This window comes from Oncorhynchus kisutch, linkage group LG27, assembly GCF_002021735.2.
Source record: "Oncorhynchus kisutch isolate 150728-3 linkage group LG27, Okis_V2, whole genome shotgun sequence".
Taxonomy (NCBI): Eukaryota; Metazoa; Chordata; class Actinopteri; order Salmoniformes; family Salmonidae; genus Oncorhynchus; species Oncorhynchus kisutch.
Window position 1 is genome coordinate 25,718,165 of NC_034200.2, and position 60,948 is coordinate 25,779,112.

Sequence of the window (60,948 nt, forward strand, 5' to 3'; positions counted from 1 at the left end):
CAGCCTGTGCATTTAAACTGTCACAGTGCTGGAAACTCTGTATTCTGCCTCGTGACACAGCACATCCTCCTCCCTAGGAAGACTCACAGTGCTTTAAGTGAGATTTACAGTCGCTGTTCGATGACATCTTTATGCTGTGCAGAGACTCGACTGATAGCCACAGCCGTGTGTGTTTCCTACATGGACAATGTCAGGGGAAACAAGCAAAGTGATCCAGGGACAGCTGTATCTGTGAGTGTGTGCGCACAGTGCTTGCGTGTGTGTGTGTGTGTGTGTGTGTGTGTGTGTGTGTGTGTGTGTGTGTGTGTGTGTGTGTGTGTGTGTGTGTGTGTGTGCGTGTGTGCGTGCATACGTGCGTACGTCCGTGTGAGTATGCAGCCAGGGACCTCTTCATCGTGTGTATGTGTGGCTTGTAGGAGAGTGGCGTGACCTTTGTGCCCACAGTTTGTGTTTTCAGGGGGAGGGAATGCAGGGAAAGGGGGGGGGGGGTCCGACCCCGGGTGGAAGGCCAGGAAGTCAGGGAGGTCCACTTGGCCATGAAATTAAAAAGCAAATGGAATTGGATCCAAGGTAAATAAACCCAGAGAAATGCCTTGACTCCATATGAACGGACAGTCCTAGCTGGTGATTATTGAATTGTGTTGATTGTTTCCTGGCTCTCTGACTTCAGGCTGAGATGAGCCCCCGTCTAGTGTCCTAGAAAAGTGCATAGAAATTAGAGCTTGCACAGGAGATGTTTTGTCTAAATCTACATTAAAACTCCATAATACACACACTTTGACAAACATCAAAAAAATGTATACCTCTTCTTACTTTTGTGTCCACCAATGAATGTCTATGGCAGATGAGTTGAGCAAAGTAGCACTCTATCAGACATATACAGTATGTGGTGCTTTTTTGGACTACAGTGAAACACCCAAACTCCTGATCCTTAAAGCCTCTCCACTTCCAGCCAACCATGGCAGTGCAATCGCTGTTGCATCCAACCCAATCCCTACATCCCTACACAAACACCAGGAAGTCCCGTGCTCTCAGGAGATATCCTCCACCCTTCAACACAAGGAAAGACAAACAGATACCCTATTTGGAGCACTACTTTTGATCAGGTACACATAGGGCTCTGGTCCAAAGTAGTGCACTATAGGGAATAGGGTGCAATTAGGGACGGACTCTGAGGTTTTGGGTTGTCTTTTTAGTCTAATCTGGTAGCCTAGGTTTAGCTAAATGTTAAACACTAATATCATGAGTTCATTGACTACATCAGTACTACAGCCTACAATTCTGCCATCTTTATGTATACTATACTGACTTTTTTGGAGAATATATTATATAAGCAACATTAGTCTATTCCCCCTCTAGGTGCTCTAGGTGTGTCAAAAACAACAAATCTCACCAAGACCCTCACAGAAGGTCAAATAAAAGCTGTCATTCCCTACCACTCACAAATCTCAGCTACTGGTTGGTTCATATTGGTGAATCAATTCTCAATTCTTTTATCCTTTAACGGTTGTTGTCTGTTGACTAGGTATGTTGGATATGTTGACTGGGTACTGTCTGACAGACAAATAGAGGTGCCAGGGCTGAGAGAGGTCAACTGAACAACAGCAGACCAGAAGATTCAGACAAGGTGTGCGTACTTTTACTAGTGCACTATATAGTGAATAGTGCCATTTGGGATGTAACCAAGAACTGCACAAATGCAACAGATACTTCTGTCTCTGAGTCCCTCAAACAGCCAGCCAGTATTTCACTCCTGCTCATCTCTGTTTCTGACTCCCTCAAACAGCCAGCCAGTATTTCACTCCTGCTCATCTCTGTTTCTCCATCTCTCCCTCCCTGGGTCTCCAGTGAGTCTGCGAGCCAACTGGTATGGAAAAGGTTACGTTTGCCTGCTGCAGCCTGGCCTTAAATGGTAAGCGGGGCCAATGTAAGCAACAGGCCTTTCCTCAGAGAGCCTCAGAGCAAATTGGTCCTCAGGAGGAGGTGGTTGACTTTCTTTTTCGCTCTGAGACCACACCATCCCTCCCGCCTGCTCTGTGGCGGGTTTCCATACCAACAGAGGCCATGGCCAATCAGCTCTCTATAGCTACAAAATAGCTATAGCATAGTGAGTGTCTGTGGATTGGAATACAGACTTCATATGCCTCCAGCTGTGTTTGAGGTTACGATGCCACTCAAGCCTATCTGCTTTTATTAAAGCAGCCTAAGAATGAATGGTGACATTCAACCACTTCAGAACAGCTACCACATTCATTTGAATTAAAAGTGACAAACCAATTATCAAAATAGGGGTAAATCAACACAAAATGGATGAGCAGTGCACACAATACACTTACATAGTCCAATTTGCACTGTAACTAACCTTGGATATAATGTGAGGACATTGATGAGTAAATGTGTGAAAATGAGTGACCACTTCAGCCTGTAATCTATGCACAGAGGGATATGAGACCAGCGATCTAACAGGAAATGTCAACAATACTGCAAAAGGCTCTTTGCTGAACAACGATGGCTGTCTTATCTCCTTCGTCAAAGCTACATGATCCTACCTCAAAGCTACTCAAGAGGATGACGCAGAGAAGTGAAACATGTACATCAGAGCTGTATTAAACCATGTATGACCCTTTTCAACATAATTGTCATTGCATTGTAAAACAGTCATGGAATATGACAGTAACAACTCAACTGAAAAGCAAATCAATGACAGCCAGAGTCAATGGAAATCAGCCTGAATCCTTCCAGTCCACATCTTTTGCTCGTTACAGCAGTGATCTGATACTGCCATTTGCACTCCGCTCAGACGCAGCCTCATTGCACATGCCACAGGAATATTTATTCACAAATTCCCACTCCAAACATAAGTAGTCAGAGAGCTGCCCCCCCCCCCCTCTCTCTCTGGTTGGTCAGACTTCAGGTTGGTTTTCCCTGCAGTCCAACAGATAGCTTCAAAGAGCAGGGTCGCATCCCGAATGGCACCATATCCCCTACAAAGTGCACTACTGTTTTACAAGAACCCTATGGGCTATAGCACTAAATAGGGAATAGGGTGCCATTTGGGACACACTACAGGTATCCCTGCAGGCCTCAGGGGGTCCATACTGAGAGGCTGTGAGGGACGGAAAGAATGTATCAGCAGATACATACATTACTCCGATTCCAGCTTAATGTGTAGAGTGGCTGTAGCTGCACTCCACTCCAACAAGATGGGAAAAATTAAAGAAGAGTAAAACGAGTCTTAGGATTTTCACAGATCTCATTGCTTTTGGAAGATAAGCGAGAAATTACCAGCCAGCTTCACATGAAAGAAAATTGCATGGGAAACATTTCACCTTTGTATGAAGGAAGTGGATCAGAGGGAGCTTAAAGCAGCAATCAGCAGTTGAAACAATAACAATGTGTACTCCCCGCCCCTGTTACATTAAAAAGCTGAGGTATAGGGCTGGAGAAATATAACCACTCTCAAATTCATAGACAGAGCTATGGATGCAAAGACTGACCATCCATGATATACAAATGATAGTTTTAACCATGTTTTGAGACTATATCATGTTTGTTTATATTTACTTTGTTTACAAACATTGGAGTAAAACAGGCGTATATTTTGGGTTCTGATGGAGTACGACAGTTGAACTAAGCTCATGAGGCATTTATAAGTTATATTCTTCAATGTGTACATATAAGTCCAAAAATGTATGTAGCAACTGCAGATTGCTCCTTTAAGAGGTGTGGAAGGCAGGCGAGGCTTTCGCCACAATGAGGAGAGGAGTGGAAGGCAGGCGAGGCTTTCGCCACAATGAGGAGAGGAGTGGAAGGCAGGCGAGGCTTTCGCCACAATGAGGAGAGGAGTGGAAGGCAGGCGAGGCTTTCGCCACAATGAGGAGAGGAGTGGAAGGCAGGCGAGGCTTTCGCCACAATGAGGAGAGGAGTGGAAGGCAGGCAGGCGAGGCTTTCGCCACAATGAGGAGAGGAGTGGAAGGCAGGCGAGGCTTTCGCCACAATGAGGAGAGGAGTGGAAGGCAGGCGAGGCTTTCGCCACAATGAGGAGAGGAGTGGAAGGCAGGCTAGGCTTTCGCCACAATGAGGAGAGGAGTGGAAGGCAGGCGATGCTTTTGCCACAATGAGGAGAGGAGTGGAAGGCAGGCAGGCGAGGCTTTCGCCACAATGAGGAGAGGAGTGGAAGGCAGGCAGGCGAGGCTGTCGCCACAATGAGGAGAGGAGTGGAAGGCAGGCTTTCGCCACAATGAGGAGAGGAGTGGAAGGCAGGCGAGGCTTTCGCCACAATGAGGAGAGGAGTGGAAGGCAGGCGAGGCTGTCGCCACAATGAGGAGAGGAGTGGAAGGCAGGCGAGGCTTTCGCCACAATGAGGAGAGGGGTGGAAGGCAGGCGAGGCTTTCGCCACAATGAGGAGAGGAGTGGAAGGCAGGCGAGGCTTTCGCCACAATGAGGAGAGGAGTGGAAGGCAGGCGAGGCTTTCGCCACAATGAGGAGAGGAGTGGAAGGCAGGCGAGGCTTTCGCCACCATGAGGAGAGGAGTGGAAGGCAGGCGAGGCTTTCGCCACAATGAGGAGAGGAGTGGAAGGCAGGCGAGGCTTTCGCCACAATGAGGAGAGGAGTGGAAGGCAGGCGAGGCTTTCGCCACAATGAGGAGTGGAAGGCAGGCGAGGCTTTCGCCACAATGAGGAGTGGAAGGCAGGCGAGGCTTTCGCCACAATGAGGAGTGGAAGGCAGGCGAGGCTTTCGCCACAATGAGGAGTGGAAGGCAGGCGAGGCTTTCGCCACAATGAGGAGAGGAGTGGAAGGCAGGCGAGGCTTTCGCCACAATGAGGAGAGGAGTGGAAGACAGGCGAGGCTTTCGCCACAATGAGGAGAGGAGTGGAAGGCAGGCGAGGCTTTCGCCACAATGAGGAGAGGAGTGGAAGGCAGGCGAGGCTGTCGCCACAATGAGGAGAGGAGTGGAAGGCAGGCGAGGCTGTCGCCACAATGAGGAGAGGAGTGGAAGGCAGGCGAGGCTGTCGCCACAATAAGGAGAGGAGTGGAAGGCAGGCGAGGCTGTCACCACAATGAGGAGAGGACTGGAAGGCAGGCGAGGCTGTCGCCACCATGAGGAGAGGAGTGGAAGGCAGGCGAGGCTGTCGCCACAATGAGGAGAGGAGTGGAAGGCAGGCGAGGCTGTCGCCACAATGAGGAGTGGAGTGGAAGGCAGGCGAGGCTGTCGCCACAATAAGGAGAGGAGTGGAAGGCAGGCGAGGCTGTCGCCACAATAAGGAGAGGAGTGGAAGGCAGGCGAGGCTGTCGCCACAATGAGGAGAGGAATGGAAGGCAGGTGAGAATGTCGCCACAATGAGGAGAGGAGTGGAAGGCAGGCGAGGCTGTCGCCACAATGAGGAGAGGAGTGGAAGGCAGGCGAGGCTTTCGCCACAATGAGGAGAGGAGTGGAAGGCAGGCGAGGCTGTCGCCACAATGAGGAGTGGAGTGGAAGGCAGGCGAGGCTGTCGCCACAATGAGGAGAGGAGTGGAAGGCAGGCGAGGCTGTCGCCACAATGAGGAGAGGAGTGGAAGGCAGGCGAGGCTGTCGCCACAATGAGGAGTGGAGTGGAAGGCAGGCGAGGCTGTCGCCACAATGAGGAGAGGAGTGCTCTTGATCTGTGCGTTGTGTAACATACTTTTGGAGCTGTTTTGCAATCTATTGAACATTGATTTATATTTACTTCCAGCATTAATATCACCATTCCAGCTAGACACACAGGCTGGTGTTTTCTTCTGCCTCTCTGGGTTTTAACCAATGGCCTCAATACAGACACAAAATTAAACAGACAACGTTATCAACAATAATGATGATAAAATGAGACACAATCAACGACCTTTGCAATTAGTTGCCATTGTTTTTTAAACTAAGATACAGAACAGAAACTACTATCTACTCTTACTAGGCTCATTGAAAAACTGTTCAGGGTGAAATTGGCGCCTGCTCTATAGTTTAGTCAACCACAGCAACACTAATATATTTGTCTATGCAAGACGAGTTAACATGTTCATTTTCAATGCTTTCAGTGCTTATAAGGCTTTTCATTATAACACAGCTGCGCAGAATGAATTTACCATCAGGTTTAATGGTCGTGACAGGCCATCCTGCAGTCTGCCGGGGTCCTTGAAGTAGGAAAAGTCTTCCCTGCTGCTCTGCTTTGCGCACGCACGCACACTCACACACGCACACGTGCGCACACACACACACGCACGCGCACACACGCAGCTATTAATGAGAGTAGATTTCACAGCCCCCTAGGTCCTAGCACAGCCAGTCCGTACTTAAGTCTGAAGGTTAAAAAAAAGTCCCACACTGCTCTTCCTTTGAGCGCTGACAGAGGTTTTTGACAGTGGCAGTAAATTTTGTTCCCAGACGTGCTGGGATGCAGAGGAACAGAGAGGAGCCGTGTGTGTGTGCAAAGCAGAGCAGCAGAAAAGCCTTTCTCTGTGTGTGTGTGTGCGTGCGTGTGTGAAGCAGAGCAGCAGAAAATATTTTCTCTGTGTGTGTGCGTGCATGCGTGCGTGCGTGCGTGTGTGTGTCTCTGTGTGCGTGTGTGTGTGTCTCTGTGTGTGTGTGTCTCATGGAGTAGATCTCAGCATGACCGTTCACCAAGCCCTGGTTCAGGCACAAAGACCCAATAGACACATTTCATCAACTATTCAAATTCAAATTTTCACTCACTTAGACCCAACTGCGAATGTTTTCCTCGTTTAGTGAAAGGCAAAGCAAAGACAGGTTAGTTATGAGATCATGGATGAGCTAATCTGTGTGTGCATACTCTCACGTCCTGCTCAGAGGCACCCAAACATAAAGGTGACAGGAGACAGAACGACGACACTGGTTGCAGGCTCACAAAGGCCTGAACAGGCAGCCTCTATTCACATGGCTCTATTTAAAACCACCATGTGGTTTCCACTAGTGGCCCTGGCCTGAGTTGGAACATGACAAACCATTCACACGGGACAACGCTCAGAGAACGCCAACGCCACTCACAATGTCAAGGCATATAGGCAATAAAACGCCTAATATAAAAAGCCTTAACAAAAGGCTTTAAGGGTCTATAATTTACGGCCTGCTCAAAAGGAATTTCTCGTGTATTGTTACTCACATAGGGCCGATGCTTTAATCCACAAGTCTTTAGAGAACTTGTAATCTGTTCACAGTTACACTTTGTGTTCTTTACAATGATAGATAAAGGCAAGCAAGCGTATAGCGATAAAGACAAGCAAGCGTCTTCTGCACATCTATCACTCCAGTGTTAATTGCTAAATTGTAATTATTTCGCCACTATGGCCTATTTATTGCCTTACCTCCCTAATCTTACTACATTTGCACACACTGAATATAGACTTTTCTATTGTGTTATTGACTGTACGTTTGTTTATTCCAAGTGTAACTCTGTGTTGTTTGTGTCGCACTGCTTTGCTCTATCTTGGCCAGGTCGCAGTTGTAAATGAGAACTTGTTCTCAACTGACCTACCAGGTTAAATATAGGTGAAATTTTAAAAAAATTTAAAGAGAAAAAGAACATCACATTTGTCATGGTGTTGGGAAAAAGTGAAAATAAAAGGTAAGCTACAGTAAGCGATGTAACTAACATTTCACAATAGTCTAAGACCTTCAAACTCAACCCTGGACCTCAGTCAGTCCCACTGCATTTCTTAATTGTTCCCCTCTAACCAGGGCCTGATTTAGACCTGGGACACCAGGTGGGTGATTCCCCTCTAACCAGGGCCTGATTTAGACCTGGGACACCAGGTGGGTGATTCCCCTCTAATCAGGGCCTGATTTAGACCTGGGACACCAGGTGGGTGATTCCCCTCTAACCAGGGACTGATTTAGACCTGGGACACCAGGTGGGTGATTCCCCTCTAACCAGGGACTGATCTAGACCTGGGACACCAAGTGGGTGATTCCCCTCTAACCAGGGACTGATTTAGACCTGGGACACCAGGTGGGTGATTCCCCTCTAACCAGGGACTGATTTAGACCTGGGACACCAGGTGGGTGATTCCCCTCTAACCAGGGACTGATTTAGACCTGGGACACCAGGTGGGTGATTCCCCTCTAACCAGGGCCTGATTTAGACCTGGGACACCAGGTGGGTGATTCCCCTCTAACCAGGGACTGATTTATACCTGGGACACCAGGTGGGTGATTCCCCTCTAACTCTAGGATGGTAACTCTCCAGGAACAGGGTTGGAGTTAAAACCTACAGGATGGTAACTCTCCAGGAACAGGGTTGGAGTTAAAACCTACAGGATTGTAACTCTCCAGGAACAGGGTTGGAGTTAAAACCTACAGGATTGTAACTCTCCAGGAACAGGGTTGGAGAGCCCTGATCTATCTGAAGTGATGTTATTTCCAATGTTGTTTCTCAGTTTAGTTTAGACAGTGATTAAGGAGTTGGCCAGCCAGTGCAGAAACAGAATGGCACCTAGACTGGTTACACAAATGTTTGTCTGTGTCAAAAAGTTAAAGTGTGGCATCTGCTCTTGTCTGCCTGCCTTCTCCAAACATTTTTAACACAACATTTCTCCAGTGTCTACTAACTTGCTGTTTTTGGCTCAACCTCTCCTTCCTGCTCCGAGCAGCTTCAGTTCAACATCTGCTACTGGAATTAGAGAGAGGGAGAAATAAGTAATGTCATGGAACATTTATCTGTCATCCTAAACCTGCATCATGGCTGCTTCTGAAATGGCACCCTATTCCCTATGAAGTGCACTACTTTTGACCAGGGCCCATAGAGCTCTGGTCAAATGTAGTGCACTATGTATGGAATACGTTGCCATTTTGGACACAAGCCATGACCTTAGATATTTAAAATATGTACGGTTGTGTGGATGTTAATTGTCCAATGGGAAGCAATACAATCCCATCCAATGTTATCCAATGCATTCAAGTAAAAATAAATAAACATGCAACAATAGCATAATTTATTTTTTTAAAGCTCATAAATGCACTCACTTTAAATGGCAACACTTATCTACACCGGGTTGTAGAAAGAAAAATAAAGAAATAAACATATAGCCAAGTGTCAGCTTGGGTCAGAACACACCTTTATTTAAACCCTGTCAACGCTGTCCCCTCCGGCCCTCCCTCTGACCCTAGCCCCTCCTCAGTGTGTAATGGAACAATGGCCCGCTGTGTGTCTCTGTTATGAGGAGCGAGCCTGGGAGAATGCTGCACAGCCTCCACCACCGCTGCTAGCATCCAGGCCATGGAGCGAGGGGGCGAAGGGTTCTGAGTCCCAAATCGCACCCTCTTTTGACCAGCCCTATAGGAGAGCCCTATGGGACCAGGTCAAAAATAGTGCACTATATAGGGAATAGGTTGCCATTTAGGACGGAACCGGGGTGTGTGGGAACGCAGCCTCAGCTCGCCTGTCGACTTGTGAAAGGCCACTGCTTTGCCCAATTTGCAATTCAGATTCAGTTTGGGCTTTGGGAGGGAATCAATGGCCGCGAATCAGGGCTGCTGATGGCAAATGTCATTCCCATTTTGATTCTTGACCCCCTTTTGAACTCTGCCGTCCCCCTGAAAACTCCCCTGCTATTGTCTACCAAGGCGCTACCGGCTTTCTGTTTCACTTCTTCTTTTGGTAAATGTCCCACATTAACAAAGAAAATATATAATAAATCTCAAATGGCACACTATTCCCTATATAGTGCACTACTTTTGACCAGAGTACTATGGGGCAATGTAGGGAATAGGGTGCCATTTGGAACACATCCCAACAGTTCAGGGGCCTTTTCAGTTCAGGATCAGTAATTGTCATTCACATTCAGCAGGTTGAAATATGTCACGATAAGAAAGAGAGAAAAGAACCATTGGAAATTCCCAACCTGTTAAGAAAAGTGGGCTATGTTAACTATCGCGGTCATTATCATTACCACTCTAATTTGTCAGTAAGCCATTTAGCGAGCCCTGCTAAATAAATAGATAGGTAACCAAGCAGGAGCAGGGCTGATTTGGCTGGTAGAGAAAGAATGGGCCTTTCACACAACATTTCTCCTGAAACTGAAATAAAAGGTCAAAATGGACAGGAGCTAAATCCCACTCTTCCTCCTCTACACTACACAAGCATTTTCTCTGTCTGAGACACACACACAAATAATTCAACTCAGCTTTTAGTAATGTAAAAATGTGTGATATACAGTAAGCTACTTCCCAACAAACATCAATGAAAAGCTAAAAACAATGCAACTAGCTAACATAGTGATTTCTGTTTCTAAGACCTACAGCTTTCTCACAACGTGCCAGTTATACTCAGAAATGTACTGCAGTCTAGTTTGTGCATAAGAGAAAGTATCAGTTAGATGAACCAAGTACCTCACTACCTCTCTGGAGCTCCTACTGTAGGTCCATATAGACACAAACCAGTAAGCTGGTATAATATTGTAGGCACCAAGCCCTGAAAAGTAACAGTATAGTGAGCTGGGAAAGGAGTGTGGGATAGAGAGGGGCTTCACAGAAAGCGGCAGACATGAGTCCAGGCCACCTTTGAGAACATGGTGAACACTGGTTGTCACATTATCCATTCCCTTTTTCAGAATGAAGCAAAGCAAGCCTCTGAAACTCTGGAGATCCTCAACACCACTGGCTGTAGCAGGCCAGTCTAGGGGCGCATCACAAATAGCATCCTATTCCCTTTAAAGTGCACTTCTTTTGACCAAGGCCCATAGGCCATTTGGGATACACCCTATAGGGTGGTTTGTTCATGGCCTAATGACATGTCTGTAGACATTTAGAAGGCGACAAGTGTCACTGGTCAAAACTACATTTCATCTGCGACTGTCGGTTTCTTTGTTGTACAGACATGAAAAAAGTTAATGTCTCTGCGACTGTCGCAATGTCCTTTGTCGTGGTTACTGGCCTGCTACAGCAACAAGACCAAATCTATCTATGACAAGACTGTGCAGGAGTTCTAAAATTCTCAGATAGAATGACCTACTTTTATTTCATCACACTCACAACCTTAAGCTATTTTAAATAATGATGTGGTTGTGGTGGGTTTATTTTCCAGTAATAATGAATACAAAGTAGCTAAAGTTAAGACATCAGCTATACTATGGTCATTATTTGAGCTGACTAGCTAGCTAGCTAGCTAAGAAAATAGCAATGAACCAAAACATTGCTTAGAAAATTGCTTTTAGTTGCCTGGCTTGCTAGGTTGACATTTATTAAATTAATTTTTAAACTGATGGGTTTATTGGTGTTAAAATAAAGCAAGTATGTTATTTGTAGCACAGAGCTGCTGATGTGTTTATACTTTTTCGTAACAACAACGACAAGTTTGATGTCGGATGACAATAGAATGTTCATGATGTCACTGCGACAACTGTCTACAGACATGTCGACAGACCTACTGTGAACGGCAGGGTAGCCTAGTGGTTAGAGCGTTGGACTAGAAACTGAAAGGTTGCAAGTTGAAATCCCTGAGCTGACCAGGTACAAATCTGTCATTATGCCCCTGAACAGGCAGTTAACCCACTGTTCCTAAGCTGTTATTAAAAATAAGAATTTGTTCTTAACTGACTTGCCGAGTTAAATAAAGGATCTAAAAAAAAAATTCAACCAGCCTTAAGGCTTATCTGAATGCTGGTGTCCAACAAGTTACACCCTTGCAAGGTGGGTGTGTAAACAAATGTGTAGACTAAGAGAATAGTAGATTAAGTTATATTGTACATGATTAGATAACATGACTTATTTTTTTCCTGAGTTTCTTTGAATTCTAAACACAAACAAGGTATATTTGATTTTTCAGTGGTATAAAACTACTGGGCTGTACAGACACTGGGGGAAGATTTATTTGCTTAGCTAGGAGTTTATATATATGAAAGGCTATATCAACAGGTTCTGTCATTGTTATTTCAGCACAGTTTAATTTGAATGTCCTTTCTCACCGTGGAAACCAAGCTTTCCCAAGGATCCATTAAATCAAATCAAATCAAATTTATTTATATAGCCCTTCGTACATCAGCTGATATCTCAAAGTGCTGTACAGAAACCCAGCCTAAAACCCCAAACAGCAAGCAATGCAGGTGTAGAAGCACGGTGGCTAGGAAAAACTCCCTAGAAAGGCCAATACCTAGGAAGAAACCTAGAGAGGAACCAGGCTATGTGGGGTGGCCAGTCCTCTTCTGGCTGTGCCGGGTGGAGATTATAACAGAACATGGCCAAGATGTTCAATGTTCATAAATGACCAGCATGGTCGAATAATAATAAGGCAGAACAGTTGAAACTAGAGCAGCAGCACAGTCAGGTGGAAGTTGAAACTGGAGCAGCAGCATGGCCAGGTAGACTGGGGACAGCAAGGAGTCATCATGTCAGGTAGTCCTGGGGCATGGTCCTAGGGCTCAGGTCAGTTGAAACTGGAACAGCAGCATGGCCAGGTGGACTGGGGACAGCAAGGAGTCATCATGTCAGGTAGTCCTGGGGCATGGTCCTAGGGCTCAGGTCCTCCGAGAGAGAGAAAGAAAGAGAGAAGGAGAGAATTAGAGAACGCACACTTAGATTCACACAGGACACCGAATAGGACAGGAGAAGTACTCCAGATATAACAAACTGACCCCAGCCCCCCGACACATAAACTACTGCAGCATAAAATACTGGAGGCTGAGACAGGAGGGGTCAGGAGACACTGTGGCCCCATCCGAGGACACCCCCGGACAGGGCCAAACAGGAAGGATATAACCCCACCCACTTTGCCAAAGCACAGCCCCCACACCACTAGAGGGATATCTTCAACCACCAACTTACCATCCTGAGACAAGGCTGAGTATAGCCCACAAAGATCTCCGCCACGGCACAACCCAAGGGGGGGGGCGCCAACCCAGACAGGATGACCACAACAGTGAATCAACCCACTCAGGTGACGCACCCCCTCCAGGGACGGCATGAGAGAGCCCCAGCAAGCCAGTGACTCAGCCCCTGTAATAGGGTTAGAGGCAGAGAATCCCAGTGGAAAGAGGGGAACCGGCCAGGCAGAGACAGCAAGGGCGGTTCGTTGCTCCAGAGCCTTTCCGTTCACCTTCCCACTCCTGGGCCAGACTACACTCAATCATATGACCCACTGAAGAGATGAGTCTTCAGTAAAGACTTAAAGGTTGAGACCGAGTTTGCGTCTCTGACATGGGTAGGCAGACCGTTCCATAAAAATGGAGCTCTATAGGAGAAAGCCCTGCCTCCAGCTGTTTGCTTAGAAATTCTAGGGACAATTAGGAGGCCTGCGTCTTGTGACCGTAGCGTACGTATAGGTATGTACGGCAGGACCAAATCAGAGAGATAGGTAGGAGCAAGCCCATGTAATGCTTTGTAGGTTAGCAGTAAAACCTTGAAATCAGCCCTTGCTTTGACAGGAAGCCAGTGTAGAGAGGCTAGCACTGGAGTAATATGATCAAATTTTTTGGTTCTAGTCAGGATTCTAGCAGCCGTATTTAGCACTAACTGAAGTTTATTTAGTGCTTTATCCGGGTAGCCGGAAAATAGAGCATTGCAGTAGTCTAACCTAGAAGTGACAAAAGCATGGATTAATTTTTCTGCATCATTTTTGGACAGAAAGTTTCTGATTTTTGCAATGTTACGTAGATGGAAAAAAGCTGTCCTCGAAATGGTCTTGATATGTTCTTCAAAAGAGAGATCAGGGTCCAGAGTAACGCCGAGGTCCTTCACAGTTTTATTTGAGACGACTGTACAACCATTAAGATTAATTGTCAGATTCAACAGAAGATCTCTTTGTTTCTTGGGACCTAGAACAAGCATCTCTGTTTTGTCCGAGTTTAATAGTAGAAAGTTTGCAGCCATCCACTTCCTTATGTCTGAAACACATGCTTCTAGCGAGGGCAATTTTGGGGCTTCACCATGTTTCATTGAAATGTACAGCTGTGTGTCATCCGCATAGCAGTGAAAGTTTACATTATGTTTTCGAATAACATCCCCAAGAGGTAAAATATATAGTGAAAACAATAGTGGTCCTAAAACGGAACCTTGAGGAACACCGAAATTTACAGTTGATTTGTCAGAGGACAAACCATTCACAGAGACAAACTGATATCTTTCCGACAGATAAGATCTAAACCAGGCCAGAACATGTCCGTGTAGACCAATTTGGGTTTCCAATCTCTCCAAAAGAATGTGGTGATCGATGGTATCAAAAGCAGCACTAAGGTCTAGGAGCACGAGGACAGATGCAGAGCCTCGGTCCGATGCCATTAAAATGTCATTTACCACCTTCACAAGTGCCGTCTCAGTGCTATGATGGGGTCTAAAACCAGACTGAAGCATTTCGTATACATTGTTTGTCTTCAGGAAGGCAGTGAGTTGCTGCGCAACAGCCTTCTCTAAAATTTTTGAGAGGAATGGAAGATTCGATATAGGCCGATAGTTTTTTATATTTTCTGGGTCAAGGTTACAGTACATGGCCTAAGATCCTTTATTTTCATTTCAAACAGTTTAGATTAATTCCTTCTAAATCCCCAGAATTAGGTCTCTTGGACAGAATCTAATCAATAAAACCATGGTCTGGGACCTGGGCTTCTCAGTATATTAATATGTTATAATATTCAAATGAATGATTTTAATAGATGCCTGGCGAGGATCATCATTTAACTGTGCTGTGTTAAATCATTATAGAAAATATGATTCTTTAAACTTTAAATTCCAACCTAGTAATCACAAGTAAATGTTCCCGTTTACTCAAAGAATAAAGCATATCTAAGCAGTCGGGCCACAAAGTCCACATCTTAGATGTGCCATCTCATAGAGGGTGATGGTGGTACACATAAGCTGTGTCTCAAATGGCACAATATTCCCTATATAGTGCAATACTTTTGATCATGGCCCGTAGGCCACTAGAGTATATAGGGAATAAGGTGCCATTTTGGACACAACAAGCAACACCCAGGTGAGAGTTGTGCTGTGGCTTGAAAAGCTGTTACCACCAGGAAGGAACTTTCTTTGCTAAAAACATTTCATCATTCCACTGCTTCATTATCATATTATTTTCCGGTGTTGGAGTCATTTCATGTTTTTCTTTGTTTACTTAAGTTACTCTCAAAGCAGTGCCTATAAAGCAGCAGAGAATTGGTATGGTATTTTTTAAATACCCTTTAGCATCTATAACAGCAGGTTAGATTGAATTATACTGAACAAAAATATAAAACGCAACATGCAACAATTTAAAGGTTTTTACTGAGTTACAGGTTCATATGAGGAAATAAGGAAATTGAAATATATTCATTAGGCCCTTATCTATGGATTTCACATGACTAGTCAGAGGTGCAGCCAAGGGTGGGCCTCAGAGGGCATAGGCCCACCCACTTGGCAGCCAGGCCCAGCCAATCAGAATGATTTTTTACCACACAAAAGAGCTTTATTAGACAGAAATACTCCTCAGCACAAAACTCTACATTTTAAAGGGGCTTTTTATTGTCCACAGCACAAGGTACACCTGTGTAATGATCATGCTGTTTAATCTGCTTCTTAATATGCCAAACCTGTCAGTTGGATGCAATATCTTGGCAAAGGAGAAATGCTCACTAACAGGGATGTACTGTAAACAAATTTGTGCTCAACATTTTAGAGAAATAAGCTTGGAGTGTATGGAACATTTCAGAGATTTTTTATTTCAGCTCATGAGACATGGGACCAACACTTTGCATGTTGCGTTTATCTTTTTGTTCAGTGTATATGTCTATATCAATCAGCAGACAGACCTGTAGCTGAGTCCAGGCTATCGTCGAAAATGTATAAATATGAAATAAAAATCCTTAAATCTATACTTGCCTTGTCAGTTCTCCCTCTTTCTCCATCCTGGTTACTGGTTCTGAGTGAGGTACAGTAACTCATTATACAGTCATCTTGTCATACCCATAAAGTTTGAGTTAGCGTTAAGTGATAAGAGAGATTGGGTCTTTACTGAGTAGCAGTGTCAAAATGCTTCTGCAGTAAATAGCTCACATACTTTCCTTGTCGAACTCTTAATGCTACTGTGCTGCTGGTGTAACTCAATTAAGACAACATCTTTCTCCATTCTACGCTTCAAATTGAGCATTTCCCCAGATATTCCAGGAAGGGAGAATAGTATGGACTATTCAGTGACATCCATGTAATTTAGGCCTTGTGCATTGGGATCATGTGAGTGTTTGAATATGGGGTGGAACAAATCCAAATTGAAGCAAAAGGGGAGGGGGGGGTCATATCTCGGATAAGAGCACTAAAACCTGAAGCATTTGTCAAGCACACTGACATAATGGCCCTTTGTGACCTCTCTAACAGGCGAATCACACTGGAGCCAGCAAGACAGCAGTTAAAGCATCAGTCTAGTAGGACAGACAAGGATAAGTCAAGAATAGCATTTGAGAACCCTGCTAGAGGACAGGACACAGTCTTCATCCCAAATGGCTCCCTATTCCCTATATAGTGTACAATTTTTTTAAAAACCAGAACCCTATGTGCCCTAGTGGACAAAATAGGGAATAGGATGCCATTTGGGAAACAACACTACTACCACAAAGAGAAAGCCACTGTCCTCATCCATGATGACCAATGCAACAAATTAGCAAATTCCATAAATTGTGTAGCAGACAAAATATACTAGTATTGTTGTATCGCTATTCGTGCCATCAAATTAGAGTAAAATATTCACACATTTTCACTCCAGACCCCAAAGTGTAAAATTTGTGTTTCTTTAAGGTTTTAAATGGTGCTTTGTGTTCGATGGTGCGGATAACAAAAATAGCCCTGTTGGTAAGTGACAGCGATTCGTGTGTGGCTCATTTCTATGGCACATAGTGACTATGTCTGCAAACCCATGTGGCACCCTATTGCCTAGATAGTGCATTACATTTGAACCAGGGCCCATAGGGCTCTGATCAAGTAGTGCACAATGTAGTGAATAGGGTGCAATTTGGGATGTAGCCTGAGGCTGGCTTGTTCACAGGAAACTGGGAGTTCTCCCGGGCTTTCTCTGGTCCAGAATGAGGGAATACTGCAAGTCTGGAAAAACAACCCCCTGACTTGATCCAAACAGCCAAAAATAATATGGTCACTGGGAACCTTGGCTGGCCTCCAATGCTAACAATTAAATGGAGCAATGTGTTAAAAAGCATACAGCAGGAGAGGTGGCAAAGGCCCATCGATTTACAGTGACGTGAGCTCAGTTTTAAGGGAATAAAATATATAGCACAGGAGGTTGGTGGCACCTTAATTGGGGAGGACGGGCTTGTGGCTGAAGGCTGGATTGGAATTAGTGGAATTCGCTCCGTTCCAGATGTTATTATGAGCCATCCTCCCCTCAGCAGCCTCCACTGATATATAGTCCCAGTCAATATTTTGGACACACCTACTCCTTCAAGGATTTTTCTTTATTTGTACTATTTTCTACATTGTAGAATAATAGTGAAGACATCAAAACTATGGAATGACACATATGGAATCATGTAGTAACCCCAAAAAATGTTAAACAAATCAAAATATATTTTAGATTTTAGATTCTTCAAAGTAGTCACCCTTTACTTTGATTACAGCTTTGCACACTCTTGGTATTCTCTCAACCAGCATCACCTGGAATGCTTTTCCAACAGTCTTGAAGGAGTTCCCACATATGTTGAGCACCTGTTGGCTTCATGTTGAGCACCTGTTTCCTTCACTCTGCGGTCCAACTCATCCCAAACCATCTCAATTGGGTTGAGGTCAGGTGATTGTGGAGGCCTAGTCATCTGATGCAGCACTCCATCACTCTCCTTCTTAATCAAATAGCCCTTACACAGCCTGGAGGTGTGCTGGGTCATTGTCCTGTTGAAAAACAAATGATACTCCCACTAAGCGCAAACCAGATGGGATGGCGTATAGTTGCAGAATGCTGTAGTAGCCATGCTGGTTAAGTGTGCCTTGAATTCTAAATAAATCACAGACAGTGTCACCAGCAAAGGACTACCACACCATCACACCTCCTCCTCCATTCTTCACAGTGGGAACCACACATGAGGAGATCATCCGTTCACCTACTCTGCGGCTCACAAAGACACAGTGGTTGGAACCAAAAATGTCAAATTTGGACTCATCAGATGAAAGGACAGACTTCCACCGGTCTAATGTCCATTGCTCATGTTTCTTGGCCCAAGCAAGTCTCTTCTTCTTATTGGTGTCCTTTAGTAGTGGTTTCTTTGCAGCAATTCGATCATGAAGGCCTGATTCACAAGGTCTCCTCTGAACAGTTGATGTTGAGATGTGTCTGTTACTTGAACTCTGCAATTTCTGAGGCTGGTAACTCTAATGAACTTATCCTATGCAGCAGAGGAAACTCTGGGTCCGGATTGACTGACCTTCATGTCTTAAAGTAATGTTGGACTGCCATTTCTCTTTGCTTACTTGAGCTGCCATAATATGGACTTGGTCTTTTACCAAATAGGGCTATCTTCTGTATACCACCCTACCTTGTCACAACACAACTGATTGGCTCAAACGCATTGAGAAGGAAAGAAATTCCACAAATTAACTTATAACAAGGCACACCTGTTAACTGAAATGCATTCCAGGTGACTACCTCATGAAGCTGGTTGAGAGAATGCCAAGAGTGTGCAAAGCTGTCATCAAGGCAAATGGTGGCTATTTGAAGAAACTCAAATATAAAACATATTTGGATTTGTTTAAGACTTTTTTGGTTAACAAATTGATTCAAACTAAAAATGATGGATCATCAAGAGATAGCCATGCATGTTACATGAGAAGTAAGAGGATGCCTTGTTTCGAGGTCTTTTAAGTATGGGAAAATGTATTTTCATAACATATATCTAGGGGTGAGAGCATACAAAAATAAAATAATACAATAATCTCTTCTCGGTTTAGTGAAGAACCTTCACATGTCTCAATGAAAAGAAAAACAGTTTTTTGGTAGATCATTGACGATAAATGACGATTAAATCCATTTTAATCCCACTTTGTAACACAATACAATGTGAAGAAATCTAAGGGTGGTGAATACATTGAGTAATGTCAATGTCAGTGGCTGTGCCAGTGCCAGATGGGTCTGTAGACTGGTGTTTGTGAGATACAGTATACAGGATCCTCTCTCCAGGTGTCTCTATGTGCGTCTCAAAATGCACCCTATTCCCGATGTAATGCACTACTTTTGGCCATGACCCTGGTCAAAAGTAGGCCACTATATAGGGAATAGGGTGCCATTTAGGACTGACTGAGTACAGACATCTGTCTGGCTCCCAAGGCAACCAGCAGAACATGGAGACATGCCCAATGAAATATGCATGAAACACAAGCATGATACGGTGTCTTCGGAAAGTATTCAGACCCTTTGACTTTTTATACCTTTTGTTATGTTACAGCCTTATTCTAAAATTGATTAAATTGTTTTTCCCCCCCTTATCAACCTACACACAATACCCCAGGTTTAGAAATGTTTGCAAATGTATTAAAAAAATGGAAATATCACATTTACATAATTATTCAGACCCTTCACTCAGTACTTTGTTGAGCATTGCTTCACAGCTATTTTCAGGTCTCCAGAGGTGTTAGATCGGGTTCAAGTCCAGGATCTGGCTGGGCCACTCAAGGACATTAGAGATTTGTCCAGAAGCCACTCCTGCGTTATCTTGGCTGTGTGCTTAGGGTCCTGTTGGAAGGTGAACCTTGGCCCCAGTCTGAGGTCCTGAGTGCTGTGGAGGTTGTTTTCATCAAGGATCTCTCTGTACTTTGCTCCGTTCATCTTTGCCTCGATCCTAACTAGTTTCCCAGTCCCTGCCGCTGAAAAACATCCCCACAGCATGATGCTGCCACCACCATGCTTCACCGTAGGGATGTTGCCAGGTGCCAGGTTTCCTCCAAACGTGATGCTTGGCATTCAGGCCAAAGAGTTCTATATTGGTTTCATCTGACCTGAGACTCTTGTCCAGAAAATCACATTGTAGGATTTTTAATGAATTTATTTGCAAATTATGGTGGTAAATAAGTATTTGGTCACCTACAAACAAGCACGATTTCTGGCTCTCACTGACCTGTAACTTCTTCTTTAAGAGGCTCCTCTGTCCTCCACTCATTACCTGTATTAATGGCACCTGTTTGAACTTGTTATCAGTATAAAAGACACCTGTCCACAACCTCAAACAGTCACACTCCAAACTCCACTATGGCCAAGACCAAAGAGCTGTCAAAGGACACCAGAAACCAAATTGTAGACCTGCACCAGGCTGGGAAGACTGAATCTGCAATAGGTAAGCAGCTTGGTTTGAAGAAATCAACTGTGGGGGCAATTATTAGGAAATGGAAGACATACAAGACCACTGATAATCTCCCTCGATCTGGGGCTCCACGCAAGATCTCACCCCGTGGGGTCAAAATGATCACAAGAACGGTGAGCAAAAATCCCAGAACCATACGGGGGGACCTAGTGAATGACCTGCAGAGAGCTGGGACCAAAGTAACAAATCCTACCATCAGTAACACACTACGCCGTCAGGGACTCAAATCCTGCAGTGCCAGACGTGTCCCCCTGCTTTAGCCAGTACATGCCCAGGCCCATCTGAAGTTTGCTAGAGAGCATTTGGATGATCCAGAAGAAGATTGGGAGAATGTCATATGGTCAGATGAAACCAAAATATAACTTTTTGGTAAAAACTCAACTCGTCGTGTTTGGAGGACAAAGAATGCTGAGTTGCATCCAAAGAACATCATACCTACTGTGAAGCATGGGGGTGGAAATATCAAGCTTTGGGGCTGTTTTTCTGCAAAGGGACCAGGACGACTGATCCGTGTAAAGGAAAGAATGAATGGGGCCATGTATCGTGAGATTTTGAGTGAAAACCTCTTTCCATCAGCATGGGCATTGAAGATGAAACGTGGCTGGGTCTTTCAGCATGACAATGATCCCAAACACACCGCCCGGGCAACGAAGGAGTGGCTTCGTAAGAAGCATTTCAAGGTCCTGGAGTGGCCTAGCCAGTATCCAGATCTCAACCCCATAGAAAGTCTTTGGAGGGAGTTGAAAGTCCATGTTGCCCAGCAACAGCCCCAAAACATCACTGCTCTAGAGGAGATCTGCATGGAGGAATGGGCCAAAATACCAGCAACAGTGTGTGAAAACCTTGTGAAGACTTACAGAAAACGTTTGACCTCTGTCATTGCCAACAAAGGGTATATAACAAAGTATTGAAATAAACTTTTGTTATTGACCAAATACTTATTTTCCACCATAATTTGCAAATAAATTCATAAAAAATCCTACAATGTGGATTTTCTGGATTTTTTTTCTCTCATTTTGTCTGTCATAGTTGAAGTGTACCTATGATGAAAAGTACAGGCCTCTCTCATCTTTTTAAGCGGGAGAACTTGCACAATTCTTGGCTGACTAAATACTTTTTTGCCCCACTGTATATTGATACTTACTGGTTTTCCACAGTGCTAAAAAATAAAAGGAAGCATCCTAAATGGCACCATATAGTCAATAATAGTGCACTTTGTATGGAATAACCCAAGAAACTCAAATGTCCAGAAAATGGAGTCTGTTTACATGGAAGATTATCCTCAAGCATTTTTGTGTCTCTCCCCCACTAACCGTCTCTCTCTCGCTCCACCTCTCTCTCTCCATCTACATCCAATGCAATTCATAGAGAGGTTATACAAGATGCTATCTTGCAACCCCAAGCAAGGACAATTTTACTGCAACTTTATCTTTCAATTAGCTATTTGTCCATTAGGGTAAATAGGTAGATAGTAATGCAACCAGTCATAGTTCCAGCAAAATGAACAAGACAAGCTAATAACTAATCCGAACCCTCAGGATGACTGTCAAATGTTGAGAGGGAAATTAGCCAGTTCACACATTTAGGCACCCCTTAATTTGATAACCTTGTTGTTGCAGAACCATTACTGCATGTATTCAAGGTTTAAAAAGGCTTCTAAAGTTTGTAATTTCTACTTTAACAATTTAGACTTGATTTGCCCTAACAGAAAATGTACCAACCCCTTCAAAAATGTCCATTAATTATAATCCACACAATAACTTACATTTCCTGTTGCTGCAGGATTATTTTCCTGCTGTGAGATACTGGTCAAATTAAAATTCTACACCTGTAGGTAAAGGATGCCATTTAGGATGCACACCTTGGGTGCAGGCGTTGCTGACGCATGCCAGATCTTACAACGACTGGATAGATATTTTTTTCAATATTTTACTGATGATTGATCACTGCCTTGTCACACTCCTAGGCTCTACTCAAATGGCACCATATTGCACCATAGTGCATTACTTCTGACCAGGGCCCATTGTCTTACATCAGATGACCTCACTCCTATGCGACGCACGTCCCTCAACCGATCTGTCTAACCAAACATGGAACTTATCTTTAAAAAATCTAGATTTTGCTCATCTGCCTTGCCCTAGTTCCTTATTCTGAAAATCACTCCACTCTCCGTAGTTACGGTATGATGCACTGGCTAGTGGATATTACTGTGAGCTTGTTTGAACTGCCATTATGGTAGCTAGTTTTTCAGCTTGTTGATTAAGTTGTACGTCAACAAAGTTATGGGACTGTTCTCAGAAATCAACATGCACATGACTCTGACAACTGCCATTCTGCCTCACTAATTTGTAACATTTGGCTAAAGCGATAAGAGCAGATAGCTAGCTGTGTGATGCAGAACTCGGCACACTAATCACAACAGAACATTTTCATATTTTTTTTAAATGTAACCTTTATTTAACTAGGCAAGCCAGTTAAGAACAAATTCTTATTTACAATGACGGCCCACCCTGGCCAAACCCAGACTGCCTTATCATGAAAAATAATTTGTGCTATTAGCTAGAATTTCACTCCACTAGCTAGCTAAAGGGAGTATTCAGCATTGAGTGTGTGAACTGGCATTTTTTAGCATCTCTTTCGTTTCATTATGGATTGATTTGAGACTGGTTAAACCAGCAAGCCGACGCTAATATTAGTTCATTTTGGTACACATTTAGAATGTCATAAATACTGATTATGCAAACAGAAAACACCTTAGCTAGATGTAGAATTCGGTAGTGAGACTTGCTACAGGTATTAGCTACAGGTTTATAGTTTTTTGGTAAGATTAACTTTTTTTGAGGATGAAAAGGATTTCAGAGGACGATGTCGCCTTGGTAATATTTTCAAATGTTAGCACAACATATTGTAGCCAAACTTCTTTTTAGCTATCCCATGACTGTTTGCGAGTTATCAGATAGATCAGGGTTTTGTCAAGAAGGGATGCAGCTTTAATTGCCAGTTACTTTTCATAGTAGATTTAGAAGGACTTACACGGCATGTTAAGATAAATAAAGTAGCAGGTTAGGATAATTGGGATAGCATGCTAATAGATACCCATAGACTTCCAGTCATTGCGCTAATGCTAGTTAGCATTGGCTCACAAAACTACCTTTAACTTCCTTCATAGTGGACACAGTCACGTAACAATGGTATCCACAAGTTCAACTGACTCTGGGGAAGTAGATAAAGGGCATCTTTGCCAAAATCCTGAAATATCCCTTTAAAACTTCCTTTTACTTATGAAGTTGAAGAAGTCAATGGAAAAGTGTGTCTTCAGAATTAAGGCCAGCCCCTCCCCCATCTGTCATGTCATCATGTGTGATAGGGAATACGGAGCTTAAGCAAAGCTCTTCCTGTCATCGCTGTTGCCACGGTGAGATAACTGCCGCGTGGCCAGCTGTTGCCAGTACTCAGGGCCAGTACAATGGAGTCCTGTGTTGGTTGGTTGGAGAGCATGCACGCACGCACACACACACACACACAGCTGTGCTGCACAGCAGAGCTAACACCATTTCATAACAGAAGGAGGGGATGTGGGGAGGCAGTAAGGGGGGTCAGTTAGCTAGTAACAGAGATATAAAATGCTACATGAACAGATTTCTTCAATTGCAACGGCCAAAGTGAGGGTTGTTATTGCATGTCTAGTTCACTTATGCATGCCATTTTCTATTCCTAATCTAATGGCAATAACAGGAGAATGTTTTAGACCACAGCATTAAGATTGTATGGGCAGATAGTTATGAATGGATGACAAATCGCTGCCAATTCTGATCACACCTAGCAGAACATAAAAAGCGTGGACTGTAACATTTGAATGAAAGGTTAATTCGCTTTTAAAAGCACCACTTAAAACACATGTTTCTGTTAGAGTACTGGACCTCATGTTCACATGCACACATTTGAAAGGGTTATGAGAGGCCATAGGATCCACTCTAAATGTAAATAAGTGGTGTTTTAAATGGTCATTTACCCATGGTTGGTAGAGAATGAGAGATACCCTGTTGGTAATGGGGTCAAGTCCTTCATTAACCCAATTGCTACAGTGATGACTGAACCTGTATCCCAAATGACACCCTATCCTATATATAGAGCACTACTTTTGACCAGGGCCCATAGGGAATAGGGTTCCATTTGGGATGCAACCAGCCTCATCTCCTCACTCCATTATCTAGAGACAGACAAGTAGTTCTAATTTTGAATGACTTCTTAATAATTGTGAGTGATTACAGAGTTGGGGTCAATTCCATTTGAATTCCAGTCAATTCAGGAAGTATACTGAAATTCCAATTCTCTCTCCAATGTTTTTCAATGAGGAAAATGTGGAATTTGGTTTACTTTCTGAATTGACTGGAATTAAAATAGCATTGACCCCAGCCCTGGTGACTACAAGAGACAACACTTTGCTTTATATTTTTTTCATTCCTCTTGTTTTTCTCTTAGCAAAGTGCAAAATAAGGCAAATAACATTATTTGAATGGCCAAGGCTGCGGGTCTGTAGGTAACCGCCCTGTCCCTCCCCCATGGATCCCTTTTCCGAGAGCTGAAGTTTTCGAATCACGTTCTGTGTTTCACGTTCTGTGTTTCAATTCCCACCGTGAATTGTGAATTCTTCAAGTTTTACCGGTGAAATGTCAACGTAGCATCTGCATACCAACCATTTGATCACAATCATTTTCATGGGGATATGCATTAGATCTGGAGTTATACTGTAACGGAGATGCAGGGAGTCAGGAAGCAGGTGAGTTGAATAGGAACGAACATGGCATGAACACAAAACAGGAGCAGCGTCTAAACACGAAAACAGGAAACAATACCACCTAATGTGTGATACAACAGAGTGATAGATAAATGCAGGGACGGACTTGGAGTAAAAAACGGCCCTAGACTTTGATCCAAACCGGCCCACCAGAACTGGCCCCCACCATGGCCGCCCTGCTAATGCACGTACGTACACCCCCGACCAGCCCCTAATATAACCACCTAACTACATCATAACCATTGATCACTATTGCAGTACTACTTTAAAAAGGCTGCAGAACACACACACAAACGCTGCACATTGTTATAAAACTTCTACAGAACACACTGAATTTGTCATGATTGAACTACCTCACATCACATGAAGCCTTGAGTGAAAAAGAGATTCTAAAATATCCACCATACTCACTGAGACATAGAACTGTCTAACTGCTGCTCAGGGTCAGCTGGCTGGCTTTAAGTCATGGGAGTACACCTTCTAATAAACAATGGTTGAACACCTCTCCAAACATAGAACGTAACCTGTAAGAGAGCAGCACAAGCCATCATGAGTCATGATTCATCTACATCACCTGAAGCCTAGAGTAAAACAGAGATGCTATAATATCCTCAGTACTCACTGAAACATACAACTGTCTAACTGCTGCTCAGGGCCAGCTGGCTGGCTCCACTCTGTCAAAGTACTGGACAGCAATATTACAGACAGGAAAAAGAGACATTAGAAATGTAGGAGTAAAATAATAAGTAAGCAAGTTATAGGAAGTATGTGCAACTACCTTATTGGAGGAGCAGTTTTCTCAACACCTCGCTTTTCTCTGCAACTCTATCAATCAGCATGTCAGTATCCAGGGCCATTAGGATGTCCTTCTCGGTGGCCATCAGCATGAAGGCCTCTAGGTGTTCTTGTGAGTGAGTGCTCCTGAGTCTGCTCTTGATATACTTTAAGGGAGAGAAACTTCGCTCACAAGCTATCCGGGTAACTGAGAGGGTGAGTAGGAACATGTAGCCAAGGCCAAGGATATGGTATGCATCAGTCAGCAGGTTGTACCGTCTAAGCATCTGGTAACAACACGGTGGACATTCTTTGCAGGATGAGCAGCATTTATTCTTCATTTCCACCTTATCTTCATTTCCATCAGGGCCATCCTCCACTGTCCTGGTCATGTTCCTCCTATCCTGAACTTTTCAGTCTTTTCTACTGTACAGCGAGGCTCCTCAACTCACACTGCAAATTATCAACAATTGCTTGGCTATCAAATCGAAGCAAACATTTGCTGAACTCTTGAAGGGCTGTCTCTGGAAGACCATTGGATGTTATTTGTGAGAAGTTTCTAGGGCCCAGAAGGGCTAGGTCAGCATATAGAGTGCCATGAGACAGAAACCGCCTGTGGATACTATCTGTGACTGTAACCATAATTTGATTATGGACTTGAACTTTATAGGCACTCTCTGCCTCTGTCAAAGCATTATCTTGAGCCATCTCTTCAGACATAATTTTCTTCTTTCTTGCCCTTTTCTGTGGCATTGTGGCTTCCACCTCCTCCAGCTCTGTGTCCTCATCCTGTTCTTTGATCTTCTTATTTGCAAACTGAACAAATGTGTCTGTAGCTGCCATAATGGTGTCAAAATCTCTTGACATACCTTTCAGGGTTTCCTGTGTAGCCACAACCATTCGATGGGCAGACAGGATGTCCCTCCCACTTGTCTGCAGGTATTTGGACAGTGGTGACGTGTTCTCAAATATCAGAAGAAATATTTTAACTGTCAGTATTGTCTCATACTGGAAAAGAGCCTCATTAAATCCTCTTGCCTTCACCCAAACAGTTGTCTTCATGTTGGCCGGTCCTTGTGTGGCTGATAGTGTGAGGTGTACTTCAACATAGAGACCCTGTACTGGTTTTCCAAAGGATCCAAAGACCTTCTTCAAAGCACTATCCTTAGCCCACCAGACACTACACCAGCGTGGAGATAGGCGTCTGTGTTGTGTCATGCCTCTTCTTCTTCCTCACATCCATCCATTGGTAGGATTCACAGAGTAACTCTGCAATGTTGTTAAGGAGAGCAAACAGTGACCCGCTTGTTAAGACAATTTCAGTTGTTCAGTTGTCAATTTCAGTTGACAAAACCAGATTAAGGACATGTGCATAGCACCATACATGCACTTGATTGGGGGACTTTGAGGATAACAGAGTAGAGAAGCTTTTATATTTAACCTGCATATTGGATGCTCCATCTGTAGCATTGCCAATGCACTTGCTCATATCTAATTTTAGTTTATCCACGACATCTGTCAACAATTGGACAAAGTACAGTTCAGTGGATGCGTCTCACTTCACAACAGCCACAAGCCTCTCTTGTACAACGTCTGCACATATCTCACAATGACAGAACACTGGTCTTAAGTTATGTCCTGAGTTGTGTCGACCTGGACAGAGAACATTCCAGCTTGCTCAATTTCACTTGACATGGTCTCTTGGATAATGCTCTGAATTGTGTGAATGATGTTGTTGACAGTATTTTTTGAGAGAAGTGTGATTAGAGAACCTCTGCGTCTTGTCCCAGACTGATGTAGGTTCTTGCTCAATGCATTCGGTGAGATGTTCTTTCAAGCAGACGTCATACTTTCCCAGCAGTATTATCATCACCAAGAAATTACCATGAACATATTTCCAATCCGTTATTCCACTCATAAAAATACTGCTGTCAATAGGCTTTGCAAATTCCATACAAATGTAAAAGTATAATGCAAGGCTTTCTTCATTGTATGACAGCCATTTCCGATTGGTGCCGTCTTTAAAACAGAAAACCCTCTGTACCACAGAGTTTTTGATTCCTGCATGGGGTGGAAACAAAAACATGTTTTTAGATCATCTGACTTGGTTCTCTTGAAATAATCAAAAGTTGGTCTGGCATCCTGGCCTTCCCTGACTCTCTCTTCCACTGAAACTGAACTGGACCTATCATCAACCTGGATATGAATAAAATAATATAGAAATTAACTAATAAAGGCCCAATTTTGAAAAACTACAAAAACACAGCTGCAGCCCCACTATTTCATATCAAGTGACAACACAACATGTTTTTTTTGTGTGGCTTTACTCGCGGTTCACACCGGACTGTTGACGTGATGATGAATTTCAATGCATTGTCTAGTAAGAGGCAAAGGGGTAGAAACTGTGGGGATGAGGATCTTTGCTAGCAAATCACTGTAGCCATATTCTCCTGCACAAAATATGAATTTGAGAGGGGAAAGGACTTGATTGGTTTTACAATATGTATACTATTTGCAACCACTGTCTGTATAGACATTAAATAAAATGAGCTAATTAACATTTGTATATGTCTAATGTAATTTAGCGTTTAGAACGACAAGGCAAAAGCAATAAGAATCAAATGAAAATGCTTATTTTAGCTAAGTAAAATTATACGACAGTAAGTCACTGATACTCATGTGATTGCCATTTCCCACAAAATCCCCACAGGACGCTGAAATCTAGGCATTCAGAGCTTTGCTGGGCGTCAAATTTGAGTTTTTCCGCTAGCCGGTTTGAATATCCAGTAACTGTACATCTTTACCTCAATTCTTTCTTTATGGTACATTTACACAGCAGTAGCTGACCAATACTATTTGCATTTCACTCATAAATTCTGATATAAAATGTTATATTTGTAACACATTTAGGCACTGCTTCGGCTGCACAATTTTTGGCTTCACTGTCCTCTCCGTCTACTCTTTTACTCTATGGGGGTTCCACAGGGTTCAATCCTCGGGCCGACTCTCTTCTCTGTGTACATCAATGATGTTGCTCTTGCTGCTGGTGATTCTCTGGTACACCTCTACGCAGATGACACCATTCTGTATACTACTGGCCCTTCGTTGGACACTGTATTAACTAACCTCCAGACGAGCTTCAATGCCATACAACTCTCCTTCCGTGGCCTCCAACTGCTCTTAAATGCAAGTAAAACTAAATGCATGCTCTTCAACCGATCGCTGCCCGCACCTGCTCGCCCGTCCAGCATCGCTATTCTGGACGGCTCTGACTTAGAATACGTGGACAACTACAAATACCTAGGTGTCTGGTTAGACTGTAAACTCTCCTTCCAGACTCACATTAAGCATCTCCAATCCAAAATTAAATCTAGAATTGGCTTCCTATATCGCAACAAAGCATCCTTCACTCATGCTGCCAAACATACCCTCGTAAAACTGACCATCCTACCGATCCTTTGGTCATCTTTCCTTCCAGTTCTCTGCTGCCAATGACTGGAACGAACTGCAAAAATCTCTGAAGCTGGAGACTCATATCTCCCTCACTAGCTTTAAGCACCAGCTGTCAGAGCAGCTCACAGATCACTGCACCTGTACATAGCCCATCTGTTAACAGCCCATCTATCTACCTACCTCATCCCCATACAGTATTTATTTATTTATCTTGCTCCTTTGCACCCCAGTATCTCTACTTGCACATCTACCATTCCAGTGATTAATTACTATATTGTAATTACTTCACCATCATGGCCTATTTTTTGCCTTAACGTCTTGGCGCACCCATCCCGTTAGCGGGATCATTTTCATCAACATCCGCAGAATTGCAGAGCGCCAAATCCAAATTAAATTACTAAAAATATTTAATTTTCATGAAATCACAAGTGCAATATAGCAAAACACAGTTTAGATTGTTGTTAATCCACCTGGCGTGTCAGATTTCAAAAAAGCTTTACAGCAAAAGATATCCAAGCATTTATGTTAGGACATCTCTCTCAGCAGACAAAACATTACAAACAGCTAGCAGCAAAGTAGATTGGTCAAGAAAGTCAGAAAAGCAATAAAATGAATCGCTTACCTTTGATGATCTTCGGATGTTTGCACTCACGAGACTCCCAGTTACACAATAAATGTTCCTTTTGTTCAATAAAGATAATTTTTATATCCAAAAACCTCCATTTGGTTGGCACGTTTTGTTAAAAAATCTACAGGCTCGTGCAGGTCAAGACGGGTAGCCGAAAATTCCAAATAGTATCCGTAAAGTTCGTAGAAACAAGTCAAACGTTTTTTATAATCAATCCTCAGGTTGTTTTTACAATAAATAATCAATAATATTTTAACCGGACCGTAGCTTTTTTAATAGGAGAGAGAGAGAAAATGTCTGCTCCAAGCCGTTGTGCATGCAAAACTCTGCTGGCACCCAGCCATCCACTGACTCGAGGTGATCGTTCTCGCTCATTTTTCAGAATAAAAGCCTGAAACTATGTCTAAAGACTGTTCACACCATGTGGAAGCCATAGAGAAAGGAATCTGGTTGATATCCCTTTAAATGTAGGGAAGGCATGCAATGGAACAGAGAGGTTTCAGGAAAAACAGCACTTCCTGGTTGGATTTTCCTCAGGTTTTCGCCTGCAATATCAGTTCTGTTATACTCACAGACAATATTTTGACAGTTTTGGAAACTTTAGAGTGTTTTCTATCCTAATCTGACAATTATATGCATATTCTAGATTCTGGGCCTGAGAAATAGGCAGTTTCATTTGGGTACATCTTTCATCCAAACATCAAAATACTGCCCCCTACACTCAAGAGGTTAACTCCCTTATCTTACCTCATTTGCACTCACTGTATATAGACTTTTTTTTTTCTTTTGTTCTACTGTATTATTGACTATGTTTTGTTTATTCCATGTGTAACTCTGTGTTGTTGTATGTGTCGAATTGCTATGCTTTGTCTTGGCCAGGTCGCAGTTGCAAATGAGTACTTGTTCTTAACTAGCCTACCTCGTTAAATAAAGGTGATTTTCTTTTTATATATAAATTACCCGCAAACCGGGTTGTGGCATCTTCCTCTTGCCGGTCTAGCACTTTGATGTTAGCGTCGGTGCCACTGGTACTAGTACTGCTACTACCGAATAAGTTGGTTAGTTTTTTTTACATTTACTTGCATTTTAGTGAAGACTTTTGACTCTTTTGTCTCTTAACTTTTCAGCCCCACCCTTAGGTTTTTTACTCTGCTTTCCCATTTTCTATTGTAGCTAGTTTTCGAGCTGTCACTGTCAGTGTCAATGTGTATGTGAGCGAGACAAAGGGGGCGGGGCTAAGGGTTGCATAGACGTTCGTTTGGAATAGACCAACAGGCCTGGGGGAAAGGGGGGGGTAAAAAATGTATAAGGCAGGCAGCCCACCAGCCCAGAGGTTGACCAGCCCACCAGGAATTCTCCCGATACCCCCGGTGGACAGTCCGCTACTGTATAAAGGGGAATTAATCAGGGAGTGATGAAGTCCAGGAGTGCCTCATGATGGGGAGCAGGTGTGCGTAATGATGGTTGCCAGGTGTGCGTAATGATGGGTTGCCAGGACCCGTGGTTCGTAGACCGGTGAGGTTGAACTCCAGAGTGGGAGTAGACCTGACATTTACAGTGTTGTTTCAGAGAAGCATCCAATGTTGTTTTGAATTATGCACACTGAGCGATTTGTAGAGCAGATGGTGTAAGCAAACTGTAGCATAGCCTACATTTGTTTAGTTTCAATCAAAGCACATACAGTATTTGGCCACATGAGAGACAAATGCGACCATTCGCACAATCATCTTAAAATCTCATAAAAAATTAGGTTGTATTTTTTGTCTTACAGTAATTTTATACTATGCTATTAAATTTGGTTCTGTTACGTAGAATACTATCACTATTATGTGATATTGTAGAGATTGATTCAACTAACTTTATGAATCGAGCACCATTTGCCAGATTAGCCTGTTCTCTATGAGTAGAGCAGAGATGTAAAGTAGAGAATCCTGCACATGCTCAGAAGCTTTGTGACCTTTAGCTATTGGGAAGGGGGGTCCAGAAAGTCAGATCCGCAACCACTCAATGTTTTAATAAATGTAGCCTACTGTTCAACCTGAGTATAAAAAACAGAGAGAACTTGATTAAATCATTCTGACCTGGAACTTCACATTTCATTCTCGTCTAGGATGTGGACTAACAGCATCAGGCCTTCAAGATGGAAATTATGATTGCCATCCCTGATAAGGGCATCCTCTAGTCTACAGTAGATAAATAGTGCAGAAAATAGTGATTTAATATAGTGTTCCTATTCTGAAAAACTATATAGGTTGTATAGGTTCAGCCTTTGGGTCACATGGCCCTCCCACAGTGGAAGTGTATCAGGGAGGTGAGAGGAAAAGCAAGGAGGAGAGGAGAAGAGAAGTGAAAATAGGGGAGGGGAGAGGAGATGGGAAGACAGAAAAAGAGGAGAAACGGGAGGACTCGGAGAGAGGTGAGGAGAGGAGAGGTGAGGTGAGGAGAGGAGAGAGGTGAGGAGAGGAGAGAGGTGAGGAGAGGAGAAGAGGGAGAGGAAAGGAGAAGGAATGGTAGGCAGCAAGGAGTAGAGGAGATGGCCTGCTGTGTTCTGCTACCTTACTGCTCTCTGCTGTTCCTCTCCCCATCCCCATGTAGTGTTCATTCTGCAAGCGCAGTCAGGGGGAGAGGAGCTGCTACGAGGCACAGTGGCCCCCAGTTGCAACGACAAGTTCTGTGGGCCTCCCTCTCAGTAGGGGTCTCTGCACCATGCGGCTCCCGACAGGCTCAGCATGGCCTGGAGCTAACACACACACACTACAGCGGCAGCCTGACAGGAACATGCTGATATCTGTGTCAAGGCCCTGTCTCCCTCTCTTCCTCCCCCTGCTCATCAGTATGACTAATGGAGTCCTTGCAGGAGAGAGAGAGAGAGCGATAGAGCGAGAGACAAAATACCACAGCGTGCAATCACAGCAGCAAGATGTGTGTTCTGTTACCATGAGAAAAGGGAAACCAGTGGAGCACAAACAACATTGTGTAAATAGCACCAATATTTATCTGTTTATTTATCTCCCCTACTATTCGTACTAAAACTATTTGCAATTTGCTTGAACACAGTACATACACTGAGTGCACAAAACATTAGGAACAGCTTCCTAATATTGAGTTGCACCCCCTTTTGCCCTCAGAACAGCCTCAATTTGTCGGGGCATGGACTCCACAAGGTGTCAAAAGCGTTCCACAGGGATGCTGGCCGATGTTGACTCCAATGCTTCCCACAGTTGTGTCAAGTTAGCTCTATGTCCTTTGGGTGGTGGACATAAAAGCCAGAGTTTTTGTTTATTTCAACAGGCCCCTCCGTCGCGACGTCCCCTGAATTCCCATCTGCTAGCCTGCTAGCCGCGGCCCGCTAGCTGTCTAGAACATAATGGACTGTTAGCTGAAGAGATCCATCGGCCAATTTCTTGGGCCAATGCCTATTTTGCCAATTGGACTGGACCCCTTTACTACACGGACCCCTACTAATCCATCTTGACTGGTCTGCCGACGTAAGCGCACGAGGAGGCTCCGCACGAGGAGGCTCCCGCACGAGGAGGCTATAACAGACTTCTTCTGTCGCGACGTCCCTCTAAGGCCCTTCTGCTAGCTTGCTAGCCCAGGCCCGCTAGCTGTCTGAATTACCATGTCTCTAGCCAGCCTAACTACTCACTTGACCCCTATGATCACTCGGCTATGCATGCCTCTACCTAATGTCAATATGCCTTGTCCATTGCTATTCTGGTTAGTAATTATAGTCTTATTTCACTGTAGAGCCTCTAGCCCTGCTCAATATGCCTTAGCTAACCCTTTAGTTCCACCTCCCAAACACGCAGTGACGTCACCTGGTCTAAATTATGTTTCTAGAGACTATATCTATCTCATCATCACTCAATGCCTAGGTTTACCTCAACTGTATTCACATTCTACCCTATCCTTGTCTGTACATTATGCCTTGAATCTATTCTATCGTGCCCAGAAACCTGCTCCTTTAACTCTCTGTCCCGAAAGTACTAGACGACCAGTTCTTATAGCCTTTAGCTGTACCCTTATCCTACTCCTCCTCTGTTCCCCTGGTGATGTAGAGGTTAATCCAGGCCCTACACTGCCTAGCTCCACTCCTATTCCCCAGGTGCTCTCATTTGTTGACTTCTGTAACCGTAAAAGCATTGGTTTCATGCATGTTAACATCAGTCTCCTCCCTAAGGTTGTTTTATTCACTGCTTTAGCACACTCTGCCAACCCGGATGTCCTAGCCGTGTCTGAATCCTGGTTTAGGAAGACCACCAAAAACCCTGAAATTTCCATCCCTAACTATAACATTTTCAGACAAGATAGAACTGCCAAAGCAGGCGGAGTTGCAATCTACTGCAGAGATAGCCTGCAGAGTTCTGTCTTACTATCCAGGTCTGTACCCAAACATTTTGAGCTTCTACTTTTAAAAATCCACCTTTCCAGAAACAAGTCTCTCACAGTTGCCGCTTGCTATAGACCACCCTCTGACCCCAGCTGTGCCCTCGACACCATATGTGAATTGATTGCCCCCCATCTATCTTCAGAGATTGTGCTGCTAGGTGACCTAAACTAGAACATGCTTAACACCCCGGCCATCCTACAATCTAATCATTGATGCCCTCAATCTCACACAAATGATCAATTAACCTATCAGGTACAACCCCAAATCCGTAAACACGGGCACCCTCATAGATATCATCCTAACCAACTTGCCCTCCAAATACACCTCTGCTGTCTTCAACCAAGATCTCAGCGATCACTGCCTAATTGCCTGCATCCGTAATGGGTCTGCGGTCAAACGACCACCCCTCATCCCTGTCAAAATGCTCCCTAAAACACTTCAGCAAGCAGGCCTTTCTAATCGACCTGGCCCGGGTATCCTGAAAGGATAATGACCTCATCCCGTCACTAGAGGATGCCTGTTTTTTCTTTAAAAGTGCCTTCCTCACCATCTTAAATGTGCATGCCTCATACATAAAATGTAGAACCAGGAACAGATATAACCCTTGGTTCACTCAGGACCTTACTGCCCTTGACTAGCACAAAAAAAACTGCATTAGCATTGAATAGCCCCCGTGATATGCAACTTTTCAGGGAAGTTAGGAACCAATATACACAGGCAGTTAGGAAAGCTAAGGCTAGCTTTTTCAAGCAGAAATTTGCATCCTGTAGCACAAACACAAAAAAGTTCTGGGACACTGTAAAGTCCATGGAGAATAAGAGCACCTCCCCGCAGCTGCCCACGGAACTGAGGCTAGGAAACAATGTCACCACAGATAAATCCACTATAACTGAGAATTTCTAAAAGCATTTTTCTACAGCTGGCCATGCTTTCCACCTGGCTACCCCACCCCCGGTCAACAGCCCTGCACCCCCCACAGCAACTCGCCCAAGCCTCCCCCATTTCTCCTTCACCCAAATCCAGATAGCTGATGTTCTGAAAGAGCTGCAAAATCTGGACCCCTACAAATCAGCCGGGCTAGACAATCTGGACCCTCTCTTTCTAAAATTATCTGCCGAAATTGTTGCAATCCCTATTACTAGCCTGTTCAACCTCTCTTTCATATCGTCTGAGATTCCCAAAGATTGGGAATCCCTCTTCAAAGGGGGAGACACCTTAGACCCAAACTGCTACAGACCAATATCTATCCTACTCTGCCTTTCTAAGGTCTTTGAAAGCCAAGTTAAAAAACAGCTTACTGACCATTTAGAATCCCACCGTACCTTCTCCGCTATGCAATCTGGTTTCAGAGCTGGTCATGGGTGCACCTCAGCCACGCTCAAGGTCCTAAACGATATCATAACTGCCATCAATAAGAGGCAATAGCGTGCAGCCATATTCATTGACCTGGCCAAGGCTTTCGTCTCTGTCAATCACCACATTCTTATTGGCAGATTCAACAGTCTTGGTTTCTCAAATGGGTGCCACAGGGTTCAATTCTCAGGGCCAAATCTCTTCTCTGTATACATCAATTATATCACTCTTGCTCTAAGCAGACAACACCATTCTGTATACCTCTGGCCCTTCTTTGGACACTGTGTTAACTAACCTCCAGACGAGCTTCAATGTGGCAGGGTAGCCTAGTGGTTAGAGCATTGGACTAGTAACCGGAAGGTTGCAAGGTCAAATCCCAGAGCTGACAAGGTACAAATCTGTTGTTCTGCCCCTGAATAAGCAGTTAACCCACTGGGTGGTCATTGAAAATAAGAATTTGTTCTTAATTGACTTGCCTAGTTAAATAAAGGTAAAAAATAAATAAAATGCCATACAACTCTCCTTCCGTGGCCTTCAACTGCTCTTAAATGCAAGTAAAACTAAATGCATGCTCTTCAACTGATTGCTGCCTGCACCTGCCTGCCTGTCCAGCATCACTACTCTGGTTCTGACTTATGTGGACAACTGCAAATACCTAGGTTAGATTGTAAACTCTCCTTCCAGACTCACATTAAACATTTCCAATCCAAAATTAAATCTAGAATCAGCTTCCTATTTCGCAACAACAACAAAAACTCATGCTGCCAAACATACCCTCGTAAAACTGACCATCCTACCGATCCTCGATTTCGGCGATGTCATTTACAAAATAGCCTCCAACACTCTACTCAACAAACTGGATGCAGTCTATCACAGTGTCATCCATTTTGTCACCGTAGCCCCATATACTACCCACCACTGCGACCTGTATGCTCTCGTTGGCTTGCTTCATACTCGTCGCCAAACCCACTGGCTCCAGGTAATCTACAAGTCTTTGCTAGGTAAAGCCCCACCTTATCTCAGCTCACTGGTCACCATAGCAGCACCCACCCCCAAAGCCAATTCCTTGTTTAGCCGCCTTTTCTTCCAGTTCTCTGCTGCCAATGACTGAAACGAACTGCAAAATCATTGAAGCTGGAGACTCATATATCCCTCACTAGCTTTAAGCACCAGCTGTCAGAGCAGCTCACAGATCACTGCACCTGTACATAGCCCATCTGTAAATAGCCCATCCAACTACCTCATCCCCATACTGTATTTATTTATTTATCTTGCTCCTTTTGCACCCCAGTATCTCTACTTGCACATTCATCTATTGCACATTTATCACTCCAGTGTTTAATTGCTATATTGTAATTACTTCGCCACCATGGCCTATTTATTGCCTACCTTATCTTACCTCATTTGCACACACTGTAAATATACTTTTTTCTACTGTATTATTGACTCTGTTTATTCCATGTGTAACTCTGTGTTGTTTGTGTCGAACTGCTTTGCTTTATCCTGGCCAGGTCGCAGTTGTAAATAAGAGCTTGTTCTCAACTAGCCGACCTGGTTAAATAAAGGTGAAATAAAATACATAAAATACACAGGGGAAACTGTTAAGCATAAAATAACAGCACCGTTGCAGTTCTTGTCACACTCAAACCAGTGCACCTGGCACCTACTACAATTCCCCATTCAAAGGCACTTACATCTTTTGTCTTGGCAATTTACCCTCTGAATGGTACACATACACATATCTCAATTGTCTCAAGGCTTAAAAATCATTTTTCTGAACTTGTCTCGTCCCCTTTATCTACACTGATTGAAGTGACATACATAAGGGATCACAGCTTTCCAAGAGTGTGCCAAGCTCAAGAAAAAAGGGTGGCTATTTGTAGAATCTCAAATCTAAACTATATTTTTGGACACTTTTTTGGTTACTACATGATTCAAAATGTGCTAAACAAAGTAGAAAAAAAATCAAAAATAAAGAAAAACCCTTGAATGAGTAGGTGTTCTAAAACTTTTGACCGGTAGTGTGTGCGTGTGTGCGTATATATATATTTAGAGAGAGAGAGAGAGAGATGGAGATAGGTGGGAGCAGAGAGAGGGAGAGACAGAGAACATGAGACCAACAGAAACAGAGGAAGGGGGGGGCAGAGAGAAAGAGATAGAAAAGCCTCCCAGCCTTCCACAGTGGCAGAGAGAGAGGTAGGGTGATGAGGGGCAATAGTGAGGGGCCCATACAGGCTTGTGTACATAGAAGATGGGTGAGGCAAACACTGAGTAAACACCCCCCCCCCCCCTCCCCTTCCCCCCTGAAGAGGACAGGGCAGGGCTGTTTACCATACAGATAAAGCTTGTGTGTGTGTATGTGTGTGTGTTTGGGACTGGGACGGGAAGGCTAAGCCACTGAGAGCGGAATGCCAATTAACATTGACTCGATGCTTTCACACAGACCTGCTTTGGGTTGTGTGGACTTGAACCTGAAGAGGTAAGCCAGAGCAATGTTTTTGCCACTATTTAAAGCATGCACAATCTGTGTCTAAATTGTCACAAGGCTTAAAAATTGTTCTTTAACATGCGTCTCATAGGGCTCTAGTCAAAAGTAGCACCCTATATAGGGAAGAGGGTCCCATTTGGGATGCAACCATCATTTCCTATTAGTGCTCTTACAGACCATGTCTGATTCTCACTCAGCAGCTCTGTCAACCCAACTGCTCAGCTCCTATCTGTCTGTCTGCCTGTCTATTTGCCTTTTGACAATGTGTTGTTTAAACCCGGCTTCATCTGAATAGAATGGAGAACCTACCTCCACTCCAGAGAGGGGACTGAGAAACTGAGATGGTCTGGATTAGTGCAGTGTGATATGCAGATTGTCTCCGGTGGGGTCTGGCCCCCACTTGTAATCTCCCCTGTCTGACAGACAGCGTGAAACTGTACCTCAGCCCTCCATCCTTTTTAATCAGCAAATGGACAAATAATCCCCAATTTGCTTCTGCTCCTCCTGGACTAGGCTCCACCCAGAGCCATCTGGGCCTTTCAATGCAAATGGTGCCTAAACAGATGTGATTTGGCAAACAGAAAGAAGACCCATATGTGGCTGCGGTTAAGTTATTGCAAAGGTGCATAACACACACCACACACACACAACTCCTCAGATAATTGATTGGTTTACTCCAGACTTGTTTTAGGGGTGAAATAGACTGTATTATCTTGGCTAATGGAAAAGCCAGAGGATGGTCAGTGGTAAAGCTGTGGACCACAGGGTTTGAGATTTTTGGGTTTGAACTTAGAAGTAGCCATCAATTTCATAAAAACCTGTGCTTTCCACTAATACATCTCAACAACAGACTTCAGGAATCATTATACCTATTTCCTCTGAAACACATGTATTTTTGGCTGCAACTCAAAAACTCCTTCAAGCTCAAAGCAAAACTGAAAAAACGAGGTTGAATCACACATATACACTGAGTGTACAAAACATTAAGAACACTTGCTGTTTCCATGACATCGACTGACCAGGTGAATGCTGTGATCCCTTATTGATGTCACTTGTTCAATCCACTCCCATCAGTGTAGATGAAGGGGAAGAGACAGGTCAAATAATGATTTTTAAGCCTTGAGACAAATGAGACATTAATTTTGTATGTGTGCATTCAGAGGGTGAACTATTTAAGTGCCTTTGAACAGGATATGATAGTAGGTGCCAGGTGCAGCGGTTTGTGTAAAGAATGTATCAAGAATGGTTCACCACCCAAAGGACACCCAGCCAACTTCACACAACTGTGGGGAGCATTCGAGTCAACATGAGCCAGCATCCCTGTGGAACGCTTTTGTGGAACGCCCTTGTAGAGTCCATGCACTGACGAATTGAGGATGTTCTGAGGGCAAAACGGGGTGTTCCTAATGTTTGGTATACTCAGTGTACAACAAGAAACAATAAGAGTGAGCTGCACTAATAATGTGTATTTTGCTGATGCATGTTTCATACAGCAGCTAGTTTGTTTTGCAGCTGGTGCACCTTTAGCCAAAATAAATGCACCATGGGATGCGCATGCTGAGCAGTATCAACAGTGGTTCGTGTAGAATGAATCCCCCAGAGTTTTATCTGTCTGTGTTTGTCTCAAATGGCACCCTATAGTGCACTACTTTTGACCAGAGCCTTATGGGTAGTGCACTATAAAGGGAGTAGAATGTCATTTGAGATGCATGCTGTCTCTCACTGACTGCAGCACCATCTCCCTAACACTGTTTCTCGGTCCCTGGACACTGAAGTACTGATGTACTTCACACAGGTAGGAGAGGAGGCCTGTTGCTGCTGGTCCTGATCTGCTTCATACAGATGGGATGGGGGATTGAATTATAATTTCAGTTTGGAGGGTTGGGGGATTCTTTCTCTATTCTCTGCATTTCTCCTTGTACTGCCTCTTCTCCTCTCTCTTTCACTCCCTCTCTCCTTCCCTCATTCTTTTCTGCCCACTCTTTCTTTCTCCTTCCTCCACTCCCCATATCCTTCATCCCAGTCCCTCCTCCTCCCTCTCCTCTCCATACCCTATCTCCCCCCGTTTTTCTCTCTCCATACCCACTCCCCTCCCCGCCTCTCTCCCTCCTCCCCCTTCTCCTCCCTCTGAGAGGCTGTGCCTCTGCTTTGTGCTGCTGTTCAGGGTCAGTGACATCACGGCAGGAGGCTTCAGTCTGAGAGTGTACCTGGCGGCTGGAGATGTTATTGGTTTCCCCTGACCTTTAAGACGTCCTGGCTACACTCCAAATGACAGCCTATTTCCTACATAGTGCACTACCTTTGACTAGGGCCCAAAAGTAGTGCACTGTGTACAGAATAGGGTGGCATTTGGGAAGGAAACGTTCTCTCAGCAGCCCACCTCAGCCTCGGCTAGGCAAAGCCGTGAAAAGACTCTTCTCTCCGCGGCTCCTCACACACTGTGACTGAATTGAGACCGTAAGGAGAGTCCTTAACCTTACGGCTAAATAATTAATGCATTTTAAAAACGATGCAGTAAGGTCTTCTAACATATGGCTGGCTGGCTGCTGTTACAGCTGTCTTTCAAGAGGGCTGGCTTAGCCTACTACTCCAAATATCCAACAACAGTGGGTGGCCAGAGCTCAGTTTTTATACAAAACAAGATACATTTGCCAGTGGGAATTATTCAAGCAATGTACAGAGTTTGTGGCTCACGGTCTCATGTTTTTTATAATTTTTTGTGTGTGTTTGATAACTCATAGAATCTTTTGCGAATATACTTTACATAAACAAACGTATGTGGACACCTGCTCGACAAACATCTCATTCCAAAATCATGGGCATTAATATGGAGTTGGTCCGCCCTTTGCTGCTATAACAGCCTCCACTCTTCTGGGAAGGCTTTCCACTAGATTTTGGAACATTGCTGCGAGGACTTGCTTCCATTCAGCCACAATATTAGGCCTGGCTCAGAGTCGGCGTCCAATACATCCCAAAGGTGTTCGATGAGGTTGAAGTCAGGGCTCTGTGCAGGCCAGTCAAGTTCTTCCACACCGATGTCATGATATACTGTAGTGTTAATATTTCCCTTCATTGGAATTAAGGGGTCTAGCCCGAACCACAGCCCCAGAGCATTATTCCTCCTCCACTAAACTTTGGAGTTGGCACTATGCATTCGGGCAGGTTTGTCAGTCCCAGTTTGTCAGTCCCAGTTCTGTGAGCTTATGTGGCTTACTACTTTCACAGTTGAGCCATTGTTGCTCCTAGACGTTTCCACTTCACAATGACAGCACTTACACTTGACTGGTGCAGCTCTAGCAGGCCTTTCTACTGCCAATGTTTGTCTATGGAGATTGCATGGCTGTGTGCTCGATTTTATACACCAGTCAGCAACGGGTGTGGCTGAACTAGCCATATCCACTCATTTGAAGTGGTGTCCACATACTTTTGTATATATAGTGTATTTGGTTCATAGAGATAGACAGAGGTCTCATCTTTGTATCTGTGCCGTTATTTTTTAAATTTAATCTTTATTTAACTAGGCAAGTCAGTTAAGAACAAATTATTATTTTCAATGACGGCCTAGGAACTGTGGGTTAACTGTCTGTTCAGGGGTAGAACGACAGATTTGTACCTTGTCAGCTCGGGGATTTGAACTTGTAACCTTCCGGCCCAACGCTCTAACCACTAGGCTACCCTGCCACCTCTAGCATCTGTGACAGCATGGGCAATGCCATTGAGGCTATCTCTACTTGGAACATGACTCCAACAGGGTCACCAGGAGAGATCAGCCAATGTAGTTGGAAGTCCCACACAGTTGACTATATTAAAATGGTAGACACCCTCAATGGCGCTGCCCATGCTAATATAGCCTTTTGGTCACTAGAGCCTTCTATCATTCTCTATGATCTAGTTCCTTGACCAATGGAGTAGCAGAAATGCAGTAATAATTTAGTGACTAAAATATTAGTCAAACACCTATTTTTCAGTGGCAATTGAAACTGACAAAAAAAACTATTACTAAATGAAAATGAGCCAAGACTAAATTATCTCCGTGACTAAAATCTGACTATTAAGGGGACTGGACAAGAGATTTTCAGTGAATCACAATTAATATTAGCAGCACAGATGCGCAGCACAGTTCTGTTCAGCAGCAGCACACACAGCCTACAGCAGCTGGTGAGCTGGGGGAGCAAGTGATGTGAGTGGGCAGACAGGCTCTGCTCTGGCTCCGCCTCCGACTATACACATCGCGCAGGTTGACTCCCTTGCTTCTTTGAAGCTAACCAGTAACAAATCAGCCTTTCAGTTAGCTACCTTTTGCCTGGTTAAGAAACACAAGCTGGTTTACAATAGCAGCATTTTGTTTAATACTAAACCAACAGTCTAGCTATGTTTTTCTCTACCTTCTAGAAAAGTAGGCTGTCTTTGAATTTGTCGTCTCACTCAACCCTTCCACTTTCCCCACTACATTTAATAGCCAGGTTCTGGAGCCAACATAGCCAATTAAGTCTCCCTATTTTCCTCAGAAGAAAATTGATGTTTCTAGCTCCTTACATTGAAAAGATATGAGCCATAATACCGGCACTACGTTTTTTTGTCAGGCTGCATTCTACATTAAAAAAACGGGGCTACTTGCGGACAGGATCATTAACCATTTGTTTGGGCTACACCTTGTCAGTCATGTTACCTCATTAGCTTTCTATAGCTGACAACCTGGGGCGCATTCATTTTGCAACATTCAGATAAAAATATGCTACGAAGAACAAACATGCCTCTCTGACATGTTGAATAAGGAATAATGTAGGCTCTTTTCATGGAATGTCTATCTGCAACGTTGGACAACGTTTTGCAACTGAACGTGGACCTGGTAAAATTACCAGTAGCCTATATACAAACATTTGGTGGCACAGAAAGGAAGGGAAAGAGATAGCAAACAATTTATTGACTCAATTCCTCTTGCCACGACACTATATCTGACTGGGTAAATACAGTTGAAGTCAGAAGTTTACATACACTTTAGCCAAAAACATTTAAACTCAGTTTTTCACAATTCCTGACCCACTGGGAATGTGATGAAAGAAATAAAAGCTGAAATCAATCATTCTCTCTACTATTACTCTGAAATTTTTTTGTCCTAGTAAAAATTCCCTGTCTTAGCTCAGTTAGGATCACCACTTTATTTTAAGAATGTGAAATGTCAGATTAATAGTAGAGAGAATTATTGATTTCAGCTTTTATTTCTTTCATCACATTCCCAGTGGGTCAGACGTTTGCATACACTCAATTAGTTTTTGGTAGCATTGCCTTTAAATTGTTTAACTTGGGTCAAACATTTTGGGTAGCCTTCCACAAGCTTCCCACAATAAGTTGGGTGAATTTTGACCCATTCCTCCTGACAGAGCTGGTGTAACTGAGTCAGGTTTGTAGGCCTCCTTGCTCGCACACTCTTCTTCAGTTCTGCCCACAAACTTTCTATAGAATTGAGGTCAGGGCTTTGTGATGGCCACTCCAATATCTTGACGTTGTTGTCCTTAAGCCATTTTGCCACAACTTTGGAAGTATGCGAGAGGACTGCAGTGTGGGGATGACAGAGGGTTCCCTAGTAGTGAGGGTGACTTCATTTATACACTGAGCTTTTAGCGCCCTTATCAGCATCAGAAGAAGCATCACCATCACATCTGCTCCTCCCTCGTACCATCCAACTCGGCTGCCAGTAGTATAGAGGCCTTCACCAAGAGCAGGCACCACCTGAAGCTGTATATCTCCCATGTATTAATGTGAAAGCCTGCTCCTCCCAGTCTGGGTTGGGATGAGATGGAGAGACAGCCTGTGGGTGAGTATTAGCAGTTATTTACTGAAAGCACTAATCTCCTGTCTGCTGGGTGGAAACTATGTTGGATCCTGAATCAGGTGCTTCCACAGAGATGCAACAACCCTGGTCACATAACTGTGTGGTCCTCCGCGGCTGTGGTTTTCTCCCTCTGTCTCAGGCAGCTGAACTACGTAACGGAAAGTTCTGACAGCAGCGCTCTCCTCTCTAAACACAAGAGGCACAACCTACGGTCCAAAGAAAACTGCCTCTGTGTAACTGAAACCATCAGTCACAATCCCCCGAAGAGCCAGAGAGCAAAGTTATACAGAAGTTCCCCACAGTGTGCATTTTACTACCCAATAGAAGAGCATATTTGGGTTTTTAAAAGTTCAACCTACAGTTGAAGTCGGAAGTTTACATACACCTTAGCCAAATACATTTAAACTCAGTTTTTTCACAATTCCTGACATTTAATCCTAGTAATAATTCCCTGTCTTAGTTAGGATCACCACTTTATTTTAAGAATGTGAAATGTCAGAATAATAGAATAGAGAATCATTTATTTCAGCTTTTATTTCTTTAATCACATTCCCAGTGGTTCAGAAGTTTATACACTCAATTAGTATTTGGTAGCATTGCCTTTAAATTGTTTAACTTGGGTCAAACGTTTCAGGTAGCCTTCCACAAGCTTCAGCCCATTCCTCCTGACAGAGCTGGTGTAACTGAGTAAGGATTGTAGGCCTCCTTGCTCGCACACACTTTTTCAGTTCTGCCCACAGATCTTCTATAGAATTGAGGTCAGGGCTTTGTGATGGCCACTCCAATATCTTGACGTTGTTGTCCTTAAGCCATTTTGCCACAACTTTGGAAGTATGCTTGGGGTCATTGTCCATTTGGAAGACCCATTTGCGACCAAGCTTTAACTTCCTGACTGATGTCTTGAGATGTTGCTTCAATATATCCACATAATTTTCTTGCCTCATGATGCCATCTATTTTGTGAAGTGCACCAGTCCCTCCTGCACCAACACAACATGGTGCTGCCACCCGCGTGCTTCACGGTTGGGATGTGGTCTTCGGCTTGCAAGCCTCCTCCTTTTCCTCCAAACATAATGATGGGCATCATGGGCAAACAGTTCTATTTTTGTTTCATCAGACCAGAGGACATTTCTCCAAAAAGTATGATCTTTGTCCCCATGTGCAGTTGCAAACCGTAGTCTGGCTTTTTTATGGTGGTTTTGGAGCAGTGGCTTCTTCCTTGCTGAGCAACCTCTCAGGTTATGTCGATATAGGACTCGTTTTACTGTGGATATAGATACTTTTGTACCCGTTTCCTCCAGAATCTTCACAAGGTCCTTTGCTGTTGTTATGGGATAGATTTGCACTTTTCGCACCAAGTATGTTCTTCTCTAGGAGACAGAACGCATCTCCCTCCTGAGCGGTATGACGGCTGCGTGGTCCCATGGTGTTTATACTTGCGTACTATTGTTTGTACAGATGAACGTGGTACCTTCAGGCGTTTGGGAATTGCTCCCAAGGACGAACCAGACTTGTGGAGGTCTACAATTTTTGGTCTTGGCTGATGTATTTTGTGTCAGGCAAAGAGGCACTGAGTTTGAAGGTAGGCCTTGAAATACATCCACAGGTACACCTCTAATTGACTCCAATTATGTCAATTAGCCTATCAGAAGCTTCTAAAGCCATGACATCATTTTATGGCATTTTCCAAGCTGTTTAAAGGCGCAGTAAACTTAGTGTATGTAAACTTCTGACCCACTGGAAGTGAAAAAACTCTTGTCTGTAAACAATTGTTGGAAAAATTACTTGGTCATGCACAAAGAAGATGTCCCAACCGACTTGCCAAAACTAGTTTGTGGTTGAAAAACAAGTTTTAATGACTCCAAACTAAGTGTATGTAACCTTCCGACTTCAACTGCATATTTCATTTTTATTAATAACTGAAATTAGTTTCAATTCAGTTTCATTCAGCTGTTTTCTAGACAATGTACATTTATTCAATGTTGACAAAATAACAGAAGAGCACATGGACATCTACAGTACCTTCGGAATGTATTCAGACCCCTCAACTTTTTCCACATCTTCTTTTGTTACAGCCTTATTCTAAAATGGATTACATTTTTAAAACTCCTCTGAAATCTACACACAATACCCCATAATGACAAATCAAAAACAGATTTTTTGAAATGTTTGCAAATGTATATAAAACAAACAGAAATACCTTATTTACACACCTGTCTATATAAGGTCCCACAAAACCAAGCCATAAGGTCGAAGGAATTGTCCATAGTGTTCCGAGACAGGATTGTGTCGAGGCACAGACCCGGGGAAGGGTACCAAAAAATGTCTGCAGCATTGAAAGTCCCCAAGAAGAGAGTGGCCTCTATCATTCTTAAATGGAAGAAGTTTGGAACCACCAAGAGTCTTCCTAGAGTTGACCGCCCAGCCCAAACTGAGTAATCAGAGAAGGGCCTTGGTCAAGGAGGTGACCAAGAAACCAATGGTCATTCTGATAGAGCTCCAGAGTTCCTCTGTGGAGATGGGACAACCTTCCAGAAGGACAACCATCTCTGCAGCACTCCACCAATCAGGCCTTTATGGTAGAGTGGCCAGACGGAAGCCACTCCTCAGCCAAGCGTCACGTCTGGAGGAAACCTGGCACCATACCTACGGTGAAATATGATGGTGGCAGCGTCATGCTGCGGGAATGTTTTTCAGCGGCAGGGACTGGGAGACTAGTTGAATGGAGCAAAGTACAGAGAGATCCTTGATGAAAACCTGCTCCAGGGCGCTCAGGACCTCAGACTGGGGCGAAGGTTCACCTTCCAACAGGACAACGACCATAAGCACACAGCCAAGACAACTCAAGAGTGGCTTCGGAACAAGTCTCTGAATGTCCTTGAGTGGCCCAGCCACAGCCTGCACTTGAACCCTATCGAACATCTCTGGAGACCTGAAAATAGCTGTGCAGCGACGCTCCCCATCCAACCTGACAGAGCTTGAGTGGATCTGCAGAGGAATGGGAGAAACTCCCCAAATACAAGTGAGCCAAGCTTGTATCGTCACACCCAAGACGATTCGAGTCTGTAATCGCTGCAAACGGCACTTTAACAAAGTACTATGTAAAGTGTCTGAATTACTTATGTAAATGTTATTTCAGTTTGACATTTTTTATAAATTAGCAAACATTTCTAAAAAAACAAATTTTGCTTTGTCATTATGGGGTAATGTGTGTAGATTGATGAAGAAAAAAAATCAATTTTAGAATAAGGCTGTAACCTAACAAAACATGGAAAAAGTCAAGGGGTCTAAAATACTTTCCGAAGGCTCTGTATTCAGGAGCTAGTTGTTAACATATTAGATAAGCTATGCGCCCCCTCAAAGGATAGTTAACCCAAATTACATATTGGTTGTCTTACCTTGTAAGCAGTCTAAGGACAAGGTATGACATCAATCCATGCTTTGGTTTTGTTTCCCTGGCCACTGTTTCAAATGCTTTTTAGCATATTTTCTCTTAAACACACAAGGACTAATTTGTTAGGGAGTGAAAGATGGATAGCGATACTATCTTCAGCACTAAGGTTATACAGGCCTCCAGGTAATACTGCTGTGACAGATTTATATACCACAGACCAGGGAAATGAAAGGAGCACAACATGTGCTCTCCAACTAGCCCAGGACATCAAGTCGTTTGGAAGGAAACTCCCTCATACCATTAATATCGTTCTGTTTTCAAAGAACAGTCCCTTAAAGTTACAAAGGCACATTTTTCTTAACCATTCAAATGTAAGTGCTCTTTGTTGGGGAATATTGTGCATTTGGACTGGTATGTTACCAAGAGATAAATAGAGAAGTCAGTGCCCTCTTTATGACCACAGCATTGAACACTAACATGACATTTGTTACTGGAATTACTAAAAATAACTAAAATCACTAACATTACTGTATTTCCCATTAGACTAAAGCCACACCCTAATGTGCTTGAGGGTAACAACAGATACTACTGAAGTGTGCGTGTGTGTGTGGCATATTTGCGCATGCGCCTCTAGCTCCCAACAAGGATAATCAGAGGGACTTTTCATTATGAGAATATTCTCATCTGGAGCCCAGTAAAAACTGGTTATTAAAGGGAACTGCACCCGCTGATTTGTCCTCATTTTTTGGCTTGCTCCTCAAGAAATGCTTGCGGCCATGTCAGAAGCCAAACATGAGATGGCTTGGGGGTGGGGTTGGATGTGGGTGTTTCTTGGGTGTTTCATTGCCACCAACAAGACACACAAATCTGTCAGAACATTGCCAGCAGCTGTTTGACCCCGCTCATTCACAACAAACAAACCTCCTGCAGGTTGAGTTCAATAACTACAGGCAGATGGTGAGATGTATGGTGAGATGCAAAAGGAAGCTTTGACTAGGTCAGTAGCCTACAGAGCAATATGAGAAGAATGCTATTGCTGAATTTCTGTAGATATTCTAAACTAAGAGTTTTGATAACTTTTAAATGTAGTAACAGGTCAATGTAGAATAAACAACCCTTTACATAGTACCATAGAAGCAGTGTTCTGCTAATATAACAACCCTTTACATAGTACCATAGAAGCAGTGTTCTGCTAATATAACAACCCTTTACATAATACCATAGAAGCAGTGTTCTGCTAATATAACAACCCTTTACATAGTACCATAGAAGCAGTGTTCTGCTAATATAACAACCCTTTACATAGTACCATAGAAGCAGTGTTCTGCTAATATAACAACCCTTTACATAGTACCATAGAAGCAGTGTTCTGCTAATATAACAACCCTTTACATAGTACCATAGAAGCAGTGTTCTGCTAATATAACAACCCTTTACATAATACCATAGAAGCAGTGTTCTGCTAATATAACAACCCTTTACATAATACCATAGTTGCTGTGTTCTGCTAATATAACAACCCTTTACATAGTACCATAGAAGCAGTGTTCTGCTAATATAACAACCCTTTACATAGTACCATAGAAGCAGTGTTCTGCTAATATAACAACCCTTTACATAATACCATAGAAGCAGTGTTCTGCTAATATAACAACCCTTTACATAGTACCATAGTTGCTGTGTTCTGCTAATATAACAACCCTTTACATAGTACCATAGAAGCAGTGTTCTGCTAATATAACAACCCTTTACATAGTACCATAGAAGCAGTGTTCTGCTAATATAACAACCCTTTACATAGTACCATAGAAGCAGTGTTCTGCTAATATAACAACCCTTTACATAATACCATAGAAGCAGTGTTCTGCTAATATAACAACCCTTTACATAATACCATAGAAGCAGTGTTCTGCTAATATAACAACCCTTTACATAGTACCATAGAAGCAGTGTTCTGCTAATATAACAACCCTTTACATAGTACCATAGAAGCAGTGTTCTGCTAATATAACAACCCTTTACATAATACCATAGAAGCAGTGTTCTGCTAATATAACAACCCTTTACATAATACCATAGTTGCTGTGTTCTGCTAATATAACAACCCTTTACATAGTACCATAGAAGCAGTGTTCTGCTAATATAACAACCCTTTACATAGTACCATAGAAGCAGTGTTCTGCTAATATAACAACCCTTTACATAATACCATAGTTGCAGTGTTCTGCTAATATAACAACCCTTTACATAATACCATAGAAGCAGTGTTCTGCTAATATAACAACCCTTTACATAATACCATAGTTGCAGTGTTCTGCTAATATAACAACCCTTTACATAGTACCATAGAAGCAGTGTTCTGCTAATATAACAACGTGCACCTTTCATCTTTCATTGTCATTCTCAGCCGATACAGATACTCTGCCTATCGGCATTTTGTCTGGCGGTAATGGAGCTACCTTGGCAAACTTGTCAGAGTAGTCATACAGTGCATTCGGAAAGTATTCAGACCCTATGCGTCATTTTTAAAAATTAAGTTACTTTTTCCCCTCATCAATCTCCACACAGTATCCCATAATGACAAAGTGAAAACAGGTTTTTAGAACATTTTGAAAATGTATATACAGTTGAAGTGGGAAGTTTACATAAACTTAGATTGGAGTCATTAAAACTCGTTTCTCAACAGCTCCACAAAATTCTTGTTAACAAACTATAGTTTTGGCAAGTCGGTTAAGACATTTACTTTGTGCAAGACAAGTAATTTTTCCAACAATTGTTTAAAGACAGATTATTTCACTTAGTGGGTCAGTTGTCTACATACAGTGCCTTGCGAAAGTATTCGGCCCCCTTGAACTTTGCGACCTTTTGCCACATTTCAGGCTTCAAACATAAAGATATAAAACTGTATTTTTTTGTGAAGAATCAACAACAAGTGGGACACAATCATGAAGTGGAACGACATTTATTGGATATTTCTAACTTTTTTTAACAAATCAAAAACTGAAAAATTGGGCGTGCAAAATTATTCAGCCCCCTTAAGTTAATACTTTGTAGCGCCACCTTTTGCTGCGATTACAGCTGTAAGTCGCTTGGGGTATGTCTCTATCAGTTTTGCACATCGAGAGACTGAAAATGTTTCCCATTCCTCCTTGCAAAACAGCTCGAGCGCAGTGAGGTTGGATGGAGAGCATTTGTGAACAGCAGTTTTCAGTTCTTTCCACAGATTCTCGATTGGATTCAGGTCTGGACTTTGACTTGGCCATTCTAACACCTGGATATGTTTATTTTTGAACCATTCCATTGTAGATTTTGCTTTAAGTTTTGGATCATTGTCTTGTTGGAAGACAAATCTCCGTCCCAGTCTCAGGTCTTTTGCAGACTCCATCAGGTTTTCTTCCAGAATGGTCCTGTATTTGGCTCCATCCATCTTCCCATCAATTTTAACCATCTTCCCTGTCCCTGCTGAAGAAAAGCAGGCCCAAACCATGATGCTGCCACCACGTTTGAAAGTGGGGATGGTGTGTTCAGGGTGATGAGCTGTGTTGCTTTTACGCCAAACATAACGTTTTGCATTGTTGCCAAAAAGTTCAATTTTGGTTTCATCTGACCAGAGCACCTTCTTCCACATGTTTGGTGTGTCTCCCAGGTGGCTTGTGGCAAACTTTAAACAACACTTTTTATGGATATCTTTAAGAAATGGCTTTCTTCTTGCCACTCTTCCATAAAGGCCAGATTTGTGCAATATACGACTGATTGTTGTCCTATGGACAGTCTCCCACCTCAGCTGTAGATCTCTGCAGTTCATCCAGAGTGATCATGGGCCTCTTGGCTGCATCTCTGATCAAGCTTCTCCTTGTATGAGCTGAAAGTTTAGAGGGACGGCCAGGTCTTGGTAGATTTGCAGTGGTCTGATACTCCTTCCATTTCAATATTATCGCTTGCACAGTGCTCCTTGGGATGTTTAAAGCTTGGGAAATCTTTTTGTATCCAAATCCGGCTTTAAACTTCTTCACAACAGTATCTCGGACCTGCCTGGTGTGTTCCTTGTTCTTCATGATGCTCTCTGCGCTTTTAACGGACCTCTGAGACTAATCACAGTGCAGGTGCATTTATACGGAGACTTGATTACACACAGGTGGATTGTATTTATCATCATTAGTCATTTAGGTCAACATTGGATCATTCAGAGATCCTCACTGAACTTCTGGAGAGTTTGCTGCACTGAAAGCAAAGGGGCTGAATAATTTTGCACGCCCAATTTTTCAGTTTTTGATTTGTTAAAAAAGTTTGAAATATCCAATAAATGTCGTTCCATTTCATGATTGTGTCCCACTTGTTGTTGATTCTTCACAAAAAAATACAGTTTTATATCTTTATGTTTGAAGCCTGAAATGTGGCAAAAGGTCGCAAAGTTCAAGGGGGCCGAATACTTCCGCAAGGCACTGTACACTAAGTTGACTGTGCCTTTAAACAGCTTGGAAAATTTCTGAAAATTATGTCATGGCTTCAGAAGCTTCTGATGGGCTAATTGACATCATTTGAGTCAATTGGAGGTCTACCTGTGGATGTATTTCAAGGCGTACCTTCAAATTCAGTGCCTCTTTGCTTGACATCATGGGAAAATCAAAAGAAATCAGCCAATACCACTGAAAAAAATGGTAGACCTCCACAAGTCTGGTTCATCCTTGGGAGCAATTTCCAAATGGCTGAAGGTACCACGTTCACCTGTACAAACAATAGTACGCAAGTATAAACACCATGGGACCACGCAGCCGTCACACCGCTCCGGAAGGAGACTCGTTCTGTGTCCTAGAGATTAACATATTTTTGTGCGACACGTGCAAATCAATCCCAGAACAACAGCAAAGGACCTTGTGAAGATGCTGGAGGAAACAGGTACATAAGTATCTTTATCCACAGTCAAATGAGTCCTATATCGACATAACCTGATAGGCCGGTCAGCAAGGATGAAGCCACTGCTCCAAAACCGCCATAAAAAAGCCAGACTACGGTTTGCAACTGCACATGGGGACAAAGATCGTATTTTTGGAGAAATGTGCACTTCACAAATATAGATGGCATCACGAGGAAGGGACATTATGTGTATATTTGAAGCAACATCTCAAGATGCCAAGCGTCACATCTGGAGGAAACCTGGCACCATCCCTACAGTGAAGCATGGTGATGTCAGTATCATGCAGTGGGGATGTTTTTCACCGGCAGGGACTGGGAGACTAGTTGAATGGAGCAAAGTACACAGAGATCCCTGATGAAAACCTGCTCCAGGGCGCTCAGGACCTCAGACAGGGGCGAGGGTTCACCTTCCAACAGGACAACGTTACACAGCGAAGACAATTCAGGAGTGGCTTCGGGACAAGTCTCTGAATGTCCTTGAGTGGCCCAGCAGTAGCCCAGACTTGAACCCGATCGGACACTTCTGGATAGACCTGAAAATAGCTGTGCAGCAATGCTTCCCATCCAACCTGACAGAGCTTGAGTGGATCTGCAGAGAAGAATGGGAGAAACTCTCCAAATACAGGTGTGCTAAGCTTGTAGCATCATACCCAAGGCTGTAATCGCTGTCAAAGGTGATTCTCAAAGTACTGAGTAAAGTCTGGTCTGAATACTTATGTAAATGTGATATTCCCATATTTTTCTAAAAACCTGTTTTTGCTTAGTCATTTTGGGGTATTGTGTGTAGATTGATGAGGGGGAAAAACTATTTGATCAATTTTAGAATAAGGCTGAAACGTAACAAAATGTGGGAAAAGTCAAGGGGTCTGAATACTTCCCAAATGCTCTGTACCTTCCTGTGTGGTGTCCCGTATACAACATGAGTTCCCTGATTCTGGTGCAGAATACAGTGTTTCTCCCGATCCATATTGGGTGATACCATTCAATCAATTCAATAAAAAAATGACAACATAAGTCAAAGTTGTGTAAACATTTTATGCAGAGGGCCCGGTTGTTTCTCTCCATTCAGAGACATCAGTACCAAGCCCGTGTGTCAGTCTGGACTTCATCACATCATCTTGCAAGTATTAATGTGCTGGCTCCATTCATGTTTCTGTGAACACATACACACTAGGGTAGAATATTTTCCCGGTATGTTACAAATATTCCCGACCCGAGAATAAATCACTTTTCTCCTGCGTAACCCGGCATTTCCCACCAAAACCAGAAGTGTTATTCAAAAACATGATAAAGCATATACATAGACCGATGTCTAGATTAGATTAGAGCTTTGACTGAAGATTCAAGCCTGATGACATATATTCAGCACTACATTAAAGATATTTAATGAGCCCAAGCCTCAAAAAGACAAAAGAGTTGTGGGCCGTTAACCAAAACAAATATGATATATAGGTTACTGCACATTACACATGACAGAAAAACACAACAACCCATATACTGTATGTAGCTATCTTTATGATCCCTTGGGTAGATACATGAAACAAGCTCCAGTAGGCTAATCTTTTTGAGTGTGAACTGTATTACCGTACTCTATTGTATTATACTGTACTATATGGACTGGAATTACGCACCTCATTCAAACCATGATAAAGCAGGGAGAGAACATGCGATTCTGGGGCAGTGACCTTCAAATTTACAAGTATAGGCTAGCGAATTTGATTTTAATATTGAAATATAATTGGACCTATTTGTCCAAGTAGTAAGTTTTAAGTTCCTCGGTGTACACATCACGGACAAACTGAATTGGTCCACCCACACAGACAGCATCGTAAAGAAGGCGCAGCAGCGCCTCTTCAACCTCAGGAGGCTGAAGAAATTTGGCTTGGCGCCGAAAACACTCACAAACTTCTACAGATGCACAATCGAGAGCGTCCTGTCGGGCTGTATCAACGCCTGGTATGGCAACTGCTTCCCCTACAACCGTAAGGCTCTCCAGAGGGTAGTGAGGTCTGCACAACGCATCACCGGGGGCAAACTACCTGCCCTCCAGTACACCTACACCACCCGATGTCGCAGGAAGGCCATAAAGATCATCAAGGACAACAACCACCCGAACCACTGCCTGTTCACCCCGCTATCATCCAGAAGGCGAGGTCAGTACAGGTGCATCAAAGCAGGGACCGAGAGACTGAAAAACAGCTTCTATCTCAAGGCCATCAGACTGTTAAACAGCCACCACTAACATTGAGTGGCTCCTGCCAACACACTGACTCAACTCCAGCCACTTTAATAATGGGAATTGATGGAAATTGATGTCAAATGTATCACTAGCCACTTTAAACAATGCTACTTAATATAATGTTTACATACCCTACATTACTCATCTCATATGTATATACTTGTACTCGATACCATCTACTGCATCTTGCCTATGCTGTTCTGTACCATCACTCATTCATATATCTTTATGTACATATTCTTTATCCCTTTACACTTGTGTGTATAAGGAATTGTTAGGTTAGATTACTCGTTGGTTATTACTGCATTGTCGGAACTAGAAGCACAAGCATTTCGCTACACTCGCATTAACATCTGCTAACCATGTGTATGTGACAAATACATTTGATTTGAATTAGTAGGCTGACGCATATATACCTTTCATAGTATTTCCCCTAATGTTATTAGCCTACCTCCTCTTTCTCTCTCTGGTGTTTCTTCATTCCTTCCTCTCTTTCAACAGTTAAATCTAACAAGTTTTGTTGTCCTTATCTTCATCATTCTAATGACATGCTTGAATAATATAGGACTTGAATTAGATGCAGAAGGCTTTCACTTCTCTTCATGAAGATTGAATTGTTATGGGTCTGAATAAATAACTGCTTTAGCCTACCGCCATCCCTCATTCCCTCTTCTTTCAAATGACCTGTGAGTTCTATTGGCTGCTGTATTCAACATTTAGCAAACAAGAGCTTGCATCCCCCTTCAAATAGTCTATTGGTATAAGAAATGCCCAAAAGATTATGTCCAGCAAGCTATTCTAGTCTAGCTTTTCCTGCATGGGACTCCAAGAGCTAAGTAGCGTTTTTTAAGGAGAGTGGCCTTCAGAGCACAGGTCCGTGCGTATTGCGCAAGAGACAGAGGCTGTAAGTTAGAAGCTTATTATGCATAACCTATCATTCATTATCTAAATATAAGGCTAAAACTGCATAGAATTTATTATCTGAAAGAGGTAGGCTAGGACATCTATATATAGCCCTATCAAAACAGTATTATCTATTTTGTATGCAATTTGAACCACATTGATGGGGAGAAACACTGCGAGAGAGTGCTCATTTATGCACTGAGTTAAAGCAATGATATTCTAGTGATAAGCTAAAACTGTGCAGCTGCAATAAAACAAATAAAAAGATATCTTTACAATTAAAAAATAAGGTGACCCCTGAAATCCAGATTCGTAAATTAGTCGTGCATTCAGTCTTTATATTAATGTAGCATAGGCTATGCCGCAGCAAATGTAGGCCCACTTGCCTGTCACAATAAACATTTTTTAGATGAGATGATAGGTCTACATGTATTGTGAACTGTGCTCCATACTGAGATGGGATGATAGGTCTACATGTATTGTGAACTGTGCTCCATACTGAGATGGGATGATAGGTCTACATGTATTGTGAACTGTGCTCCATACTGAGATGGGATGATAGGTCTACATGTATTGTGAACTGTGCTCCATACTGAGATGGGATGATAGGTCTACATGTATTGTGAACTGTGCTCCATACTGAGATGGGATGATAGGTCTACATGTATTGTGAACTGTGCTCCATACTGAGATGGGATGATAGGTCTACATGTATTGTGAACTGTGCTCCATACTGAGATGGGATGATAGGTATACATGTATTGTGAACTGTGCTCCATACTGAGATGGGCTGTCTGTCACCACCCTGAGAGTTGGCGATTCATCATGCAGAGCCGAGAGAAGGCCGTAGAGAAGATAGATAGACATTACATGTAATTTAAGTTCCATTCCATTTCACATCATGATTTTCATTTAAATAATTTAGAATTACCAGTCTCCCTGAGTTATCTATAACGGGAAAAGGGAGTGGTTTTGGACGGTAAGTCTCGGTAACCGGGTTCCCCCCATTCAACCCTAATACACACATAGTCACTGTTCTATTACCAATGGCAGTTAGGATAGGTAATATATGACATACAAACAGGTACTATGTTGAAGTTTGAACAGGTCAGATAAACCTACCCAATTATGGTCTCCCCATCAAACGACTGAGGCTGGCATCTGGCCAAAGCATTTCCAGTCCATCTGTAGAAATAGGCAGAGGTCATCAGTGACACATGGAATGAAAAGGGTGTTGCTATTACTGGATGTGTGCTGTACTGTTAACAATCACCTCATTTTGGATGTGTTGAGTGCCAGGTCTTTCTGCATCTCATGCATCTGTGAACACATAAACACAGTAATGGCAGTTAGGATAGGTGATCTGACACACAAACATATACTATGTTGAAGTTTGAACAGGTCAGACTAAACATACCTAATTCTGTTCTCCCCATCAACGACCGTTGGAGTGCAGGCAAGAGGTGAGGCTGGAGGTGAGGTCTTTGCCATAAAATGTGAAGTCAAATAGAATGGGGAACACAGCGATCAGGCTGGTTCCACCAGACTAGGTTATGCCCTGGACATTATATGCCTCTTAAGAAGTAGAAAATAAGCAACAAATAATGTCAGTTTACATAAATAATGTTTCCCATTTGGATTATCAAAGTATTTAAGTGGGTTACCTTCTGTATTTGATGATGAGCCTGTGAAAGCTGTTGCTGGCCAGATACTTGCCAACATGTGGCTGACTGTTCCATTCATAGGAATGTTCAAAGGGAGGGCCTGTCAGCATGATGCTGATGAGGGCTTACTTGCTGGTCTTCTCAATGCTGCATGTTCGGCTGCAACCTGGGCATCTCTTGAACACCTGCTGCATGCAATCTTATGAGGTGGTGTTGACTGGGAGGGCCTGTGACAGCGTGAAAGATAGACAGCTGAGTGGTAAATTGCATTTTGTTTTAAAGAAATTACAGCTTTTTGATAATGCACTTCACAACCAAAATGACTATCTGCTTGGCTGGGGAATTAGTTTATCAAGCCGGGTATTATTGAATACAACTTTTCACATAACACACATTACCTGTCGTTGATGATGAAGCTGTCTGTGTCCTCAGGGCATTAACTTGGGTCACTATCAGAGGCATCATGATGGCGTGTCCTTTTCATAGGAGTCGAGGGAGACTCTGGCAACAACGGCGGTGGTGTCACAAGGGTACTTGTGTCGCATGACACACTTTTTTGTAAGGTATTGCCTGGCAAGCTGTGAAAATACCAAGTGAACAGTGAAATAAATTATGTAGGTCACAAAACCATTTCAATCACATTGCTGGACATGTTAAGATACCCACCTTTGTTCCTTCTGGTAGGCCCTGGGTTGGGTTGAGTTTGTTGCTGCTAGTTAGTACTCTGTTGTAGTCAGAGATGACTTAGCTAGTACACACCATAGCTGCACACAATATTTATTTGTGCCCTAGACATGGGTTGCACCTCGGAGGCTAATGTGACTGTTTCATCTAAATTACATTAATTTAGAGAGGCCTGGATATACGATGACTTTGCTAAAGTAGGTCGTTATTATTATGTCGTCAAATTTACTTTAGAGAGATGGCAATGTTGCCATTACAGTTACTAGCAAAGTTAGTCAATAATAGCTAGCAATGTTAATGTTAACTAGCTAAAATACAGCTATGCTAGCGATGATAGTGATAATAATTATAGAAATATACAATACCAGATACATAACCTGCAGTCTATTGTCTAGCTACCGGTATACTCACCACCACTTGGGACCAACGAACTCCAAACACCTATTTTGCATGATAGGGTCCTTTGGCAGGGCATGCAAACCAGTTGGCTATGCATCCTGCATGCATTGCATGGTTAATCCGTATAGGGCTTTTCAGTCTCAAACGTCCGTGATCCTTTGAGTGCGTCGGGGGCGATGAAACAATGAACGAAAGCAAAGTGGGCAGAGGGGCAATTTGCACGTGGAGTTTGACAAAATGGGGCATGATTTCTTGACATCATTGTAATCCTAACCCAACCTTAATTTACTTGTTGTGATGCACTGAGGTTCCAAACTCCGTTTTAGACGAGACTGACCAAAATGATCCTATTTACACTTTGCAGTCAATTTCGACACCAGAATAAATGCTTCTGACTCGTATTTATTTTTTAACCTTTATTTAACCAGGTAGGCAAATTGAGAACAACTTCTCATTTACAACTGCGACCTGGCCAAGATAAGGCAAAGCAGTGCGACAAAAACTACAATAGAGTTGCACATGGGATAAACAAACGTACAGTCAATAACACAATAGAAAAATCTGTATAATTACAATTGAGCAATTAACACTGGAGTGATAGATGTGCAGATGAGGATGTGCAAGTAGAAATATTGGTGTGGAAAAGAGCAGAAAAACAAATAAGGGATGAGGTAGGTAGTTGGTTGGATGGGGTATTTACAGATGGGCTGTGTACAGCTTCAGCGATTGGTAAACTGCTCAGACAGCTGATGCTTAAAGTTAGTGAGGGAGATATTGATGCCACTTAGGCCATTTTGAAAGGAATTTGTTGTTTTTTAGGGGCAGTCAATCTTTAAAAGCATTCAGATTTAATTTGCAACATTTCATTTTACCTCCCAAATTGGCACTTACAGCTGAATAAAAGTTATTCAGTGATTAATATAGTTTAAAACAAATACCATGATCTGCATCCCAAATGGCACCCTATTCCTTATATGGTGCACAACTTTTGACCAGGGCCTACGATGCACACATAGGTGTAGGGAAAAGGGTGCCATTTGGGACGTAACCACCATGTTTTTGAATATACACCTGTGTTTAGTCAGGAATTCATCCGCTGGGTTGTTTTCCCGGCTCACGCTGGCATTTTAGTCACATTCTTGGCAGCAGTACCACAACAGACAGACAGCTGCCTAGCTAGCTATAGCAGACTGTACACCAGGATGGACTGAAACCTGCCCAGACATCTATCTAGATTACGTCCCAAATGGCACCTTATTCCATATACAGTAGAGTGCACTACTTTTGACCATGGCCCAACTGGTACAGTATATATATAGAGAGAGAATAGGGTGACATTAGTGCCCTTTATAGGGAATAGAGTGCCATTTGGGATGCAAACTATTACCTTCAACAGAGATTGAAGAACTGACTTCAACCCAGCAGAGGCAAAACTATCTGTCTGTCTGTATACTTTGCAACATATCATTCCCATGACACCTGGCATGATAGGGAGGTTCATGCTTAATCTGCCTCCGCAGCCACTTCATCTAACATCAGGATTCATTGCAATACAATGTGACTGACAGACAGAGGCGTGTGCTCAAACACGTACACACACACACGTTGACAGACACACACACACACACGTTGACAGACAGACAGACAGACAGACAGACAGATGAGAGCAGTATACTTATTTCTTTGCAAACCTTAGATGATAATGACCTCTTCTGACCACGATAGTACACCTACAATATTCAGTTAGACCTGGGAACATTTTCAGATATATTATTATGACACAATTTTAAGATTCCACATCTAACACTTTCCAACAGCTCAGGAAAGTTTAGTTAATTATATGTTGTTTTTCCTGAACTGGTTTCCACCCTGGGCAAATGTACAATGGCTGGGATCAGTAGCAGGACAGAACTCAGCCTCCAGCCCAGAGGGACCACGTTACTTGGTGTTCTGGCTAGCATACAGAATAAGAAGATAAGTGTTAAATTGAAGCAACTTTTCTCTTAGAGATTTAACGACCCCTGGTTAAACTAAATAATCCAATGCTGATCTATCGGCTTGGGCCGATGCTGGTGGCGGTGCATTCAGAAGGTCTATGTGAATATGTCTCCTGCACAAGGCATTGTCTGCACCCTATTTCCTATGTAGTGCACAAAAGTAGTGCACCGTATAGGGAATAGGGATTCATTTGGGACTTGTGGAGCCCACTGTTAAAGACTGGATACAGATGGTGACATCATGCCCTGAGGTGAGTTGGTTACACACACTTCACTCTCCACTGCCAACAATTAAGACCATGTGGCTTCTGTCGTCAGGTAACAGATGAATGGTTGTTCTAGTCGTGGCACGCTCCTGCCAACTCTGAGGGAGGACTATATTCAGTGTGCGTGTGTGTGTGTCTGCGTCCATGTGTGTCTGCTTATGGTTGCATCCATGGTGAAGCTATGTGTTTTTGTTTCTATGTTTGTCACATAAAGACATAATCTACTGTCAATGTGCCAAGGAACCATTGCCAAGGACAAGGGAAAGGAAACCCTAAACAGCAGTACTGTTAAGGAACATATGGTAATTCCGTATCAAATGACTCTTTCTCTAAACAGTAGAGTGAGTTAGCCTATTATATGTGATGCTGACATGTCAAGGTAACTCTAAAAGTAATATACTTCCAGGGACTGTCCAGTCCAGGACTGCATGGGCTATTGGGTTACTCCTCGGCAGACTAACGTGCAATATCCTCCGAGTGTATTTAATT

General features: G+C 43.1%; 1 long non-coding RNA gene across 2 annotated transcripts; it reads right to left on the reverse strand.

Annotated features, from left to right (window-relative positions):
* Positions 1-53,380: 53,380 nt before the first annotated feature.
* On the reverse strand, positions 53,381-58,528 carry LOC109871608 (uncharacterized). Of its 2 annotated transcripts, none has more exons than XR_004205852.1 (6): positions 58,209-58,528; positions 57,512-57,691; positions 56,867-57,340; positions 56,723-56,769; positions 56,572-56,634; positions 53,381-53,460 (listed from the first exon to the last, which is right to left on the reverse strand). It is a non-coding gene; the product is annotated as an uncharacterized LOC109871608 (long non-coding RNA). The 2 variants fall into 2 exon arrangements; XR_004205851.1 differs by lacking the exon at positions 58,209-58,528 and adding an exon at positions 57,780-58,188.
* Between the last annotated feature and the right edge of the window lie 2,420 nt (positions 58,529-60,948).